This window comes from Gouania willdenowi, chromosome 5 (assembly GCF_900634775.1).
Source record: "Gouania willdenowi chromosome 5, fGouWil2.1, whole genome shotgun sequence".
In the NCBI taxonomy this organism is placed as follows: Eukaryota; Metazoa; Chordata; class Actinopteri; order Blenniiformes; family Gobiesocidae; genus Gouania; species Gouania willdenowi.
The window spans coordinates 29,358,764-29,427,687 of record NC_041048.1 but is presented as its reverse complement, the minus strand read 5'-3'; the positions used below and the strand labels follow the sequence as shown (position 1 = coordinate 29,427,687).

General features: G+C 39.6%; 1 protein-coding gene across 2 annotated transcripts; it reads right to left on the bottom strand.

Moving 5' to 3' along the window:
• Positions 1-55,076: 55,076 nt before the first annotated feature.
• On the bottom strand, positions 55,077-67,575 carry LOC114463528 (zinc finger protein 501-like). 2 transcript variants are annotated; one of them, XM_028447138.1, is made up of 2 exons: positions 67,323-67,575; positions 55,077-57,389 (listed from the first exon to the last, which is right to left on the bottom strand). In XM_028447138.1, exons 1-2 carry the CDS (start codon positions 67,357-67,359, stop codon positions 55,942-55,944), a joined length of 1,485 nt encoding a protein of 494 aa, XP_028302939.1. In that variant the 5' UTR covers positions 67,360-67,575; the 3' UTR covers positions 55,077-55,941. The 2 variants fall into 2 exon arrangements, with proteins under 2 accessions (XP_028302939.1, XP_028302940.1); XM_028447139.1 differs by having other exon boundaries at positions 55,077-57,377.
• Between the last annotated feature and the right edge of the window lie 1,349 nt (positions 67,576-68,924).

The following is a 68,924-nucleotide window of genomic DNA, read 5'->3' as shown; positions in this document are numbered from 1 at the left end:
CTCAGCTGTCATTTCAACTTAGACAGACACTCTTTCAGAACAAATCAAAACGGATTATTAAAACAAAATAAAATGAATTTTTGAAAGCCGTTTTTACTGATACTACTTTTTTTTGCTTTCCTTCAATGGAATACTGATAAACGCACTGATCTCTGCCATGATTTGATCGGTTTGATTGCTGTGCAGCACACACTGGATGGAAGAGAGAGGGCTCATGCTCGCAAACCTGACTTACTTTTTCTTAAACAAAACATAATGAAATGTCTCAATCAAAAGGCAGGGATTAACGCGTTTAGGCTGTGGGTGAGTAACATTTCATTTAAACCATCATTAAGGATTGGTTAAGTTAGTTATTGAGAATTCAATTCAACCCTCAGCCAGAGTCCGCTCCAATATGAAAACGCTGGTCACTTCCTCCATTTTTTTCTTCCACAGAGGGTTTTTAATTCCAGTTTTCACGCTACCGAAAAGCAAATCGTTGTTTTTCTTCACCTCAACTGTGAGGATACTGATTTTCAGCTCAGAAATGTGTATGTCTTTGCCAGTGTTTGTTTGACCTCAGTGGACAGGGCCTCCGAACCAGGAATATTTAAAGGAGTCACATGTTAATGACAATCAAATTTAGCTGCCATGATTTACCAACACCCGATTATTGGTGGGCTGGGATTGGTCAGATAGGAATGTTTCATGAGTCCCAAGTTGGTCTCGTCGTATAACACAATGTTCACTCAAATTGGCACCCGTTTTCATGCAAGGTTGGTAAACGAGGTCCAATGTACCTTCGATAAGGTAGCTTTTAACTGGCTGTGCTACAAAACTAAATCACAAAACTAGCATTTACACAACACAGTTAATACAAGCCCTCTACAAATTTTACTCAATTGGGAGTAAAACCATCTCAGTGAATTTATCTTACTAAAGCACCATTGTAGGGGGTTTGTTTCAAACAATGTTAATGGCTGACTTTTTCTGCAGTTAGATGAAGATTTCTTAGTAACCTGTGCATGATATTGTAACTTGTGAGGATTCCATATTTGATCTATTGTAGCCAAAAGGGCTGTGTCCATTGTTAACTCATTGTGAGTATGCAAAATTCCTAACCCTAACGTTGCTCCTTTTTCTCTCTGTTTTGCTTTCAATTGTTCCATTATATGACCTGAATCTCATTCTTAAGATGGTATTACTTTCTTTTAGCAGAGTCACCTCTGTTCTCCTATTATTTGCACAGCTATTGTGAACACCACAATGTTAGGTTGTAGAGTTATAGAAGAAGCATGTGAAAGGAACAAGCACACATTTGACATGACGCTCCCAAAAAGCATGGGAAAAGTGTAAAAGTAGAGCTCCGGGTTATCCCTGCAAACCAGTCATAAAGAGTCAGCTACATCTTTATAATTAGCAGACACGTTGGGCTCAAACATATGTCAGTGTGAGACCGGGGTCTCCAAAGAACCTTCTCTGATGATTTTCTTAATTTTATCATTATACCCCAATTTCCTCCAACAGTCCAAAAACATACTTGTTATGCTCATCAGAATATATACAGTGACCCAAGCATTGTGTTCCGTGATACATTTGAGTGCATCCAGGTGTACCCTCGCTTAGCCCATGAATTTAGTAGCCTAATACATTCTTTTTGCCAACGGCAGAGCTCTATTTAGTCCCGTATTTTCCAGGCTATTGAATGCAATGCTGTACTGGCCGCATTCCAAGAATTGTGCAATGTTTCAGGAAAAATCCATGTAAAAGCCGCTCCATCACCTAGGCCACATTCTATTGGCTGATGAGGGTGCCTTTCAAATGACTCGCCCAATCAGAACGGGCAGGTGGGCGGGTTGCTTTACTCCCAGTTTATCAGAGATTTCCGTGTATTGTGATGAGTTTCAACTGATTGGTTTCCAGCCTCAGAAAAGAGCGATTGCCTCGAGTCCGCACTCTGAGTCAGAATCCAGAAGCGATCGCTCCTAAACAAACCCAATGTGGTAATTTTACAACATATCGTCATTTATTATTTCCGACTATCAAAAACTGGCAGAGATATCTTACGTTTTAAACCTTATTGCACTTTTAATACACTCTTCCCACCATGAAGGCATATGAGCCAGAAACGTTCCCTATTCCAGAAACTTCTATTTTTTACCGGTATTTGCTTTTTTATTTAAGCAAACACCTTATGTTAGGCATAAAAACTAAAAATAAATATTCAATAGATGAATGACGTTTGCTGTCAATCCCTCCAACGCAATTTCCTTCCACTCAGACGACGTCCTGCATACGGAGCATGTCTCATTCGTCCTGTTATTAAATCTGTGAGAGCTTCATCTTTTCCTATATTATCTAAAGCTTGTTTTTGAATGTTCAGTTCACCGGAATGTTCAATAGCTGTTACAGTTCAGTCATTCTGCTGCAGGGGGACTGTCAGTAATATTCTGCCTCCTACAGATGCTTTCAGTGTGCTGACTAACCAAAAAAATCCACACTTAGAGTGTTACCACACCTGATTATATCGGTCCCTCAAGAAAGTACACCCTGTGGTTCAAAATATAATATTACATTAGCAGGTGTAAAACTTTTAAAAAGTAAAGCAAATTTTCTGATGATTCTGGGCAGCTACTGTCTGAGTATTTTCCATGTAATAGCACAAATTGAAATTAAACTTAGATAAGTCAGAGGCAGTGGCGTGCACAGGCATGTTGGGGGGCAGGTACTCTGTGAAAATAAAGGGCACTATATGCGGCATGTAGAACTGACTGCTGCCTTATTATAGCAGTGAGATTTAAAAAAAATAAATATACATTACAGGCACATGTTGAATGTAATTGCATATTTATTTATGTCAATATCTTAATAAAATCACTTGACCTTTGAACTGGTACAGTTTAACACTATAGCACTGATCAGTCATTCACTATTGTTTCATTTCTTTAGAATTAACGCACATGGAGAGGTTTTAAGCAAGTTACAAGCTACAATGGTATATTAGTGTACTCTTTTTCCCCTGTCAGAACAAAAGAAGTGTACAAAGTGTCATTTTCAACTTCTTTGCTGGTAGACGCCTATTGCTTCCCTACTGTAGCTGCCTAGAATAGAATAATAATAGTTTTAGTAATAGCCTATTTTTTAAGGTTGAAAAAAGCCTATTAAGGTAAATACAAGATTACTGCAAGTCTTGTAACATAGAAATAACTTGTTGATACACAATAATATAATTAGCCAAAATAGCTTAATGCCTAATTTAGTACAGCAAACCACTTTGTGTAGTTAAAATAAAATGTGGACAGCTTTTAAGATATTTCAGTAAAATTAGAGGAACAGTTTAACTTTAAAATCTGAGCTTTAAAATGCCCTAAACAGTGAACATGACTCTTGACTCTGACCTTTCATCTTCATCTTCCTCTCCTTGCTGCTGGTGGATGCTTTTATCCAGGAGAGCAGAGCTGCTCCCCTGGGCTGCCTGTTGTAGCTTTCTTTCTTTTTCCTTTCTTATCCTCTCCTTTCTAGGCATTATACTGCAATTGGTAAATAAAAAGAGACCAACAATATGAATAAGACTGTTTGGTTATATTTCAACAAGGCACAGGGCTACTTTTTCTGCAGGCAATTGGGAATTGCCTGTTTGTCATTTAGCAAATAAATTACTGCAAGTGTTAATTATGTAGCCTAATGTAAACCTACACAATAGCCTACTAAATATTCATCTTAAGTAAGCATACTGATAGATTCACGTGCTGTAGGATACCAACGACAATGGTGATCATCATCACATTATATCTGTTATTGATTTTGGGTAGCGTCTAGCTTGTTAAGCAGGTGAGCAATCGGCTAATGTATACCCAGCTGTGTGGCATTGAGACAGGCTGCTTCACAACAGAGACAAATAAATGCAAGTTACAGCTTGGCAACTGAGGCTTTGGGGGCAAACAACACACTCGACTTAATTAATTTCTGCCTTACCTGGGCCTGGCAGGTGGGAAGGAGAGGAGGTGTGTTTGGGCTGCAGCTGTGCACTGTTACAATGCGCCTTCGTTTGTGTCCGCTCTGCACGTTCACATTGACAGAGGTGTGCGCGGGTGAGGTGGGGGTGGAGGAAATATTAATTGGGGCATTATTATCACACGCTTTTAATCAATGAGCACTTACTGATGATCATTTCAACATGGGCCACAAAAAAAACCGAACTTTCAAAAGGGCACTTGCTCGGTCCAGAGGGCAAAGGGCAGGTGCTTTAGCACCACCTAGTGTCTACCCATGCACACCACGAAGTACCCCTGACTGCAGTTTGCAGTCCTTGGTGGAGCTCAACGCTGCTCAACATCGGCATGCTCTTGGCTTTCAGTCCACAGTTCGGGGCAGAGCTCAATGCGACATGCCATTGTGCTGTGTGATTCTCATACAGATAAAAATAATCAACCTGAAAGTTAGTAAATTGTGCTATATAAATAATTTTATATATTACATAATTGTATAGGCATATAAAATAGATATGGTTAGGGTTAAGGTAAGGGTTAGGGTTCGAGTTCGAGTTGAGCGCCGCCCCGAACTGCAGGCTGCAGTCTGGGGCTTCTCCACGCCACTGGTCGGAGGTCAAATAGCTACTCAAACAATATTGCCACAAAAATTGCAGTAAAACAGATTTCACACTGTTCGACGTCATCCCTTATTGACTTTTCTACTCAAAAAAGTGGTTGTCCATGATAGTATCATAAAGGAACAGCCTTCCACTTTTTCAGTAGATTTGTAAAATCACATTATTTGAGTACTCTGGGAACTTCCAGAAAACTGTACACGAATAATAGATTTTTTTTTTTTATTTATTTATTTTTTTTGTCTCCAGATATATGGGAATTGCAATGAAAATGTGTATATAGTGGTAAATTGTTCATAAAATGTTTATTACTGTTTAAATGTCAGCAAGTATGAGTTAAAGGGTCCTTATCTTCAGAGCACGGATGTTGAGACTGGAAAAATGTACAGCTGTTGATGTTTACACCTGTACCTTCTACTTAATCATTCTCCACTTGCAGAGTAATGCTGTGTTAGTTGTGGTAAACTAAGCTATTAATTATACTGTACAATACTTGTATTTGAACATATGCTTTATTCTGGTTTAGTAAAATTAATGCTGTTTCTGATGACTCTAAACAAACAAACCTGTATTTAAGAGTGTAAAAATACAGAAAATGTTTAAATGTTTTATAAAATATCTAGATTTTGTATGAGATGTGATTTTTTGTGTCTACACTGTATTACACAGATAAATTGAATGAAAGCCAACAGGCACTGAATTATTTATTTATTGACCAAGTATTAAAATATTAAAACCATCAAAGATGCTGTTTTGTTTATTGTATCACCATGTGTTTTAGAGCATCTGGTCTAAAACTACTCCTTCAAATTCAATAATTATCAAAAACCTCTCTACCCTTCTTTCCTTCTTCATTAACATTATGCGTCAGAAACGTGTCCGTCTGTAATACCGGTCCGTCGGAAACACTTCCATTGCGGCCCGTTGGCATTCGTGTTGTGGCCCTTTTGCATTCATGTTGTGAACCGTTTGTGTTCGTGTTGTGGCCTTTTTGCATTTGTGTTGTGGCCTTTTTGCATTTGTGTTGTGAACCGTTTCTGTTCATGTTGTGGCCTTCTTGCATTTGTGTCGTGGCGTTTTTACATTCGTGTTGTGAACCGTTTGTGTTCGTGTTGTGGCCTTTTTGCATTTGTGTTGTGGCTGTTTTGCATTTGTGTTGTGAACCGTTTGTGTTCGTTTTTGTAAACGCATTTGCCTGACACTTCCCAGCCACTGTAGATCTTTACATTCAGTATATAGATTAAACGAAGCACAGCATGAGCATTCACAGTCAGTTTAACTTTTTGCAGCCATATTCTGCTTTGTATTGCCTGTATCTGATGATCTGCCATGTTTGTGACTTCATGCAATGCAGCAATCGGACAAAATCTGAATCAGAAAGGATTTCATTCGCCAAGTACAGTTTAGAACAGTCCAAGGAATTTAATTTGGTAGTTGCAGCGGAAAGAACACATCAACACACTGCGGCTGCTGTTTTCGGTGCCAAACAATGCACCATCATTTTAAATAGATTATTTCTGTACTCAGAAGAGGTGAGGAAAACAAAAAGTGACTGGCTGACTCTGGTAAGTGTTTCAAACAAGTAATTTAATGATTACTATTTAGGGGGCCAAGCCCGCGGGGCCAGGGAACCGCGTATGTAAGCATACGCGGTTCCTAGGACCAGCGGTGCTAGGAACCCTATTGTAATCGCAAGGGTTTTCATTAGGGGGCCAAGTCCGCGGGGCCAGGGAACCGCGTATGTAAGCATACGCGGTTCCGAGGACCAACGGTGCTAGGAACCCTATTGTAATCATAAGGATTTTTATTATTATTATTTTTCCATTGGTAAAAGTGGTGCTGCAGGCTAAACCGTTCAAGGTAGGGCGGTGCCCTTTGGTGGTTGGGTTCAAAACCCCCAGGGGACCTTGGACGCAAAAATTCACATATGTCCGCCAGCAGGTGGCGCTATAACAAAGGTCAACGCGTTTTGGCCAATATCTCCCACACCGTTCGTTGCAAATTTAAAACTTTCATATCCACAGATTCCTTGAATAGCACTGAATCACCTGGGCTAGGCCACGCCCATTTTCGCCTAAACTTTTCATGAAGCAAAATCGCAAATACTGAAAACTTTTTTGAAATCCTCCTTGGGGTTTTGTCCAATCAGCGTGAAACTTGGCACGTAGAGTCTTCAGTTGGACGTGATATACAGTTATCTAAATGAGTTTGTTCGGGTAAATTATGCTCAAATTATTAATGAGTAAAGTTTTCTAGCTAGCAATAAATATGCGAGCTGGCGCATATCTTGGTCAAAATAAATGCTAACAACACCAAATCTGAGATCCTTAGTTGGCATGTGACTGTGAGGAAATGCGCCAAATTTGAATGATGTAGGCCACTAGGGGGCGCTACAAATAACGAATATTTATATCTCTTAAATGGCACGACCAATTTTTACCAAATTTGCAGGGTATGATCTTGGGTACCTCCTGAGGCGATATCTCAAAGTTATTCGCGATTGGTCAAAGTGGGCGTGGCTTATTACATCATAACTCATAAATAAACAAACATTTATTTCTGCTGAATTATTATGTTGAGGGCTGTGAAATTTACGGGGTAACCATAGAAGAGCACACAGATCACCCATACCAAAAAGTGTACCACTAGGTGGCGCTAAAATGGGTGCAAATGCATTTTGGCCTGTAATTTTCACACTTTATATCACATCTTCCAAAACTTCATATCCACCTGTTCACAGCAAATGGCACATTGGCCTGTGTCCTGACGCTCGCCACAAGCCCGTCATCCTTTGTGACATACTTTCACGGGCTCCGCAAAACCTGGGGGCCGACTCGTGCGGGAAGACTTGGCCCTCTTTCATAACTGCTTGCAGTTCTAGTTAATATTTGTTTTTTAGTTTTTTGTTCTTCGCACCAACTGCCAAGCTAAATTCATTGTGCTGTTTTAAACTGTGCTTGAAGAATAAAAACATTTCTGATTCTGATAAAACCATTTTGATTTTGTTAGAATTCCACATCCCCAAACACAGAAAACAACTTGCTGTGAAACAAGCCATTGTCAAACACAAAGTTTACTATTTTAGAATCTTTAGTACTTTTATTTGAAGTGGAGTGAAACTGAGTGCTTTCTGCAAAGGTTTTTGTTATTTTTTACCATTTTTCTAATGCCTGGTTTCCCCATGGCATTTCACATTTTTGTAGGAGAACAAACTTCCTCTAATCATTTTAAAGACTCAAACTGCCATTTTACTTTTTTTTTTTTTTTTACATATAAATTCTTCATTACCTCTTTCCTCAAACTAAGGAGACAACACTGTCACCTTCCTCCACTTATGTTCAAGTCATAAAACAAGGCCCACGTTAAAACATACACCATATCTAACTCAGAAGTAACAAAGTCTTTTGGATGAATGAAGGCCATATAAGTGCTGTGATTTTCGCAAAAAACATATTAATGCTTATAAATAATTGAGTTTTGGGTCTAAATGAAATAAAATTTTATTATAAATCACTTCCTCTAATACTTTTGAGAAACATGGTAAATATAGGTCTACAGTTATTAAAACATTTTCTGTCATCTGCTCTAAACAAATGAACCATTTGAGCTCGTTTTACATCTTCAGGTACAACTCCAGTGTTTAAAAATAAAGAAATAATATAACCTAGTGGCTTTAATATCAGTTGTTTAATTTGCTTCACAAGAGAGGCAGATATGTCATCGAATATATCACTTTTTTCTTTAATGTCAGTAGACTGAAAGGATAAGACTTGGATTGAATACATTCTAATGGATCTCCACCACCTTCTATAAACACTGAGGGGCGGATTCACTAAGGGCTCTATTCTCCCATGCACGTAACTCCAAAAAGCCGTGCAGTGGCGCTGTATTTGGCTGCGTGCTATTCTCCCCCTGTACTTGAGTCAGTTGCTGCGGGCCTTCATCCCAGTTACACGCTGTTGGTGGAGCAGCCCTGAAATGTGGGTGTTACCATTCAAATTTGGCTTTTACGCGCATTCTCTGGTGTGCGTAAGTTCTTTTCCTTTTACGCGCTTCTAACCCTGAAATAAGTGTAGTGCCCCGATAAGGTGAAACATTATATTGCACTAGAAATATGGACTTAGTTACATTTGAAGCCAAACAGATTGCGCGTCGTGCAGCAGCAGCTGTGATCACTCAGCTGCTGCTGCATTATTAATTAAAACTCTGACAGATGTAGACTTCTGTCCATGTTGGTCACAGTGATTCAACTATTTTCAAACCATGTCTGACGTAAAGTCACAGTTTGATCCACTACAGAGGGAAACAAGCTGTCATATGCGAATGAGGATGGACCAGAAACTGTTCCTACACATATTTTAATGAGGCTCAGTTCAAGTCGCTTTATTTATTTATTTATTTATTCAGTTTATTTCCGACATGGTTGCATTCACAGAAGTTTTATTATTCTTTTTTTTTTTTTGTACAAGCCGAAAAAGGAGACGAGAGAAGCAGTTTGCTTATCTAAGTCCCGTCCAATGTTTTGAACACAGAAAATTTACGTCAAAGCTTGTCTCTCTGGTCAAACAGTTGTTCTGAACACAATTTCATTTTTGTTTTTTTGTCCTTTTTTATGTAGGATTTATTCTCATCTGTAGTCAGTGTTGTCTTTTTTCATTCCTCCTCTCTGTCGTTGTTCGTGTCGTCCTTGTTCCCTGCAGATTTCATTCCCCGACGTTGTTTGCGTTCCTCCAGTTCAAAATAAGAGTTCATCTTCTTTCAAAGTTCCTTGTTATCTTCTGATTCGTGTTGCTGTGATCTTCTGTTCGTGAAGATTGAGTCGATTGCGTTCATTGACCAGTTGATAAGTTCCATCTCGTTGATGTGTTGATCTTATATTCGCGCAAGAATGTGTTCCGAGTTTTTTCTTTATATCTAGTCAAGTTTGCAGCTTGTTTTGTCTCTGCATCAAGGTTATTCCAGCTGTTAATAGCTCTATTTACAGTGCTGTGTTTTCCAATGTTAAATTTTTTTCCAATGTTAGATTTTTTGAACTGAGCCTCATTAAAATATGTGTAGGTCTTATTTGCGATAATTTATCGTCCTCCAGGCCCTTATTCTGAATTTCTATCAGAATTCTCTGAGTTTATATCAAACTTAGTCCTCAGTTCTGATAAAATACTGATAGTAGGAGATTTTAATATCCATGTTGACAAAGATAGTGATAGCCTGAGCTCAGCCTTCATGTCCCTAATAGACTCAGTTGGCTTTTTTCAAACTATTATTGAAGCTACTCATCGTTTAAATCATACTCTTGATCTTGTTCTAACATATGGCCTTGATATTAATGAACTAAAAGTCTGCCCTGAAAATCCTCTGCTATCAGATCACTTTTTAATATCTTTTAACATTATATTAGAGGATCTCGCACTGTGCAATAAAATAGTTACGAGTAGAAATCTGTCCAATAGTGCTGTGGCTAAATTTAAAGAGGCCATTCCTGCTGCCTTAAACTCAGTGCACCATCCAATAAATAACTATGATATTAATTATAACCCCTCTCAACTGGATCTGCTTGTCGATAGCTCTGCTAGTCTACTAAAATCCACCTTGGACTCAATTGCCCCATTGAGGGAAAAAACTATTAAACGTCAGAGGAAAGCTCCGTGGTTTAGCTCTGAAACTCGCACACTCAAACAAACAACCCGTAAATTAGAGAGAATGTGGCGCTCCAATAAAACAGAGGAGTCACGAATACTCTGGCAAGAAAGCCATAGTAAATACATGACAGCCTTACGACATACTCGATCTACATACTACTCCTCACTAATTGAAAAAAATAAAAACAATCTGAGGTACCTTTTCAAAGACATTACTCCTGTATTAGCCTCTCTGCATTGGCTTCCCATAAAATATAGAATAGAATTCAAGATTCTTTTTCTCACTTATAAAGCCCTAAACGGACAGGCACCAGTCTAACTCAAGGAGCTTGTAGTGCCATACAATCCCCCCAAAACACTACGCTCTCAAAATGCTGGCCTACTCGTTGTTCCATTTGTCTCTAGAAGTAGTATAGGAGGAAGAGCTTTCAGTGATCAGGCCCCACTTTTCTGGAACCATCTACCAACCACGGTTTGGGGGGCAGACACCCTCTCTACCTTTAAGGTTCGGCTCAAAACATTCCTCTTTGGTAAAGCTTTTTGTTGGGAACCAGCTCATAGCTCATAGTTAAGATGCAATAGGCATAGACTGCCGGTGGGGGGGTCTGGCATGCTCGGCTGGAGAGATGTTGGAGAGGGCATTAAGAGAGAGGTCATTTAGGTTAGAGAGGGACCGGAGAGGGTTCCATTCCTCTCTCAAACACTCCCTCTATGTCTGCTTCTTCCCTTGTGTGTTTGCTCCTGTACTCCTTCTGGCTTTTGTCTTGCAGGTCCGTGGGATCCTCAGTGTGGAGTTACAGAGTCTCAACAACTCTGGTTCCACCCTTTCCTCTGCACACACCCAACACAGCATAACGTGGATGGCTGTTCATCATAGGAAGGGGATCCACACAAGGTTCCTGCTGCTTAACAGAAGGTTTTCCTTGCCGCCATGATGAATTCATGTTGGGTGTGGGATACATATGTATGTGTATAAACGTATATATGCATATGTGTGTATCCATAAAATGAAGAGTCCTTAAGACTGCTCTACTGTAAAGTGTCTTGAGATACCATTGGTTATGATTTGGCACTATACAAATAAAAGATTGATTGATTGATTTAACCCTTTCTTGTATAAACACATTACTATGTCTTAGTTCATAAGCAGTTTATTTGTCAATGAAACGTTTTTGTATTTGATATGGGAGTGTTTTAAGTGAGGCCCTAAATGCGAGAATTTGTGTGTTGTAGTGTATTATTTCTTGCAGTTTTAGGTATTTGGCCTTTTCAAATAGTTCATTGGTGTGTGCGTTGTGTGGTGCTTTTTTTTTAAGTTTATATAAAGGTTCAAGATATGTTTTTGTAGGTGTTTCCCCAGATTTCTGAGCAGTAATTTAAATGTGACCCAATAAGGGAAGAATAGATTGTCTTCAGTGATTTGGTATGTAGTATTTGTTGTAATTTCCATAGGATGCAGCTGCTTTTGGCAACTTTGTTTTTGACTACTTGTATGTGCTTTTTCCAGGTCAGTTTGTCATCTATCCACATTCCTAGTGCTCTATATTCTTTTACTTGTTCAATTATGTCCGTGTCTAGTTTCAGTCTAATTTTTTCTGTTATTTTTTTTATTTCCAAAACTGATGAATTTTGTTTTGCTGTTGTTTAAGGCTAGTTTATGTACATTGAGCCATGTTTGGATTTTTGATAGTTCCTCATTCGTCGTTTCTATTAGAGTTTTAATGTCTTTACCTGAACATAGGATGGTTGTGTTGTCTGCAAACAGCATTAGTTTAAGGCAATTTGAGACTTTGAAAATGTCGTTTATATATAGAATGAACAGTTTTGGCACTAAAATCGAACCCTGTGGCACACCACATTGTATGGTTTGGCATATTGATATGTTTTGTTCGAAGTAAGTAAGTAAGTAAGTAAGTTTTATTTATAAAGCGCTTTTTGCAGATAAAATCACAAAGTGCTGTACAGAGTTGTGATAAAAGTACAAGTGCAACACAATAAAATAATAAAACAAGAGTGCATAAATATCATAAGAACAGCAACATTAAAGGACAAATAAAAATTAAAATCCAGTTAACTAAAAGTTTTACTGTAAAGTGAAGTCTTCAGCAGTGTTTTAAAAGTGTCCACACAGTTGAGCTCCCTGAGAGACTGGTGCAGGTTATTCCAGAGTCTGGGAGCTACAGCCTGGAACGCCAGGTCTCCTCTGGTTTTAAATTTGGTTTTTGGGGTCTTTAGGAGACCCTGACCTGAAGACCGAAAGCATCGCCCTGATGAGAAGGGGAACAACAAGTCCGAGATATATTTAGGGGCCTGACCTAACGTGAGAACTAAAATTTTATATTCTATGCGAAACTTAACTGGAAGCCAATGCAGAGTAGCAAGAATGGGGGTGATGTGGGATGTTCTAGAAGCACCAGTTAAAAGAAGCAGTGTTCTGAACGATCTGGAGTCTGTTTGGGGTCAACTTATTAAAACATGTAAAAACAGAATTACAATAGTCAATGCGAGATGATATAAATGCGTGTATGACCAGTTCTAGATCTGATTTTGATAATAGATGCCTCACTTTAGAGATATTTCTCAGGTGGTAAAAACAGTTTTTAGTCAATTGACGACAATGTCCTTCCAAAGACATGGACTGATCAAAAACATCCCCGAGGTTTCTGAGGCTGGTTTTAACAGATGAGCCCAAATCACCAAGTGAGTTTTTAATTAGAGGGATGTTTTTATCAGGAGCAATGATCAGAGTTTTTGTTTTGTTTGAATTTATCTGGAGATAATTTGATGACAACCAGTTTTTGATACAGGATATACAGTCTAAGAACTCAGATAAAAAGTGAAACTCTGAGTCATTAAAGGAGCAGTACAACTGGATATCGTCAGCATAAAAATGATAAGACACATTTTTAAAACCACGGATCAACCGACCAAGAGGCATCAGATACAATAAAAACAAAACAGGCCCCAGAACAGAGCCCTGGGCTACTCCACATGACAGGTTGGACATATTAGACATAACATCATTAATAGCAACACTAAAGGTTCTTCCATTAATGAAATAGGTAAACCACTGGAGAACAATACCAGAAAACCCCATCAGATTTGAGTCGATCAACCAGTATACTATGATCTACAGTATCAAAGGCAGCTGTCAGATCAAGTAAAACTAAAACTGTGTAACGACCAGAGTCAGCGGCCATCATCACGTCACTAGAAACTTTCAGAAGAGCAGTTTCAGTGGAGTGGATTGATCTAAAACCAGATTGATATTTATCATAAATATCATGCTGTTCCATGTATGAGCTTAGCTGCTTAGCAACCATTTTCTCCATGATTTTAGACATGAAGGGAAGCTTAGATATGGGCCGGTAGTTTATAGGCTCCCCTGGATCAAGATTGGGTTTTTTAAGAATGGGGTTTATTATCGCATGTTTAAAAAAGCTGGGGACCGAGCCAGATAAAAGTGAGAGGTTAATCAATTTTACCACCCAAGGACCAACAACATCAAAAACGTTTAAAAGCAGAGAAGTAGGAACAATGTCTACAGTGCTCAATGAGGGTTTCATCTTTCCTACTAAAACTTGAACATCCTGTAGGCTGACAGGAGTGAAGGAGGACCATGAGCTCACAGGGGCTGATGCAGTGCATGAGCTAACCAAGGGAGGAGTGATGCTAGGCCTGATATCTTGTACTTTATTTACAAAGAAATTTAAAAAATTGTTACAGGCACATGGGACGGTGAGAGTGCAACAAGATTTTCAATAGTATTGAACAAAACCTTGGGGTTTCTCTTATTTTGCAAAACAAGATTAGTGAAATAAGCAGAGCGGGCACACTTTATTAATTCATTTAGCCCCAATATCTTTTCTTTGAAATGGAGTCTGTGCACCTCTAGTTTAGTGGTTTTCCACAACCGTTCTACTTTTCGGCAGCTTCTCCTAAAGCTAAAAATAGCTTCATTCATCCACAGACAAGGTTTCTTATTAGAGCCTGGAGTAGCTGGTGCTACTGTGTCCAAAACAGACAGACAATGGCTATTGAAGTTTGTCATAAAAGTGTCAACATCATCACAACTAGCAAATGTAGTTGGATTGAAAGAGGCACAAAATCCACTGATTGCTGCTTCATTAAGAATGCGTCTCCGCTTTTTCACATTAGAAATAGTCTGTACCAGTGTGATTGACAAATACGATACAGCAATGGTCACTTATTTGTAAGTCTTCAATACCTAGATGGTCAATCATTAAACCAATAGAAAAGACCAAATCTAAAGTATGACCTTTAGTGTGTGTTGGACCTGACACATGTTGCACAAAGTGAAAAGAGTCCATTAGAGACATCAGCTCAGCTGCCATAGGACAGGAGGAATTATCAACATGCAAGATTAAAATCACCAATGATTAATACACTCTCCAGTTTAACAATAGATGACATAAACTCAGAGAATTCATCTAGGAATAAACGAGCAGGACCAGGAGGGCGGTAGATTAAAACACAGTAAAAAGAGTGTTCATTTCCAACCTTACACATCTGGAGCTCGAAGGAGTTGAACGTGTTCATGTCCAACATTCTGCAGCTGAAAGCGTCTCGGTATACGAGCGCTAATCCTCCTCCACGTCGTATAAGCCGTGGAGTTCCAAACACGGAGCAGTCCGTAGGGCACAGCTCATTAAGATGAACGTAGTCATCTTCCCGTTGCTATGTTTCTGTAATGTACATCAGATCCAACCCACGGAACATAAAAAGGTCCTTCAGGAGGTGAGATTTGTTGGCTAGCAATCTAGTGTTTTGCAAGCCGAGGTGTAGAGTCACTTCCTCGTCGGCCTGTGGAGACCTGCGACACAGCGGACGAAGCCACCCGTGATCCACACCCCGATGCCGGTGACGGCGTCTGCGGAGTGGCGCTTCGAGCGGCAGGTGACGCAAGCCGGAGACCAGACGCACTGGAGCCACTGGCTGAATCCATCGTAATCCATATGTTAACTGGCGTCCAGGATCATTAAATGTCATTTAGTGTTAAAGTGCCATAATGAGGATCATTTCTGATTAGTTACACTGCAAGGTAAGGGATATCGGGGCATGATCGCTTATAATTATAGGATGCATTTTAGAGGAAATGTTGTCTGCGATGGAATTGTTTGAAAGAAAGAAGTCAATTCGGTAAAAGGATTTACGCACAGGGGAAAAGAAGGTGTATTCTTTAGTTTAGTTGGGTTGCTCAGTCCCCATACATCTCCTATTCCAAAATCTTCCATGTAATCCATTAATACTTTAGCAGATCGAGACGGTTTTTGTATTTGGGACTTACTGGAACTGTCCAATGATGTGTTAACCGCCAGATTGAAGAGCCAGATTGGAGCGCAGCGGACTGCTGCGGTGGCTCCTGCTGCGGCTCCGGGCGGGGATCCGCCCCTGTCCCGGTTACCGTGTGAGGCACTCCAGTTGCTGCTGTGAGGCCGGGTTTATTTCCTGTGGAGCCATCTGTCGCGGGGGATCCTCCTGTGGCACTGGTCCCCGTGGTGTTTGTGGTGTCTTTTGAGGCAAAAAGTGAAGCCATGATGGCAGATATGAATGAGCAGTGTGACTTTCATGTCTCAGAAAAGAAAAATTCTTTCATCATAAAAAAAAGAGTAAAAAAATGTTGTTCACAGAGTCAGAGAGTGATTTCTCCCTGACTCAGGAGGACTCTCAGTCTATCTACTCTCCAGAGAAGATAAAAACCTTCCTGGAGCAGACTAAAGGCACCAGGCTGCTAAACGTGGAGTATTTTTACCCCAACCTGCGCGTATTCATTAGGTCAGCCAGGCCGCTCACCAAGAAGAGCGGTGGGGGGAAGAGGTTTTAAATTAGTTCTAAGGATAAATAATCAGATCATCAATGATGAAGATGATTCTTAGATTTATTTATTTTTGCCTTTTACTGACTGCTGTTCTTACTGTTGTTGTTTTTTTTATCCATGTGTGATTTTAATATTAGCACCTTAAACCTGAACGAAGCCAGGTCTAATTTTAAATGAACCGCTCTTTTTAAACTGATGGAGACTTTGAGAATTGATATCATGTTTGTTCAAGAAACTCACAGCACCACAGACAATGAAAATGACTGGAAGAGGGCTTTTAAAGGGGAGGTGATTTTAAGCCAACTCTTTTGATGAAGTCATTCCAGGTGTTTCATTGAAAGTCAATGCTGTCTTTGAAAATGTGAAAGTTGTGTTTTTAAATGTCTATTCTCCCACTAACAAGGTGGGCAGAGTGGTACTTTTAAACATTTTAAGTGACTGTGTAAAGAACTGTGAGGATGATGGTTTTATGTTTATAGGGGATGATTTTAACTGCACAGAAATTCCAACGCTAGACAGGAACCATCCTGAGCCACACCCCCCTTCGTCTCACACACTGACAGCTGATGGAGAATCAGGAACTGAGTGGTGTGTGGAGGGTTTTTACCAGGCAGCACAGACAGTACACCTGGAGCCACAGCAGAGAGGGGGTTTTATCTCTGGCCACACTGACTCCGAGGGATGTAATGAGGTGGGCTTCATTGATAATTGGAGATCCTTCTGGGGAAAACCGAACCTGATAGGAAGAGATGGAATCCATCCTACTTTGGAGGGAGCATCTCTACTATCAGAAAACATGGCACAATCACTGTTATGACATCTCATGAATGAGACCATGTTACAGAGGGGGAGTCCTCCACGCCCCTCTGCGCTTACCTTAGGACAGTTTCCCTCCCATTGCTATTATGATAGCTGTGTTCATCGCCATGGCAACTGTTGTGATGGTGGTGAATATTATTTTATGGAGACGGTGTCTGTCCCTCGACCCATATTTCACAATGATTTTAACATAAAATCAAATAAAAGAGCTATCAATTATAAAAATCTGAAAAAAATTAAAATCTCAAATCTAGAAACACCAAAACATAAAACCATTAGATGTGCTCTATTAAATATTAGATCACTGAGATCCAAATCTCTACTAGTAAATGACCTTATCTCAGAAAATAAATTTGATTTATTCTGTTTAACTGAAACATGGCTGTATCAAGACGAATATGTTAGTTTAAATGAAGCCACTCCTCCCAGTCATTTAAATACTCATATGCCACGAGACATAGGCCGTGGAGGTGGTGTAGCAGCTATTTATCATTCCTCTCTCCTAATCTATCCTAAACCAAAGGCCAACTACGCTTCCTTTGAAAGCCTGGTTTTAAATTTATCTCATACCAAATCAAAAACCTGCCAGCCAGTCTTATTTGCGATAATTTACCGTCCTCCAGGCCCTTATTCTGAATTTCTATCAGAATTATCTGAGTTTATATCAAACTTAGTCCTCAGTTCTGATAAAATACTGATAGTAGGAGATTTTAATATCCATGTGGACAAAGATAGTGATAGCCTGAGCTCAGCCTTTATGTCCCTAATAGACTCAGTTGGCTTTTTTCAAACTATTAATGAAGCTACTCATCATTTAAATCATACTCTTGATCTTGTTCTAACATATGGCCTTGATATTAATGAACTAAAAGTCTACCCTGAAAATCCTCTGCTATCAGATCACTTTTTAATATCTTTTAACATTATATTAGAGGATCTCGCACTGTGCAATAAAATAGTTACGAGTAGAAATCTGTCCAATAGTGCTGTGGCTAAATTTAAAGAGGCCATTCCTGCTGCCTTAAACTCAGTGCACCATCCAATAAATAACTATGATATTAATTATAACCCCTCTCAACTGGATCTGCTTGTCGATAGCTCTGCTAGTCTACTAAAATCCACCTTGGACTCAATTGCCCCATTGAGGGAAAAAACTATTAAACGTCAGAGGAAAGCTCCGTGGTTTAGCTCTGAAACTCACACACTCAAACAAACAACCCGTAAATTAGAGAGAATGTGGCGCTCCAATAAAACAGAGGAGTCACGAATACTCTGGCAAGAAAGCCGAAGTAAATACATGACAGCCTTACGACAGAGTCGATCTACATACTATTCCTCACTAATTGAAGAAAATAAAAATAATCCGAGGTACCTTTTCAGCACTGTAGCCAGGCTAACACAAAGTCAGAGCTCTATTGAGCCCATGATTCCTTTAGCCCTCAGCTGTGAGGACTTTATGACATTTTTTAACGATAAAATTCATAAGATTAGAGATAAAATTAGCCACTCCCTGCCTTCACCTGGGCCTGCTGTACCATTAAATGTAAATAGGCCTAACCTAAACTGTTTCACAAATATAGGACTTCAGGAACTTAATCTATTATTTCATCCTCCAAACCATCGACCTGCCTTTCAGATCCGATCCCAACTAAGCTGTTTAAAGAAGTTGTTCCCCTGGTCTGCCCATCTTTGTTGGAGACAATAAATATATCCCTATCAATAGGCTACGTGCCACAGTCCTTTAAAGTAGCTGTAATCAAACCCCTTCTCAAAAAACCTACTCTTGATTCCAGAACTTTAGCAAACTACAGGCCTATATCTAATCTTCCTTTTATTTCAAAGATTCTTGAGAAAGTTGTGGCGGCTCAGCTCTGTGAATTTCTTCAAAACAACAGCCTGTTCGAGGACTTCCAGTCAGGTTTTAGAGCTCAACACAGCACAGAGACTGCTTTAGTTAAAGTAACTAATGATCTACTCTGGGCTTCAGATGAAGGACGACTCTCAGTGCTGGTTTTATTAGATCTTAGTGCAGCTTTTGACACTATAGATCACTATATTCTACTAGAGAGATTAGAGAAATTACTTGGAATCACAGGGACTGCCCTAAACTGGTTTAAGTCCTACCTATCTGATAGGTACCAGTTTGTACACGTGAATAATAGGTCTTCTGTGTACGCTAAAGTAAGCTACGGGGTTCCTCAGGGCTCTGTGCTTGGTCCAATCCTCTTCTGTATCTATATGCTCCCCCTTGGTAATGTTATGAGAAAATACTCTGTTAACTTTCACTGCTATGCTGATGATACCCAACTGTATGTATCAATGAAGCCAGGTGAGACAAATCAGCTATCTAAACTTGAGGCCTGTCTAAAGGACATTAGGGCCTGGATGGACCAAAATTTTCTTCTTCTCAACTCAGACAAGACTGAGGTCATTGTACTGGGCCCACGACACCTTAGAGAAACCTATGCTAGCCTAACTGCCCTAGATGGCATTACTCTGACACGAAGCACAACTGTTAGAAACCTTGGGGTTCTATTTGATCAGGATTTATCCTTCAACTCTCACATAAAACAAACTTCAAGAACTGCCTTCTTTCATCTCCGTAACATTGCTAAAATCAGATCTATCCTGTCTCAGGGCGACGCCGAAAAACTAGTCCATGCTTTTGTTACCTCTCGACTGGATTATTGTAACTCTCTTTTAGTAGGCTGCCCGAGCAAGCCGCTTAAGACACTTCAGCTGGTTCAAAATGTTGCAGCACGTGTACTGACTAAAACTAGGAGAAGAGATCACATTACTCCTGTATTAGCCTCTCTGCATTGGCTTCCCATAAAATATAGAATAGAATTCAAGATTCTTCTTCTCACTTATAAAGCCCTAAATGGACAGGCACCAGTCTATCTCAAGGAGCTTGTAGTGCCATACAATCCCCCCAGAACACTACGCTCTCAAAATGCTGGACTACTCGTTGTTCCATTTGTCTCTAAAAGTAGTATAGGAGGAAGAGCTTTCAGTTATCAGGCCCCACTTCTCTGGAACCATCTACCAACCACGGTTCGGGGGGCAGACACCCTCTCTACCTTTAAGGTTAGGCTCAAAACATTCCTCTTTGGTAAAGCTTTTAGTTAGGAACCAGCTCATAGCTCATAGTTAAGATGCAATAGGCAGAGACTGCCGGGGGGGGGGGGGGTCTGGCATGCTCGGTTGGAGAGAGGTTGGAGAGGGCGTTAAGAGAGAGGTCATTTAGGCTAGAGAGGGACCGGAGAGGGTCCTATTCCTCTCTCAAACACTCCCTCTATGTCTGCTTCTTCCCTTGTGTGTTTGCTCCTGTACTCCTTCTGGCTTTTGTCTTGCAGGTCCGTGGGATCCTTAGTGTGGAGTTACAGCGTCTCAGCGGCTCTGTCTCCACCCTCTCCTCTGCACACACCCAACACAGCATAACGTGGATGGCTGTTCATCATAGGAATGGGATCCACACAAGGTTCCTGCTGCTTAACAGAAGGTTTTCCTTGCCGCCATGATGAATTCATGTTGGGTGTGGGATACATATGTATGTGTATATACGTATATATGCATATGTGTGTATCCATAAAATGAAGAGTCCGTCCTTAAGACTGCTCTACTGTAAAGTGCCTTGAGATACCATTGGTTATGATTTGGCGCTATACAAATAAAGATTGATTGATTGATTGATTGATTGATTGATTGATTGATAATGATTCACTCAACTCCCGATACGAATCGATTCACAATACTGGGTTCACGATACAATTCTCTCATGATTTATTTTACAAAATGTAGACAAATGATGATTGAAAAATATTCCTTTAATTAGAAAATACTGTACTGTTTTTCTTTTATTTTTCATTGTCAAAAGAATTCCTTGATAAACTATTCAAAACAATGCAATTTAACTAAAAATAAATCATGAAATAAATAAATAAATAAAGGAATAATACAAATGAAGAAGAAGCCTAATAATTTAAATTCTGGTTCTATAGTAAACAATGCAAAACTGCATAATAGTTCTTTTTTCTTTTTAAAAGTGCAACTGAAAATGTATTTTGTGCCTTAACAATTGGACTTTTTAAAAAAAACCTGTCATTGCACTGTATTTACGTCAGATATTTGTTTGAACCAGCAGAGGGCGCTGGTAACCCAGTGGTCGGTTGGGATGCAGCTATTCTGTGCAGTGAAGAAGAGATGCTATGCTAGCAGACAGAGCTAATAGAAAAACTTGACTTTTACAGATATTCATGTAATATTACAGATATTCTTTCAGTGCTAAAGGGGTAAGGAATCATTTATGAATATGTTTAAGAGTAGAAGGCGGCCAGAAAGAAGTCAGTGGCAGATTCCGCCCGCCGCCTCAGCATTTGGACAAGAGAAGGATAAAAATATAGCGCCTTCTGCTGTTTAAAAAAAGTACTGCGATTCAATTTTCAGAGAATCAATGTGAACCGTGATACCTATGAATCGATTTTTAACTGCCTTACGATCAATCGTTACATTCCTACTGTCTCCTGTCGTGTTTTTATTAAAAACATCCATTTAAAGAGTGCCTATTGGCATTTTAACACGGCCCTTACATGACCAGGTTTTGAGAATTGCTTTTAAGTTTTTTTGGGGAATCCCACAGAGAGAGCAGACCTGCCTTCACTAGCTTATAACAATGGTGGGATTTTGGTAAAACACAGATAAAACAGCTCTGTCAGCAGTTCACTTGCGGTGTCACTACGGGCTTAACCCAGTCATTGAAGGATCTGGAGACACAGAGCTGCAGACTTTAGAAGACTCCACAGCAAATCGAGGGCTTTTAGACTCCCTTAACTCAAAAAAGTCAGCCATAGCCAACCTGCTGGGAATCTCAGCACAAGGGGCTCTAGTTAGGTCTAGGTTTATGAACATCACTCAGAAGTGTTATATAAACACTGCTGATTTTACTCTATAGAGTTTGTTAAAGGTTACTCATGGGAGGCTATAAAAATTGGCTCCAAAAATGAAAAACTGCTTGGCTAATTTAAAAAATGAAGCGAAAACTTAAAGTTAGTCATTGTAGAAGTGGCTTGTAGCCACTTCCTGACTGGAGAGAAGTTCAATCAATTTCTCAAAAAATTCTGCATCACTAAACTGAAAAACTTCTGACTGTGTAAGTAAGATGCAAAAAGGAGGACTAGACAGAGGTAAGAGCAAGAGTGAGAATATTGGAACTGAGACTGGGTAAGAGAGGTAAGAGAGTGTGATAAGAAGGAGTGAGGCCTTTTATAAACATGTCAAGAGGTTATCTGATTGGTTAAAACACATTTGCAGTGTGGGAGTGAGTGAAACCTGATTGGTTGGCAGAAAGACGCGGGAGTCTTAACTTTCCTGTACAGAAGACAATATGGTGGGGCTATCCCCACATGTGCTTTTTAAACAAAGGGTCATAAAACTAGATAGGGTGTTACCATGTTTGGTCTAAAATGGAGGATGGGAGTGTGCCGATTGTATAAACCCTTGAAAAATCACTTTCAATTGATTATTCCTTCAATGACTGATTTGAACTATTTCTAGCTTTAAGCATAACAAAAAATGATTACATTAGTGATTAAACATGTCAGATGGAGGCACACGATAAGTCTCTTCCCTGGAGACTAAACTGGTTAAAGTCTGGAATTAGTTTAAATCACAGTTCTGCCTTTAAAGCATTGGATGGTGTATAGGTTTTATTATTGTTATTTCCTTTTCAGTCGTCATGTTGAAAAAGATGTCTCTGGTGTAGGGTGTCATGTTACATCCCTGTTATCTCTGTGGGATGTCTGTTCTTTGGGGAGGATGAGTGTCAGCAAACAGTCTGCAGGAAGAAGGGCTGGGATTTGAAGAAATGTTCCTTGGTTCATTTTTCCATTGTCTGTTTTTGAGTCATAAAAGTGTAATAAAATTCCAAATGTGCGACAGTGTTTTTGCTGCCTTTTGACCATCGACCAGGGTTCCTACAACTGGTATTTTGAGAACAGGACACGTGGATTTCTGAGCAATTCATTATGGTTGTGCAGGACTCCCAGGAACTCCGCATACTCAAAATTGGTATGGCCACAAGTGCACTAACACAATACGGCCTAAGATGAGAACTAAAATTAGATTTAAAAAAAAGTTCCAACATTTTGCAGTCTTGTTCCAGGTTCTGCTGTCATAATATTCCCATCCTTGTACTCCCAATGTTTAAATGTTGTTTTGTTTTTAAGGTTCATGTTACATTTTGCAAAAGGTTGCACTTTATTTCTAGCTTATTGATTTTTGTTTGGCAAAGTATTACCCTTTCTTTCAGACATTTCATTTATTTGGGCTTGTATTTGTGATGTTCTGTTTTTGGTTACATTTGGATAAATAAATGAATACACTACACTTTGCTCCCCAAGACACTTTGTTTGTTGTGATTCTACAGAGTTTGTGAGTATGTGTCCCAGAACACCGAAAGACCATATAGATGTACCTACTGTATATATATATATATACACATTATTTATACATTAGCAGCAGTACAATGTCCCATTTCCATATTTTTCTGGGTTATATAATAGCTAACCACATGTCAGTAATATGTTATACATCTGAAGCAGTAAAATGTCTCATTTCCATATTTTTTTGGTTTATATGGGTTAATATACTAGTAATATGTGTTTATATGTATAGTTCTACCCTTGGAAATACCCGGACCCGATGATGAGCTGCTACACTCCATTACTGTCCCGCTGTCGGCTGAGCAAAGAGATGTCATGTTCTCCTCTGCCTCCATGAGTTTTCTGTGGTGCCGTTCATGTATACCCTCAGGTATCACCGTCTCTGACCTCTTTATCGGCCAACGAGCATCATTGCGGATGTTTATGTGCCGTAAAGCTTTGTGCGGTACCAACGTCATCACGTTTTGACGTTGGTACCGCATGCGCAGCCCACCGTGCCAGTCTGGCACGCTGTTTGACCCACCTCTTCCAGCGGGACCATCGGGCCGTTACTCCCCTGCAGTGCAGTTCACACCTACGCAGGCCAGACAATGGTCCCCCATGGTTTCACACATGCACAGAGCTGGTTAGGAACGGTCCTGGTTGCCAGTGTGAGTACATCCTAAAGCTCTGGCCCTTAGACTCAGAGAGGTAATGGCATCCATCATCCACCCTGACAAGACCTACTGTGTGCCTGGCAGGCTCATCAGTGACAACGTCACTTTAATTTGAGACATTTTGGAGCTCTCCAGTTCATTGGGTGTAGAGACTGTTCTGATTTCAATAGACCAGGAAAAGGCTTTTGACCGGGTTGAACACCAGGATCTATGGCAGACTGGCTGTTTTTGGGTTCAGCCCAGGTTTCTTAGCCATGTTCTGGGTTCTCTATAGTGACATTGCGAGTGTTCTGAAATTTAACAGCGGGCTGAGCGCACCATTTGGGATCAACAGAGGGGTGAGGCAGGGCTGCTCTCTCTCTGGGATGTTGTATTCAATAGCCATCGAGCTTCTGCTCCACCGCCTTAGAGCTAAACTTACAGGTGTGTGTTTTCCCAAATGTCCCGTGTCTTTTAAACTGTCTGAAGTTTGTTTTGCATTTTGTTCCATACTGTACTGAAAATGAACCAAACCGTGACCTCAAAACCAAGGTACGTATCGATTTTTGTGTATCGTTACACCCCTAATTTATAGTGATCATATTGACTCGAACAGATGTGACTGTTGGATTCCATGGTAATCTTGCATTCTACTTTGTCTAATTAGACTTGTCAACTTGATGTTGAAGTGGCTGTCAGTGTGATATACAATTGTTAAAACTACATATTGCATCTTTAATGAAAATGAATTTCCCCCTATTCCCACTAACATTATTAATTTATTTGACACATTGTTAATAACCTTTTGTTTCTTGTTATGCCATTTTTTCCAAAACACAGTATGGAAGGGGCAGGATAGAGGAAGTGGGTGTTTGGGATGCTGGGGGTGGAAAGAGGAGGGGTGGTGTGGAGGTGGGTACAAAATACCCCCAGCCTGTGAGCCAGATAGCAAAATAATAGGTGACATGTAGGAAGTAGCGGCGCACCTTTGGATGTGAGATCATCCATGCTCATCGGAGCTCAGAGGGAGAAAGAATGACGTTTACGAGACAGAAAATGGCGCTACGTGCAGAGCTGACGTTCCCAGCAGCGCACACTCCGACCAGAACAAGTGTGGAACTCATGGATAATGTGGCGATTTTGAGATAAAACCATAAAAAACGGGGTAAGCAGTGACACTCTGTATGTCTGGGAGGAAGAGGAAGTTGCGTGTGTACAGACTGATGGGAGAGAAAGTTGGAGGAACGCCAAAATACAGTAAGAAATCCATTCATATATAGATAAATAATAATAATTTTGCCATCAAAAGCCCGGTCTGTGTGTTTTTTTTTTTTGTTTTATATAAGGAAACGATGTTCAGATGTTAGAGTTGTCACTAAAGCAAAAAAAAAAAAAGCTTTAAAGTCACTGACAGAGTTTTTTTTACAAAAATGCTTTTTTCTCAGCTTTTTGCTCTGAAACTGAAGATTTGTGTACAACTTGCTCTATTCAACGGCTGATTACAAAAGAACGAAACAAGCCAGAAACATTTTTTTTGATGAAAGTAGAGGCTTCAATATTTCAGAATCTGGTGTCAGATTTCAGATAGTCATAGTAGAAAATATTCTGTGGGTCTTTAAAAATCAGTCAAAATGCTCAAAAACGGCTGGCACTGGGGGGTAGAAAATCTCAGAATGGCTGGCACTGAATGAGTTAAGGGGAAACTGCACTGAAAAGCTGCTCATAGACCGCCGTTATGTCATTGAGTGGCACACGTGGCTTGGAGGAAGGCATTGACATGATCCGTTAGGCAGGCTACTCCATGACATGAGACTGAAATACAGGTAGACTAACAGGCAGTGGGGAGACTGACAGACAGAGACAGACAGTGATAGACAGACAGAGAGTGGGAAGACTGATAGACAGACAGACAGAGTGGAGACTAACAGGGACAGACAGACAGACAGTGTGGAGACTACCAGGGATAGACAGACACAGTGTGGAGACTGACAGGGATAGACAGACAGACTGTATGGAGATTGACAGGGACAGACAGACATTATGGGGACTAACAGGGACAGACAGACAGGCAGACAGACAGACAGTATGGAGACTGACAAGGATAGACAGGCAGACAGTATGGAGACTGACAGGGACAAACAGACAGACTGTATGGAGACTGACAGGGACAGACAGACAGACATTATGGGGACTAACAGGGACAGACAGACAGGCAGTATGGAGACTGTCACGGCAAATTTGCGGTTGACCTCATTTGGAGACATGATTTATTGCTCTGGTTGAGTGATGGAGTCCAGGCGAGGCATTGATGATTTTATAAAAAAGGTTTATTATAAAACTAAATAAAAAAAGAGTACAAAGATGGACAAAATTAGTGACCGCCCCGGGCGGACGTCCGATGATCGAGTGGCCCACAGTTCTAACTCATCACGTATATTCCCCCTCAGTCCCCCTCCCTCCTCCCCCCAGGAGCTAAAGAGGACAGAGGAGGTGAAAGAAGAGGGTGAAAAGAGACAGTTTCTTCTTTAGGTCAAAACAACCAGTTCTCTGGTATTGTCGTGAGTGTTGGAGGTGTGTGCGTGTATGGTGTTTGTGTGTATGAATGGATGTGTATTTGGTGTGTATGTGTGACTATGTGAGTGTGTGTAGGCATGTGAGTGTGTGACGCCTCTATGTCTGAGGGATAAGATGTGTTTTCGGAAGCTGACCTCGAGAAGAGAGCAGAAAACATGAGACAGCAGAAATGAAATGTCTCAACTTAAAGCCTTAAAAAGAATAAGGTCTATGAGTAAATATGTTAATAAACATAACTAACAATTTTGCCCTGACAATCCACCCTTTTTGGACAAAGTCCAACACATAAAAAAAAGAAGCAAAATTAGTTAGTGAAAATGTTTAACCTTAGCAAAGCACAGCCTAAAACACATAAGACTTACTCAAAAAAGTTAGTGGAATTGTAGCTCAACCTTTCGTGGTCTGTAGGACAAACGATACTGACACCGTCATAACACTATGGATATATGCATTGTTTTTCAGGGGGGACAGGCATCCCCAAGGTTGGAGCAGGAAGAAAGGAGGAAAAGGCAAAGAACCCCATAAACACATAATGAATATTACGTGAGACAAGGTCATATGCACAATAAAATCAAATATCCTTAGCTACTAAAATCATTGGCAATCACGGCAATGAATATGGAATATATATATATATATATATATATATATATATATATATATATATATATATATATATATATATATATATATCACTAGTAGCAAAAACACACATCGTAAAAACATCAGCACAGCATAGCAACAAAAACATATGTAGGTGTCATCAGTAAGCAGTCATCATCTGAGACATCAAAAACACGCATCATAAACACTTCAGGCTGGACTTCCGGCGGCGGTAGGGTTATACGGACGTGGCGGTCTTTGTTCATGGCGTCGCGTAGCCTGGAAATGTTTTTGACTGCCTCTGCGATAATCTCACCGTCGGCGGTATTATTCGGGATAAAACTGCAACAAGATGCACCTACCATTGCGCAAACGCCTCCTTTGGCCGCGGTCTGTAGGTCTAGGACCATTCTATTTTGTAGGACCATTAAGCGTATATTGGTGATTTCCCCCGAGAGGCCAGTAAGTGCCAAAAATGACGCGTTAACGAAGGACTTAAACCTGTAGTCTAAGGTTTTGACGCGCAGCAGTTTTTTGCCCACACCAGCCCAGGGAAACAGCGAATAAGTAACTTTCTGGCCTGTCGTCCACAGTTTATGTTCGGGGGGAACTTCCGTGCCCCAGATGGCGTCGTGTGGATTAAAGCCCAAAGGAGTGTGGGATTCGCGTTTTCGTCGTGACGAAAGGGGAATAGTTGAGACTACGTATGTGTGATCAGTTACATGCACAGGTGCACACACCATCCCAGTTGGGGAGGTGTGTATACAGTCTGTAACCGCATAGCCAAAAACCGTTTGCTAAATTAAACGTACCATTAGTCCCAGGTGTATGGACGTGGGTGCGAATTATGTGTGGTGTCGCATTCAGGACCCAGGGTATAATTGCAATTGTGACCGGGAATCTGGCCTAGTTTATGAGAAACAGAAGGGAAAAAGTGTGGATCACGTGTAATCTACGTACATAGTGGAAGACGTCTCATCGCGTAGTGTAGCCAGTTTTTTTTACTGGCTGTTTAGAACAACGGTTGGGGTCCCCCATGCCGAAGTTAGAGTAAGACAAATAACAAAAGGAGTCAGAAGCCATCCATTGGTATCGCGGTTAAGCGGGGGGGTGTTGATCACACAGGCATGTAAGAGCAAACATAACAGTTGGATAGGCTTCTACTTTTAGCTTGATAGTGCGCGTATCGGTACCAGGTGTTCGTGAAAAATGGATGAGTAACATTGGTCGCAGCTAAAGTGTCGTGCAGGGCGATGTCGTCTATCCAATGTTTATTTCTGCTAGCATTAGTATCCCTGTAAAAGAAACATTCACATCAGGATCAACACTTGCATTCATTGGTTCAAGCCCAGTGTCCTCGATTGCCCCCTTGGAGGCCAGGAGCCAGAGGAGTACTGGAATTGCGGACAGGACCATCGCGTCAATTGATGACCAGCTTCAATCACAGCGAGAAAGGCGTGCGATCGGTATTTCTCCCACGATGTCCTCAAGGTTGGATTTCAAATGCTTCAAAAGACTGTATGCCTCGTAAGAAAGGTCAGCCGGTGACCCCCCGAGGTCTTTTCCTTTTTCCTTTCGTTTGCAACTTTCAAAGCAAACAAAAGCTCATCAAAGCACTGCTCCCAAAAAGAAGAAACTGCTCCCGAAGGCGCACCTCCTTACTGCGGTTCCTCGATCAGTGGTGATGTTGGTTCTTCCTCCGTTGGACCAGTCGCCTCAAGATCAGGGTCGGCTTGTGTTGGCACCTTCCTGCAGTGTGATGCGTGAATCCACGTGGCTCGCTCTGCGACCTTCACAGCCGTGTGTGTCGTCAGTTGAACCTGAAAAGGGCCGATCCACCCTCGGTCGGTCCACCCTTTTTGTCTTGGGTTGTAGATGATCACGAAGTCGATAGGCCGAATATCGTGTAGATGATCAGTTGTTGTCAGAGGAAGGGTAGTCTCCACACACCTGGCATCCTCTCTTGGGATCGGTTGGTACCTGAACAGAAGAAAAGGGGGGGGGGGGGAACAAAAAAACAAAACAAAATAAAATAAAATAAAATAAAATAAAATAAAATAAAATAAAAAGTTTAAAGAGTAGGGGTGTTAGGGTTAGTTAACTAACTAAATGAATAGTTAGTGTGGCTCTGGTGCTCAGTTATAGCTTCCAGGAAGGCCAGGTCAGAGGTCAGGATCTGAGAGCTTTTCAGATCCTAAAAGGTGCTGCTGCACAATCACACAATGGTTAGGTGTGGGTTAGCGAGCTTTTAGGCATGCCTAGCTCAATGTTATCTGTAGCCCATTCACACGTGAGTGGGAAAATATGAGGCTGAAAGAAAAGCAGGAAGTATTAATTCGATTCTCCTTTCCTGGAGCAAGGAGAAGCGTAGCTGGAGTTGCAGTGATTCTCAAACTGTGGTACGTCTACTACCAGTGGTACGCTGATACCTGGTGAGAAGCAACAATTTGAGAACCACTGTTTACAAGGACATGCAAGTCGGACGGAGAAGTGTGGAGTGTGACTACATGTCTTCTCAAGATGAATACATACAATTGGGAGACATGGAGATGTGAGAAAGCTAAATAAGTTTAACCAAATAAATAAATAATGTTATTTATTTATTTAAATTGTTTGTTTTATTTTTCTTTGCTATCTCTTATTTGTGAAGGAGAAATCTTATTCTATCCTTTATTTATTCTGAATAATGTTAACACTCCACACCTAATTACATAGCCTAATTATTTTATAGAGCTGAATTTGTCAGTTCATTCATTTCATTATTTTCCCTCATAATTATTATTTGAGATGTAATTTACTTAATTTTGAAGGTAAATTGGTGGCAAAAGTGTCTCCTATTCTGTGCCTGAACCAGAGTTAAGCAAGATTATTGGCCCTTTAAGGTTAGACAGAATTAAAGTTAAGTTGAGTCGAACAATCACATTTTGCTCTCTGTGGTTTTCCCATTCGTAGGAGTGATGAGCCCTAGCACGGTTTAGAGAGCTTCCTTAAATGCTTGGAAGTTATTTAACTTTAAACTATCTCTTATATCAATCAATTATCAAGAATTTCAGGAGGGCCCTTTTTAAATCTCAGGCGACCCAGATTGGGCCACCAACCCAATGTTGAGAACACTTAATTTTTCCCTTAAAAGTGTCTAAACCCAGTGAAGGTGTTTTATGGTCTTGCACGCTAAGTGCTGGTGGAACAAGAAGAAAAGGGTTGGAGGGTTTTGAAGTATATTATTTTCCCATGATAAAATATAAATCAAAAATCAGAGGGATGTTGGCCCTCTCCCTTCCCTTTTTTACATAAGAATACATTTGGATTCTTAAAACCATATGATAAATATCATTGGAAAATCACTTATCTGATCATTTTGGATGTGTCTCCGTTTTCCTCTCTCTTGTGTCCGCCTGCCTTTGTGCCCTCCAGCCTCCTCAACCTCCTCCTCCTCAGCCATAAAGGTCAAAGCCAGGGTCAACTGTACGCTCCTTTTGGAAATTTGAAAATCTGTCCCCACTTTCGCAGTTGGATTGGAAGTCTCTGTAGTCTCTGGAATAGATATTATGTTAGAACATCCACAATATGTCATATTGTCACGTGTCTATTTCAATCTAGGCATGCTCGGTTGGAGAGAGGTTGGAGAGGGCGTTAAGAGAGAGGTCATTTAGGTTAGAGAGGGTCCCATTCCTCTCTCAAACACTCCCTCTATGTCTGCTTCTTCCCTTGTGTGTTTGCTCCTGTACTCCTTCTGGCTTTTGTCTTGCAGGTCCGTGGGATCCTCAGTGTGGAGTTACAGAGACTCAGCGGCTCTGTCTCCACCCTTTTCTCTGCACACACCCAACACAGCATAACGTGGATGGCTGTTCATCATAGGAATGGGATCCACACAAGGTTCCTGCTGCTTAACAGAAGGTTTTCCTTGCCGCCATGATGAATTCATGTTGGGTGTGGGATACATATGTATGTGTATATACGTATATATGCATATGTGTGTATCCATAAAATGAAGAGTCCGTCCCTAAGACTGCTCTACTGTAAAGTGCCTTGAGATACCATTGGTTATGATTTGGCGCTATACAAATAAAGATTGATTGATTGATTGATTGATTGAAATAAAATTTAAAATAAAAATAAAAATAGTGTCTGTGTTGTGATGGCTTAGCACTATTCTGTAGGCCAATGAGGGGCGCTACCTCTCTCTCTCTCTCTGTGTGTGTGTGTGTGTGGGTGTGCCTCCCTCTCTCTCTCTGTGTGTGTGTGGGTGTGATTGTGCCTCCCCGTGTCACACGTCCGTACGTTCAGCTGAGAGAAAAAAAACAAAAAAAAACCAAAACGCACAGAAAACACAGCAGCTGACTCTCGTCCAAAATGAAAGCATTAAAGCCAAACAACCAAAGGGAGAAATCTGATTCCATTCACACGTTTAAACAAAATAAAAACAAAGATAAAAAAAAGAAGTTAAACTCACCGAATGCATGATCTGAGTTCACATCATACCAAGATTGTATATGCCGATGCATATATTATTTGTTTATTGGATTGTTCATCTGTTTGATTCCCATTATTAGTGTTTTACTCCCTGTAGTCTTCACTACAGTTTAGGTTAGGTTTGGGGTTTTAATCTATTTTGATATCGGTACAGAGGTGAACTCAGTACATGGTACCGGGGTGTTTTGGAAACTTTGGTTGCCTGTCTATCCTATGGTCAGGACCTCACAGGCTGTCCGTGGAGGTGCCTGAACAAAACCAAAGTAAATCATGACCAGCCGTACTTGATGCCTAAACAAAAATATCTGAGCCCGAAGAAAAATAGAGGGAACTTATAATATTAAAAAGCAAAGAACTTCAACCATTTGACCCTCTCTCATGGCAGTTTCTTTCACTGCGTCAAAACACAGAACAGCTGAAGGAGGAGAGAACCTCCAGAATGATGAAAATCAATACAGTGCTCAACTGGTTGCCTTTCTATCAACACAGAGCGAATATATATTTGTAAATGAAAATTTATATATATATATATATATATATAGGCAGCTTTACCTTAATAGTCCGAATTGGTGTTTGAGGATCAACCGATGGTTCGTGGTCCAGTCTCTGTCCGAGGGGCAGCTTTGGGGTTTTAAGTGCGTCCACTGGTCCACAACAGAAGCCCCCCAGAGTAGAAGATGGATCCTGTTCGTAATCGCCAATTTGTCATGGCAAATTTGCGGTTGACCTCATTTGGAGACATGATTTATTGCTTTGGTTGAATGATGGAGTCCAGGCGAGGCATTGATGATTTTATAAAAAAAAGGTTTATTATAAAACTAAGTAAAAAAGAGTACAAAGATGGACAAAATTAGTGACCGCCCGGGCGGACGTCCGATGATCGAGTGGCACAGTTCTAACTCATCACGTATATTCCCTCTCAGTCCCCCTCCCTCCTCCCCCCAGGAGATAAAGAGGACAGGCTGGAGGTGATAGAAGAGGGTGAAAAGAGACAGTTTCTTCTTTGGGTCAAAACAACCAGTTCTCTGGTATCTCCTGATTGTCGTGAGTGTTGGAGGTGTGTGCGTGTATGGTGTTTGTGTGTATGAATGGATGTGTATTGGGTGTGTATGTGTGTATATGTGAGTGTGTGTAGGCATGTGACTGTGTGATGCCTCTGTGTCTGAGGGATAAGATGTGTTTTGGGAAGCTGACCTCGAGAAGAGAGCAGAAAACATGAGACAGCAGAAATGAAAAGTCTCAACTTAAAGCCTTAAAAAGAATAAGGTCTATGAGTAAATATGTTAATAAACATTAACTAATAATTTTGGCCCTGACAATTTCAACTAATAGTGGTTAAGAAATGTTCGTTTGAGTTGAAAATATTGAACTCCAGCGGCTGTTTCGCGTGACGCGCAGGCGCGAAAGCCAATCAGAGTCCTTGTTGGCAATGACATCAGGCAGACAACACGGAGACCAGTATTTTCACCTGTTCAATCATTGCGGAGAAGCTAATCATAGCGGTGTGACCACCGGGAGCTGTATGAGACGGCCTGTTATTTTAACCGGGACCAGGACCAGGAAGGATTTGGCGTGGAGGAGAATCAGCGAGGAGGTGGGAGCAGCAGGTAAATGTTCTCTCTGTAGTTTTCATCTTTGAAAGTCGGCAGTGAGCGAGGATAGCATTAGCTAATGATTGCATTAGCCGCTACCACCAGCTTTTTTCACTGATGGTTTATGAGAGGAAAAAAAAGTCATGAGATGCGTAGTGGGTCAGCTGCAGGAACATTCAAACGGTGGAAATACCCTGTGGTCATGTCCTTCGTCGACCCCTTTGTTTCACCGCGAGAGACAAGCAACAACATGGGGCAGAGGGTTGAGGAAGACAGGACCGCAAATTATGGTCAACCATCAGAGACTGGAGGTTTGTTTATCAGTGCAGACATATAGAAATACTATATACCAGGTTAATATTCAGGCCTTTATGCATCACAGGGCTTCTTCTAGTGGGGGATCTAAATCTACTTGTGCGTCACGCAGCTGCTGCTGTGATCACTCAGATGCTGCTGCACGATTAATTAAAACTCTGACAGCCACAGACTTCTGTCCACGTTGGTCACAGTGATTCAACTATTTTCATATTATTTCCAACGTAAAGTCACAATTTGATCCACTACAGAGTGAAACAAGCTGGCATATGCAGATCAGGATGGACCACAAACTGTTCCCACGCATATATTAATGAGGCTCAGCTCAGGTCGCTTTAAGCTATTTATATTTAGCACTGTGTATTATGGAAGCCAATAGTTCTGTTTCACTGTAAACATCTCTCTGTATTAAAGCAGGACGCTCTGCGACCGCGTTATTTCCTCATATCTCCAGCGCATCTAACTCCATCACGCTTTACAGCGATGACGATGATGATGACGATGATCAAGGAGAGAGATTTTAACTGTGACTCGGACAGAATGCAGCCTATCCTCAGTCACACTGCAATAATCTGATCAATGGTCTGATTAAATCAACCTGTTATACTGTTTATCAACGAAGGCATTTCAAATTAAAAGTGAACTTTATAATTTTCAATGACATTTACAAGCATTGGGAAAACTCCAGGTTCCGTGATTTCTAGACAGCCCAAAAAAATGACATCACCGCCTCCTTTCTTTCAACCCGCCTTCATTCACACATGTACGCTTTTTGGCTCTTTACGCGCGGTGGGCGTGTCAGCAGCTTGGACCGGAGAATACGCGTAGAAGAGAAGCGCAAAAAGGCGTTTAAGTCCAAACAGGAGAATAGAGCCCTATATTCTTAACTTCCTTTAAATATTCATTGGCATTCTATATTATGCATTAGTATGTTCTAATTCATTTATTTATTGACTTGGAGTATATTTTGTTTTTACAGATTGATGAAACTGTCATTCCGTTAATGACAGTGACCTGGCAAAGTACATCCCCAAAGTTGGAGATAGAGTCTCCACTGTGGCCTTTTGCAGACAAGCAGCACTGTCGGAAAAATCACCATCCAGGAAAGAATCCATACTTTCAAAGCTACGACAAAGACTGTCTGGAGCTGACGGGATGCCTCCAGAAAAGAAATTATCTCATTCGGCAGGAAATACAAATGCCAAACGGAAATTGAGACGAATTGAGGTTGGGTGGATGGATTTTGATGAGGAAGAGGAAAGGTACAAACAGGTGAGGGCTGTAAGTGGTGGAGGAACGAGGCATATTTCTATTGACAAAGACGAAACAGTGGAAAATATCAAAGGTATTGCTGAAAATCTTTTTTTCCCCAAAGGCCAATCAAAAAAAAACAAAAGTCTTTCACACTATTCAACTCATATTGAGAGCTCACAGATACATGTTGATGTGTCCAATACAGTAGACGAGTTGTATAGCCAAAGCAAAGTCAGAATGCTGCGACTTTATCTGTGCACCAAGAAGACAACAGGACAGCAGCCCTCAGGAGTGGAGGCAGGTGATCACGAAATAAGCCAACCATCAGTGGTAGATCTTACTGACAATGAACAGAGTCAGGCCATTGAGGATCTGTTCAGAAATTCAGAATCACCAAACCACTACGGAATTAATGATGGAGCTTCCACAAGTGATAATTTGGAACTGAACGACACATTACCATGGGATGGTCTGCTAACTCTGGACGAAAGCAAAGATTCTGATGCAATTATTATTATAAGTGGGGATGTAAGTTATGTAACAGTGGATGAACCAAACCTCGAAACACCCTTTCCAGAAAAAGAGGACGATGCACCTCATCAAACAGTGGATCTGTCACCGGTGCTTGCAGGGGAGGCCGGTGTTCCAGCTCAAGCACTTCCTGAACCACAATCTTGTCCTGTAACGCTGATCGTAAGAAGAGGTCACTGTCTCACTGACTTGATCAGTGCCTTCAAGGACCCAAAAATTATTGCATCTGAGGTCAACATCAAAATGCGTTTACCAAATGGAGAGCTTGAACAGGTGGAAGGAAATGGTGTTTTGCGAGACTGCCTGACAGAATTTTGGATGGATTTCTATGACAGCTGCACACTGGGAGTTGAGGTGAAAGTCCCCTTCATCAGGCATGACTTTCAGTGTGAAGAATGGCAGGCTGTAGCTAGAGTATTTGTAGTAGGGTGGAAACAAGCGGGTTACTTTCCCAGTAAAACTTGCAATACCATTTCTCGAAGAAGTGCTGTATGGCTCGACAACCAGTAGTTTTAAGGATTCCTTTTTACTGTATGTATCACAAGAAGAAAGATCTGTCCTTCTGAAGGCATTAGAGGACTTTAATTCAGTTGACACAGATGAATTGTCGGATATACTCGATGCACATGAATGCAAGCAAGTCCCCACCAAAGACACACTGCTCCCTGTTTTGGCACAGATTGGACACAAAGTAATAGTTCAGGCCCCAATGTATGTAATTAAGTGCTGGCGTCCTGTTGTGGGTTTTGTAGCTGGTTTACGACCACAAGAAGGACTGCATCATTTCATTACACAAAAAAAACCAACTGCAAAAACAGTGAAGGGGCTTCTAAATTTTCCAGAGGAGATGACAGCTGCCCAGTCAACAGTTTCTCGTTACCTGAAAAGGTACATCGGGGAAATTGATTGTAACCATCTTCAGCTTTTCCTGCGGTCCTGTACAGGATCTGATCTCTTGGATAATGCCATACTAATTGAGTTCATAGAAACCACAGATTTCCTCCGTAGACCACAGTCCCACACATGTGAATGTGTACTAAAGCTGCCCATTGGTTACTACAGCTATCCAGATTTTCGCAGCGAATTTAACAACGTTCTCACAAGCTCAATGTGGGTAATGGATGTGGTGTAGGTAATATAAACAATAACATGAAGGATGTGACAGCTTCTTGTTCGAATGGATGGTTTTGCTATTTGTAATATGTATCTCATTGTTGCTTTTTTTATGTTCAGCGTTTTATTTCATCTGCCTTTAAAGGGGTTGCTGTGTTCTTTCACAGTCAAATGGTAAGCTTAAAGGGATGGTTCGGGTTTTTTGAACTGGGGTTTGTATGAGGTATGTATGCTTAGTCGGTGTCTTACCTGCAGTAGACAGCACTCGGCGCTCTCCCAGTTTGCAGAAGCAGAGGGGAGTGCCGGGACAGAAGCAAAGCAATATATTGCTGGGGACGGGGACAGCAATATCGGAAAAAAACATCCTGTGTTACTCCGGTTAGTGCCACAAGAAACGACTACTTTATGAGCGGGTGAAGAGCTGAAAATATTCCAATTATAGCGTACAGTTACTGTTCTACAAACTGGGAGAATGCTGAGTGCTGTCTACTGCAGATACACTGACTAGGCATATGTACAGCTCCACTTCAAATACCAAAATCCAATTGATTAAGCATGTTTTATATTATTATTACAGTGTTTTGTAGCAACCCCAGTAGAAAAAAGGAAGTGAGCCTTGAATGATGTTTTCATGGTATTCAAAATATAGTCAGCTGTTTACATTAGTGGTTTACACTTGAAAGAAGTTTAAATATATACAAATAATTATTATCCTGTTATTATGTACAAAATACAACCTGTTTTTCAATGTGGTGTATTTTGAAAACAGACCAATGAATAAACCATTCAAGTTTGTACTAAATGTTGATATCCTCTTGGGTACATTCAATACATCTTCACACTTGAACAATTCTAAAGACACCACCCATAGTTATTTTATACATCACTTTCTAGCATTATAAATGTGCTGTGACTGATAATGGAAGACGATTCTTCATCAAACATTCAATTGTTTTATTTTCTTCCATCATTATAAAAACAGAGGCTCAGGAAACATACAGAGCATTGATGATACAACCATCATAATGATACACTATACAGTCATCTATTTGGTTTTCTTGTCTAATTGATCATAATATTAGAATCATGATGTCATTGCCAGTCTGTGTGTTTGCTGTCCAGGGTGCTATTGTCCTTGTTATGAATGGTTAGATGGATATTTTTTGTGTTACCATTTAGGTGATGCCAATAAGAGATCAGTTTATTTTTGTTTGAACTTTACCCTAAAGCAAAATACCAAAAACATATAACAACCAAACTTTATGAACAACTTTTGAAGCTATTACAGTTTGACAAGTTTAATATTATTGAAGAATAATGACTCTAGCCCCAAAAGATAGATTTTGTCTAACTTGTACAACTATTTAAGTTAAACATTTCTTATTTTGTAGCAAACTTTTGCTATCAATACTTAATGATAAGCTAATTTACTGAAAAATAGGTAAAATTGAAAAGTTATATTGTCTTTTCTGATTATTTTGGTTTAAACAAAGACACAAGATGATCACACAAATATAAAAAGTAATATGTACATTATGCCATTAAAAGAATGTACTAAAGTACCAAATGTACCTCACGATTTGTTGTCCATTCAAATAGCCTCAAATAACTGAGGACGAACTGTGTCCCTCAGATGAAAATATAAATCAAGTGCCTGGGACAAGGTAGATGGGAACTCCAAGCTTGATTCCCCCATTATTATTGTGCACAAATCAAACATGTCCACATCACATGGGACTGAACTAAAAAATGTGCACCTTTCTTTACATGTGGTCAAATCTTCAGTCAGTGGAACAAGACATTCTTCTGCACCCCAAAGGTGAGGGGCGATGTACATGACATCAGGTATCCCACTGGGCACGTTAGTGTTCTTGGAGGGCCTTATACGGTGAGCATTCCAAACACTCCGGATGTCATTTAATACCTCCTGTTGAAGAAACAATAATGATTAAGTCACAGCTGGTATACAGTGTATTTTTATACAGTGATTAGGGCTTACATTAAGTGAAATATAGTCCTCTTCTCTACATGCCTCTGCAGTGGGTAAGAAAAAGTTTGTGTTAAGAAAATAAAAGTACCTTAAATTGCATTGTTGATACATACAGTATGAACATTAACACTGTTTAAATATAGGAAAAGAAAACACTTTTTTTGTATTCATATTTAATTGTCTATTTGGCGTACCACTAGATGGAGCCTGCTGTGTTACGCATACCACAGTTTGAGAATCTGTGGTCTAAAGAATCAGTACATCACACACATGAACATAAACTCACAGTGGCTATTTACCTGAATGAATGGCATAAAATACAACTGTGACAAGGCTTTGTCAACGAAATCCCCAGCGAAGAATCCCTCATCCATCAGTTCTGCTAGAAGTGTGATCCAGGGTTCGATTCCTTCTTTTCTCATCACTCCCCACCAGCTCTCAATTCTCTGGTTCGCGGTACTTGCCCCTGTGATGTAGCTTCTCTCCGCTGCTCTGTCATCCACGTCATTTCTCCGTAAATACCGCTGAATGTCTCTCACCACTACGTTCTCAGTGCCCATGTCAGTTCGTACGAGCCTGGGGCAGCCCCCACATCGCTCCACTGCGTCCACAAAGTACCCCCCGATAACTTTCGGGTCACTGTTAGTGAGGGCGGCCCGCAGCCAAATGATGTTGCGCGAGAACCCGTCAATGCAGCCATTAATGCATATCCCATATGGCTTCAGTTTGTCGAATGAGTCTATGTGCCACACAAAGTTAGGTCCCTGAGCAAAATATTGCCTCCTTCTTAAACGTCTGCTCTGACGAACGTGAGAACCGATGGGGTCCAGTAGAGCGAGGAGGATCCTGACGTCTTCTTTTCTGATAGAAATCCCGTGTTGTTTACACTTTGTATACATCCACCGGTAACCGTGATCCTTTCCAGGGCCTTGCAGTTGGTCAACAATGAAATCTATCCCGGCGTCCAAGTTGTACCTCCGCCGGCAAAGCAACCTGGCTCTCAATATTCTGTTTAAATGCCTCTCGGTAATAATGGTTCTTTGCAATGCCAGGCTTTTCAGAATGTCTTTGTAGCTCATTCCCAGCCTAAAATAAAACTCAATTGTGTAACTTTAGCCTCTCTCCTGCCTCTACCTAAATACCTGAGAGAATGTGCGCTCGATTTGCTCACCCAGCTGACCAGGAATGTTATTAATATTATTAATTATTATTTCGTGCGCACATTATACCTATTTCGTGGCCACAAATTAGTATTTCGTGCACACAAATTAGTATTTCGTGCGCACGAGTTAGTATTTTTTTACCATGTCATGTCTGGGGCTCCGTATGTATCAGTCGCTTTGGTGAACTTTTAACTTACCTTCATAGTTGTTTATAAAACTGGACACATACAATGTGAACCCTTTATCCTTTTTAGACTAGTTAATAAGGCAACATTAAACTGATCAGTTATCAACATCCCTATTGTAAATCAAGTTATTTTTGCAGTAGTTCAGAAGCTGAATCTACTGCTGTCTCTCAGTCTTGATTTTTAAGGAGGAATGGAAGTTATGTTAAGGTGGAGTTAAGATGATCTGCATTCTTCCACAGAGAATGAAGCCTCCAAATTGTTGTGCTACGTTAACAGCTGTAGATCTATGGAGTCACAGGAGTGCAAAAATTAAAAGGAAATGCATGTGGAAATATAAAGCGAATCAATAATACAAATTTGTAAATAAAAAGAGAATCAATAATGAAAATGTGGAAATATAAAGAGAATCAATAATGAAAAAATTAACAAATGTAGTATATTCTTTTTCCATTTTGTTTTTTGCTTTTCTTATTATGTCATTGCTTTTTTCTGTTTTGCCTTTGTCTTTTCCATTTGCGTTTTGACATTGCTTTTAATTTATGACTCAAGCTGTCGGTAAAAGCAATGTCAAATGAATGACAGCAAGGGCTGTGGACGGGTCTTTCTGTCCAGGCTGAATAGTCGATACCTGATCACACGATTCCTGCTAGCAGTCGCTATAGCAGGCTCGGCGAGTAACGAATTACAAGTAACAGTGTTACTTAATCAGTATACAAAAAACATGTAACTGTAATCTGTGACAGTATATTAAAAAATGTGTAATCAGATTACAGGGGGGGGTTTTTTTGTAAAAACGGGGATTTAAATGTAAAAGACAAAGACAAAACAGAAAAGGCAATGACAAAAATGGAAAAAAGCAATGACAAAATGGAAAAAGCAATGCCAAAATGGAAAAAGCAAAAACAAAATGGAAAAGGAATATACTACATTTGTATATTTTTTCAATATTGATTCTCTTTTTATTTACAAATTTGTATTATTGATTCGCTTTATATTTCCACATGCATTTCCTTTTAATTTTGGCACTCCTGTGGCTATATAGATGGAGCTGTGCTGAGATAGAATTCCAATGCAGTGATGTGTATAGAGATGTGTGAGTGAAAAGTGCAATCACATCTCCATTTAGGCCCCATTGACAACATCGTTTTGCTTCGGTTTCCATCTTTGATTCCAAAAACTTCCGCATTCACACAGCAATGTTTTCAAAATGATCTGTTTATATAAGACAAAAAGTAGCATAAAAATGTAGTAAACTAGCTAGGCCAACAGATGGTGGTATGTAGGGATGTAACGATTAATCGTAAGGCAGTTAAAAATCGATTCATAGGTATCACGGTTGATATCGATTTTCTGAAAATTGAATCGCAGTACTTTTTTTAACCAGCAGAGGGTTACAAGTGTAGGCGGCGGGCGGAGCCTGCTAATACTTTCTTTCTGGCCACCTTCTACTCTTAAATATGTTAATAAATGGTTCATTACCCCTTAAGCACCGAAAGAATATCTGTAATATTACTTTAATATCTGTAAAAGTCACGTTTTTCTATTAGCTCTGTCTGCTAGTGTAACGCCCTAGTGGGGTAATTACAGGGTAATATCATCTAATAGTGTATCACACAAGAATGGACCAGAAGAATTTGGTAAGGTACGACTGCTGGAGAAATTCACAGCTTAACACTACAGAAATGTAAGTAAAAGACCACAGACCAGAGGATAAGTTTAAATAGCCGGCTTGTATTAGAAAAATAAAATAAGAATAAGGACATACAACATTGACAACATAAAACATAAAATATACAATAGAAAAATCACAACTTTGTGTGAATCCCTTTTTGTTAAACCCTTTTTGTGTTTAATTCAGTTTCAGATCTATTTTTAGTTTTACTGGTTGCAACCTTTTAGTTAATTTTCTATTCAAGTTATTTTTATTCAAGTGGTTCAAAGTATCATAAGCTAACTAATTAGTTTGAATCACATTTAGGTACCTTTTAAGTTGGACAGTTTGTTTACAACAAACACAATTGTAAAATACCCTTTTACAATTATTAGAAAATAAAAATACAAAAAAATAGAAATAAAAAGAATTCAGCAAAAGGCTGAATCAAATCTGTATTTCATAGAAAAAGTCTCTTCTCCCTTCACTCTGACTTAGCAGTTCAGTTCAGTCTTTATCCTCTGCAGTGTTGCAGAAGTATGGTTGAATCCTACCAGTTCAGATGAAAACCATGCACCTATCAGCAGAGGGCGTAGCACTCGAGGCAGATGCACAGTTCAGAAGGTCCACGTGGTTCGAAGGCTGGTTCGAGAGCGGCTCGCCATCTTGTTTCAAACACGTCTTCTTCAAAGTTCACTTTAGCTGGATATTTTCAACCCACACTAAATGGCCTATCATACACAACATAAAATGGGTATGAATACATGAAATAAAAACACTGGGTAGCTCTAAAACAACGATAATGTGCATTTCTGTCCATAAATGTTGCTTTTTGAAGCAGCACCGCCATCACGTAATGGCGGACACGAGCAGAAAGACGGAACAGCGAACAGAGCTTGTGCCTTCATTTAGCTTTTAAATGCACTTTACACCTTCACATTTTACCAAAAACAACATAAATACGCTACCATAGCTTTACATTTACATGAAAATAATAAAAAAATACATTTCTCTCACTCACCAAGTCCCGTTTATCACAGTATTAATCTCTGCACTGGAACAGGTTGGAAAGCAAAAATACTTATCCAACAACTTTTAGACTTGTTTTCTGCTCTCCTTTCTTCCTTTCCCGCAGCAGCACCGCCTGTATGCGTTCTCACTGCTCTCTATTCTGCAGAAGCTCCGTGTATGCTTCTGCCTGTTCTCCTTTTCTCTTTTTTATGCAGCAGCAGCAGCTCCGTGCATGTCTCCCTCGCCTAGCAGGTACATTTCCGGGAAACAATCCGGTTGGCTGATGCTAGTCACATGGGTCACGCAGCTGCGTGCTTAATAAGAAAATACACTTTTTTTTAAATTATTATTATTATTAAAGTAGATTGAACAAATAACCCACGAATTAACAGTTTTAAACTTTTAACAAATTCTTATAAATAAATAAAATATGAAAAACGTTTTAAAACATTTTATCATATTTACCTATTTAATAATTCTTTTTTCAAATTTATTTATTTCTTTTTTATTACTATTTATAACATACTTTCACTTTGATAAACACTTAACCTGGGTTACACCCTCCCCTCTTAACTCTATGCAAGTCCCTTTGCATAATGCATAGTTCAGACTACTTTCACTTCATGCAGTTCAATAGAATCTGTGACAGCTTCACTCAGGCTTTGAAAAAGAGACTGAATTATAGTAACAAGAGGATTACCCAACTGCGGGTAGGTTAACTGTTTGGGTGTTTTTCTTTCTCTCAGAGATCTTCTGACATTTTGCTCTGTGTCAGGATCATTTGTACCATTTCTATTGTCAATATTTATGATTACTTCATCTTTTGTTGTTTCCTTTGCATTTACTCCTTTCATTTCAGGTTCAGGCAAGTTTTCTATTTCACTTTCAGTTTTGTCTCCATAATCTGTTAAGTTTCCACTATCGGTGTTTTTGTCATTTTCAGGTGTTTTGTCATTTTCAGGTGTTTTGTCATAATCAGGCGTTTTGTCATAATCAGGTAGGTTGTCATGTTCAGGTTCATTCACATCCTCTGGAGCATTTTCAGGAATTTCCTCAATATTTGGAACTGAGTTATCAAATGCGTTTTGCTCAACAGTAGGACTTTGGCCATATTTGGGAGGATGGACTACTATGTATTCCTCAACTGTCCTTGAGATTTCCTCGAGAGGACTTGGGGGGAAATACAGTGGGTAGCTATCACTTTCCTCGGAGTCGTATTCAAACTCATGTTCAGAATCATGTGCAGGATGTTGGCGTGTGCTAGGCCTGCGGGGTTTTTCTTTTACTACAGGTGAAGGCTCAGGCAAAGTTGGCAAGAAACCACAGGGCAACAAGAGGTCTCTATGAAGAGTACGAGTGGGACCAATTTTTTGTTCAGGCTTAACTGCATACACAGGTAAGTTGTCCTTTTGACTTATGACAACATGAACAGTGGACTCCCACTTGTCAGCCAATTTGTTTTTACCTCTGAGCCTGACATTTTTCACAAGCACACGATCGCCAACATCGAGAGCAGATTCAGTAACATGTTTGTCATATCTCACTTTGTTTCTTTCAGCAGCTTTTGCAGCACTTTTGGTAGCCAACTGATAACTTTCTTGGAGGTGAGTTTTCAGTGCTTTAACATACTGCGAGTGGGATTGTTGCTCACGCTGGTTTAAAGGAACATTGAAAGCAAGGTCAATGGGTAGTCTAGGCTGCCTACCAAACATTAACTCGTACGGCGTATACCCTGTGCTATCATGTTTGGTACAGTTATACGCGTGTACAAGCGGTTTGACGTAGTCGCGCCAATGCGTCTTATCCTCATCCCTAAGAGTACCAAGCATGTTTAAAAGTGTCCTATTAAATCTTTCAACAGGGTTTCCCCTGGGATGATAAGGGGACGTTCGGACCTTCTGAATCCCTGCAAGGTCGCAAAGCTCTTTTATAGTTTTTGATTCAAAGTCTGCGCCTTGATCACTATGAATCTTTTCAGGAAATCCGTAGTGAATAATGAAGTTTTCCCACAAAGCTTTTGCTACCGTTTTAGCCTTTTGGTTTGGAGTGGGAGTGGCAATTGCATACTTCGTAAAGAAGTCTGTCATTACCAAGACATCTTTAGTATTGCTACGGTCAGGTTCAATGCTCAGAAAGTCAATGCATAGCAATTCTAGGGGTCTGGTGACTTGAATATTTACAAGGGGCGCTGCCTTCTCTGGCAGTGTTTTTCTGCAAACACACCTTTGACAGGTCTTGATTTTCTGTTCGATATCAAATGCCATTTTTGGCCAGAAAAACCTGGTTCTTGCAAGGTCGAGAGTCCGTTCTGTTCCGAGATGACCCATGTCATCGTGAAGCGTTTTTAACACCATTTCTCTGAGACTTTCAGGAAGAACGAGTTGCCATTGAGTGTTTTCACCAACTTTTCTTTTTCTATAAAGAATCCCATTCTGAAACTCAAGTTTGTTTAGTTCACGCAGAAGGATGGACAGTTCTGGAATTTCTTTGCGGACTGTAGGAGGAGAAGTTTCACCTGTTTCAAGTTGGTGTATGATTACATTTATGGCTGGGTCATTTCTTTGACTTTGTTTGAGTTCTTCCTCAGAAATACTTTGGATGACTGGGAAACCATAACAATGATCAAAACTGTCTGGAACAGCTTGGGCAGACATCGAACAGGATGTTACGAGAGGACAAGGAAGAGCATGGTTATCAGAGTCAAAAGGATGGAGTATTAGGTGTCTCTCACAAATTGCATTGACAGTATCTGAAGTGACCTGAATGAACGGATTGGTGCCAGGTAAGTGATGGTTGACAAACTGACTGATTCTTTCCTGTTCTTTCAGAGAGACTAAGTCATTTACTGGTTCTGGATGGGGACGACGAGACAAGCCGTCTGCGTCTACATTTTGTTTGCCTGCCCTATACTGAAGTTGGAACTCGAAGGAGGACAGGGCTGACAACCAGCGATAACTTGTCGCGTCTAACTTAGCTGTTGTTAAAATGTAAGTTAGAGGATTACTGTCAGTTAGGACTGTGAAAGGACTGCCATAAAGATAGTCACAAAACTTTTCCGTTACGGCCCATTTAAGGGCTAAAAACTCAAGTTTGTGAGCGGGGTATCGCGTTTCGCTTCTCGACAGACCTCTGCTAGCGTAAGCTATTACGCGCATCTCCCCCTCCTGATCTTGATACAGGGCTGCCCCTAGTCCTGTTGTACTTGCGTCTGTGTGTAATACGTAAGGGAGTTTAGGATTAGCAAAACCTAACACCGGAGCTGTGGTAAGTTTCGCTATTACAGTCTCAAACGCATTCTGGCAGCTTCCAGACCACCTATCACCAAAAGGGGCTTTTGGTTCAAAGTAGGGGGCAGTGTCGGTCTTAGGACAGTGGCTCTTTCTCAAAGGCGGGTACCCAGTGGTAAGGCTTGTTAGGGGTTTCACTATTTTAGAGAAATCTTTGACAAACCGCCTATAATACCCTGCGAAACCTAAAAACTGACGTAACTCTTTTAGATTTCTGGGACTTGGCCATGTTTTGAGTGCAGATACTTTTTCGGGGTCTGTTTTGACTCCGTCCTGTGAGACTATATGCCCCAAGTACCTAATTGACGTCTGAAAGAAGCGACATTTTTCGACCGATAACTTCAGACCATACTCGCGGAGGCGACCAAGCACATGGAGAAGGCGTGTCTCATGTTGTTCAAGAGTTTCGGAAAACACTATAAGGTCGTCTAAAAAGACCAAGACTTCCTTAAGATTGATGTCCCCCATACACTTCTCCATCAGCCTTTGAAACGTGCTGGGAGCGTTTGTTATACCCTGGGGCATTCTATTGAATTCCCAGAAACCCATGGGACATACAAAGGCGGTTTTGTGCTTGTCTTCCTCGTCAACCTCAATCTGATAGTAGCCACTCTTAAGGTCAAGGACCGAGAACCACTTCGATCCAGTGAGGGCAGAGAATGCCTCCTCTAAGTTAGGGAGAGCGTAGGCATCTTTGATCGTGTTGAGGTTGAGTTTGCGAAAATCTACGCAGAGTCTTACATCGCCGTTTTTCTTTCTCACTACTACTATAGGTGACGAAAAGGGGCTTTCTGACTCGCGGATTATTCCTGCTTCACTCAGTTCTTTCAAGTGCCTCCTAAGTGCGTCGAGATCTTGTGGTCTGATTGGGCGTGGTCTATGTTTAAAGGGTGTCTCATCGCTCAACTTTATTTGGTGCTTTACTTTACTTGTGCAACCAAAGTCTGTGTCATGTAGTGCAAAAACTTCAGGCATTGCACTGAGCTTTTGTGTGATTCGTTCTTTCCACTCACTTGGGACAGGAGAGTCTCCAAAGTTTAAGTTTACTTGGGCAGATTCACCTGATTTCTGTGACGTTTGGATCTGATTGGCTGACACAACTTCCTGGATTGCGTGAATTTCAGCAATGACACTCCTGGGAGGAATGACTATGTCATGTTGACTTTCATTACGCAGCACAACTGGAAACTTTTGTGAACATTTGTCTGGAAGGTTAAGTAAACAGTGTGTGACTAGGACACCACCTGGTAGAGAAGATGTGGAAGGTGACTCAACTACAACCCACTTGTCTGATGTTTTGATGTTTACATGGAGTAACCCTTCTAAGACTTTACTCTGACCTGCTGGTAGGATTTCTGGCTCTTTCCCAAACAACCTGACTAGACCAAGACTACTGTTTTCTTTCTGTTTTTGTCTCTGCTGTAATACACTAAGTACTACTCTGTAACCATAAGGTAGAGCTTGGAGATCAGCATTTGTCTGGGCGAAACTCTCATAAAGGAAGTGTTGGTACCGATTAATAACGATGACTGAATGTTGGAGGGTGTGTCTGGAACAACTAACGCAGATGTGGACACACTAATTTCAGAGCCAAAACAGTCTTTTGGAAAGGTAATATCAACACTAATATAACCCGAATAAGGAACAGATTGACCGTTTGCCGCTTCTATCTCAAGTAACTCATTTATCGGGTGGATCTCAAGGTTTGAGAGATTGTTTTCATAGAAGGATTGAGACACCGTGGTCACTTGAGACCCAGTATCAAGGAGACAGCTGCAATTTTTACCATTGATTTGTACTTGAGCAGTGTACTTTGCTCCAACTAAACCTTTTGGTAGTTTTGCAGTGGCTGATTTGTTGTGAAAGAAGCGCTTTTTAGATCTGTTAGAGTTTTGGTTGGGACTCGATTCATTGGAAGCACTCATTTGTCCCGTAATGAGAGCTGGTTTCAGTTTAAAGGCTGGTTTCGGTTTTGTTTATCCCACAGTGACTGTTTTTCCTTTAATTGCTTTCTCTTTTCAGCAACTAAAGCTGGATTGGGATCGTCGGAGCAGGCGGAGACAATATGTCCGTCCTCGCCGCACTGGAAACAGTACCATGGCTTGGGTCTGTTTTTAGTAACTGGGGGTGTCGATTGGTTTGGTTTGGGATTTGTCTTGTTGGCTTGTGTGTCAGTTTTCTTTTTATTTACACTTGGGGGGTTTAGTCTTGCAAGATGGCTCTGGAGTTCAGCGATTTGGGCTTTTAACTCTTTGACAAGCTTGTTTTGGGAAGTGACTGGTGGTTCTGTTTTTTGAGTTTTCATTTTTGTGAACTGATCCTTAAGCTCAGTCATTTGCGCACGCATTGTAGTTAGATCCATTTGCATTGCAGAGTCCAGATCAGTGTTTGCAGCTAGGGCATGTGAAGCAACTTTGGGTTTGGTAGCAGCAAAGTGCTTTTTCATTCTGCTTTCTTTGGCTATGTGTTTGTCTTCTTCTACTCTTAACTGCAGAAGAAGATCTGCAAATGGGGGTGGGGAATCTTTCTTTCTTTCTAGCTGAAGGTCTGCTAAAAGGGAATTATCCCAACACCCACGACAGAACTGACGCAATAAGTGTCGGTCTGTCTCACTGGCTGAAACGCCACCTCTTTTCTGGGCTTTAATGAGATTTGTTTGCAATCTGTGAAGATAATGGGATGGCTTTTCACCCACATCTTGGAGCGTGTTTAGAAATTTGGCAAAAAGCTCATCACCATCCTCTACTGTGCCAAAAGCTGAATTAAGCAGCTCAATGTAAGCGGAAGGCAGCGCTTTGGGGCCTAAAGGTTTGACTACATTCGCTGCAGGTGGCACAAGACTGTCCAAAATCTTCCTAGAGCGCTTTAAATCTGACAGTTCTGGATCTTGGAGGACAAGCTCAACACTATTGCGCCATGTGTCAAAGTCTACCTCATGACTGGGGCAAGGAATTTTACCAGAGAATGGCCTCAAGCGGAAAGAGTATGACTCTTTGGACAGATGGGCTTCACTTCTGACTATGTGCTCAACAACTACTTTTTGCACTTCTGAGGGAGTTAAGAAACTCTGAGAAAAGTTTGTCGATTGAGCAAGTGGTGTTGGCTTGGCTGGTTCGGTTGGATTAGCATTCAAGTTGAGTGGACTCGTTTGTTCAGTTTCACTTTGGGTTCCCTTTGTGACAAGTGGAACATTGATGTTTGGTGTCTCAGCTGGTTCGGTTTCAGTTTCATTTGTTATTGACTGACTGCATTTTGCAATGTGCTCATTTAAAACTGCTTCAAATGACTGTCCTGTCAGTCTGGCTATTTCTTGCAGTTTGTTGAAAAAACTGTTGGTGGCGCTACTAGTGACCGTTTCCATGTACTCAGAGGACAGGGCTCTGATCTGGCATGTTTCAGTTTGACTTCGAAGCGTATGAGGAAGCAAAGGCTCAAGTGCTTCCAGGGCAGCTCCACTCTCGTACTCCACAATAGCATGTTTGTGGTATGGAGACTGCAGATTATCAATTTTTAAGGTTCTCAGTATACGCCCGTACTTTGTCAAAAAGTCAGTTAACTCAGCATCAAGAGCATCATCAGTAAACTCACTAATGATGACTGAGTTTGGGATTTTTATGTTCTCAGTGTTGACTATGTCCATGTTTTTTGCCGGTTTTTTTTCTATTTTGGGGTCTGGGTCAAAAAAGTCGTTTTCAGTTGCAACTTACAACACGTGAAAAGCCGTAGAATAACTCCTGGCTGGCTCGCCAATTCTGTAACGCCCTAGTGGGGTAATTACAGGGTAATATCATCTAATAGTGTATCACACAAGAATGGACCAGAAGAATTTGGTAAGGTACGACTGCTGGAGAAATTCACAGCTTAACACTACAGAAATGTAAGTAAAAGACCACAGACCAGAGGATAAGTTTAAATAGCCGGCTTGTATTAGAAAAATAAAATAAGAATAAGGACATACAACATTGACAACATAAAACATAAAATATACAATAGAAAAATCACAACTTTGTGTGAATCCCTTTTTGTGTTTAATTCAGTTTCAGATCTATTTTTAGTTTTACTGGTTGCAACCTTTTAGTTAATTTTCTATTCAAGTTATTTTTATTCAAGTGGTTCAAAGTATCATAAGCTAACTAATTAGTTTGAATCACATTTAGGTACCTTTTAAGTTGGACAGTTTGTTTACAACAAACACAATTGTAAAATACCCTTTTACAATTATTAGAAAATAAAAATACAAAAAAATAGAAATAAAAAGAATTCAGCAAAAGGCTGAATCAAATCTGTATTTCATAGAAAAAGTCTCTTCTCCCTTCACTCTGACTTAGCAGTTCAGTTCAGTCTTTATCCTCTGCAGTGTTGCAGAAGTATGGTTGAATCCTACCAGTTCAGATGAAAACCATGCACCTATCAGCAGAGGGCGTAGCACTCGAGGCAGATGCACAGTTCAGAAGGTCCACGTGGTTCGAAGGCTGGTTCGAGAGCGGCTCGCCATCTTGTTTCAAACACGTCTTCTTCAAAGTTCACTTTAGCTGGATATTTTTCAACCCACACTAAATGGCCTATCATACACAACATAAAATGGGTATGAATACATGAAATAAAAACACTGGGTAGCTCTAAAACAACGATAATGTGCATTTCTGTCCATAAATGTTGCTTTTTGAAGCAGCACCGCCATCACGTAATGGCGGACACGAGCAGAAAGACGGAACAGCGAACAGAGCTTGTGCCTTCATTTAGCTTTTAAATGCACTTTACACCTTCACATTTTACCAAAAACAACATAAATACGCTACCATAGCTTTACATTTACATGAAAATAATAAAAAAATACATTTCTCTCACTCACCAAGTCCCGTTTATCACAGTATTAATCTCTGCACTGGAACAGGTTGGAAAGCAAAAATACTTATCCAACAACTTTTAGACTTGTTTTCTGCTCTCCTTTCTTCCTTTCCCGCAGCAGCACCGCCTGTATGCGTTCTCACTGCTCTCTATTCTGCAGAAGCTCCGTGTATGCTTCTGCCTGTTCTCCTTTTCTCTTTTTTATGCAGCAGCAGCAGCTCCGTGCATGTCTCCCTCGCCTAGCAGGTACATTTCCGGGAAACAATCCGGTTGGCTGATGCTAGTCACATGGGTCACGCAGCTGCGTGCTTAATAAGAAAATACACTTTTTTTTAAATTATTATTATTATTAAAGTAGATTGAACAAATAACCCACGAATTAACAGTTTTAAACTTTTAACAAATTCTTATAAATAAATAAAATATGAAAAACGTTTTAAAACATTTTATCATATTTACCTATTTAATAATTCTTTTTTCAAATTTATTTATTTCTTTTTTATTACTATTTATAACATACTTTCACTTTGATAAACACTTAACCTGGGTTACACCAGCATAGCTTCTCTTCTTCACTGCAAGATATCTGCATGCCAACCAACCACTGTGTTACCAGCGCCCTCTGCTGGTCCAAACAAATATGACGTAAATCAGTGCAATCACTTTTTTTTTTTTTTAAGTCCAATGGTTAAGGCACAAAATACATTTTCAGTTGCACTTTTAAAAGAAAAATAATTATTATGCAGTTTTGCATTGTTTATTATAGAACCAGAATTTAAATTAACAGGCTTCTTTTTCATTTGTATTATTCCTTTATTTATTTCATTCAAGATTTATTTTTAGTTAAATTGCATTGTTTTGAATAGTTTATCAAGGGGTTCTTTTGACAATGAAAAATAAAAGGAAAATAGTACAGTCTTTTCTAGTTTTTTTCCCAAAAAAAAAAAAAATTGTCTTCAGTCCCATTTTGTAAAATAAATCGTGAGCGAATCGTATCGTGAACCCAGTATCGTGAATCGAATCGTATCTGGAGTTGAGTGAATCGTTACATCCCTAGTGGTATGGTTTTGCAATGAACCAAAATAAGCAAACACAAGCAAAAGTGTTTGCACGCACTCTTTAGGATTAAGATTAATTTCTCCAACAAAGTGTGGATTTACTTAAGAGTCACTTGGATCAGCAGAGACATATTTCATGTCTGTACTAGATCATACCTGTCAAGTTTTGGATTTGAAAATAAGGGAAATTTTCTGGCGCCCACTACGAGTCGTCCCACCCGCCCAACAACGCTCCAGTATCCATTTTAATATAATATTAATATATATTTTATTTTTATTTTTATTTTTATTTATTAACAAACAGCTGCACAATATGTGCACTCAGAAATCCATCTAACTGAGCTTTACATGTTGTTCTGAGAAGTAAAAGCAGCGACTTCTAAAACGAATATTTTGATACATAAGCTATATATATATATATAAATATATATACAGTGACGTGCCGTCAGGGTAGGCAAGGTAGGCAGTGCCTACCTAAGGGTGAATTGATATTTTGATTATTTAATTATAATTTTTTTTAATTTTTTTTTTATTATAAATTATTTATTTTTCCATTTCCAATAGCCTACAGTACCTATAAGTTTGAAAGTGTCCGCATTTTGTGCGTTTCATAGCCCAAATTACTAAACAGCGCTATTTCCTGGAACAGCTGCACAGTCTTTTTTTTTTCGCTCCGCTGTAAGGCAGAGGGAGGCCACGCCCCCTCCCAAAGGCACGTCGCTCTTCTGCCTCCGTTCTCATTGCGTGATTTTACGTGTTTGTGCATGCGCAGTCAGGTCCCCAATGTGACATCAATTTACGCGTAAAGGCAGCGTAGAGAGCTGCCTTTGCACGTAACTGCACTATGCTAAATGCTATACGTAAGTTCACAGCACATAAGTGAATAGATGACACGTGACTGCTATTGCTACGTTCTTTAACTAGTGGGCGGGATAACACTACAGTGTGGATGACTTTGTTTTGAGGAAAAACGACAGCTTTTAAAAGATGGGAGACCAACACCTGAGTTACCAGACCTTCAGCAAAGGAAAGGTCAGAACATGTTTCATACTTTTCACAGTGAATGGAACAAAAGGAAGGATTGGCTTTGTGGATGCTCCTCACTGAGGCTGTTCTGAGTTGTTGTCATTTTCTCTGTGTTTCTGTGTTTCTAACACAAACAACAGATGTGCTGCCGTGTCATGAGATATATCTTGTTGGGAGAGTATGGAGGCTATATTAAATAATTGTTTATGTTTCTTTAATGGTGTTTATGATGTTGATTTTGATAGATGGCTAAACACTTGTTCATGTAGATCTTATTGGGTTTTCTTTCTTATTATGAATTTTATATTTTGATAAGCGCATTGAGATGACTTTGTTGGAAATTGCTTTATACAAATAAAATTCATTTGAATTGAATTAACACTTGACAGCAGAAACATATGAAATTGTCATTGGTGGTCTTGATTTGCAACGTGCCTACCCAACCCTAGTGGTCACGGCACGTCACTGTATGTATATATATATATATGAAATATTATAGTTTTCTATATCGCCAAAATAGAAAACTCGATACATCTTGAATCTCGATATATCGCCCACCCCTAATTCATAAATTATAAAACAGCCTAAATAAAAATGTAAATGTGTATATGAAGCACATGTTTATTTAATATACTTACAGTTCATATACAAGTCAACACATTACATATTACTGTTAATTTCATATTGCTTGTCTTTAAGTTAAAGATAAATAATAAAGATATAATGAAAATAAAGATTTTATTTTCATTATATATTTTATTTCAATTTCTCATGCTCACTCGTGGTTCTCTGGTATTCACGAATGACTTATTAGACACATTTATTACAGACTTTACATTGTTTAACACTTTTTTAAAGTAGTGTATATTTGTGGGGCTTGTGATAGGCAGATTTTTCACGGTGACTTACGTTGTTCTTTCCGCTGTGGGAGACGCTAAAATCTCAGTTACTAATCTAACAGAACGTGTAACTGTGTCCCATCCTGCTGCTCTTTAGGAAGGTAAAACTCTCTGTTACATTTCACAACGTATTTACACCAGTTCTTTGTTTTTTTCACCAGAACGTCTTCATTCATCATCTCTTTTCTGAGTTGTTTCCGGGGTTGTTACTGCTGTCTGTGCTAATCTCGCGAGAACTACCACCCAGGCCATTTCAGGTGGCAGTTCTCGCGAGGCTAGTGACGGTGTTCAGGTTAGTAAGAGCATCTTTTAATTATTATTACATTAAAATACTGAATGTTTACATCAAAATACTAATCCGGGAAGATGGCAGGAAAGAGGGGTAAAATACGGGTTACTTGATAGGTATGTATTAGATTGTGACAACAATCACAGTTCTGCACTCCTACTTAGAGCAATTTGGCCAAACCTGTGGTCTGGATTATTTTCTGTCTTTTTAATGTGGAATCTGTTTGGACTGGGACGGTGCAAGGTGAATGAAACTTCAAGTGATGTGTCCGGATTAGAACGAGATGACGCGCAAATGCTTGCTTAGGTGGTGAATGGATCAGGAGGTTACTGAGCGGTGTGTGTTGCAGCATTAAACCGTATGGAACATGTAGAATACATGAAACTGCTTGTCATGTTTACAGTTGTATGCAGAATGAGCGGCTATTAAATAAAGCTGAGTTATTAAGGAAACTCGCCAACATGTGCTCACGGATGTGAATAGTATTAGCAGTAATGGGTGCAGGCTTAAAGAGAGATCGGCTTTATTCAGGTTTGGCCCGTATTCTGACGACTACGGGCCGGGTCAGGTCTAACTTTGTAGGTCTAATTAATTGCCATTTGAGGCACTTTCCCCGTTTACACGGAGACGCTAGCGTTTTCAAAAACTTCCACTTTGAGACCGTTTTTAAAAAGTGCATTCTCTTTTTTTGAAGAATTATTTTTTTAAATAATTGTTTTTAGGTATAGAGTTTGCCTCTGTATTATGAAAAGAATGCATACAAAGTAGTAAATTAAAAAAAAACAAAAAAAACTGTGTAGTTGTCTATTGCAATAATAATGTACAGTATGTGTCAAGCGTCTTTATAACATCATGGCTTCCAACACTTGAAAAAGGAAAGACTTGACCAGACTCAGGATTTCACTCATTCTTACTTTTATTCTTTCCAGTGTCAAGAAAGGTAAAAAACCTTTGAACACATAAAACAATGCAAATAAGTTTATAATTGTTCATCATACAAAGTAAGTACAAATAAAAACAATTTTGGGTCAGTACATTAAATTTGGTAAAAGCATATTTTAAACTTTTTTTTATTAAATCAATGGAGGTAATTAATATGTAAAATCAGGCATTATCAAACAGAAAACTAGGTCTACTTTTATAACCTGAAACCTTTTTCCTTATGTTTATATCAATTATAGATATTACAATTTCAACAAAATAACTTATTTTATACTATTTTCATACATATATTAAATATTTTCACTCCGAATTTTATCAAAGATAAATTTGCGATATTTTAAATACTAACTTATTTTAGACCTTAAATACATGAACAAGGTTTTAAGCAGATTTTAAACTGTCTTCCTCTTCTCATGTATTCAACTTAACTCAGCAAATCAATTGAGCAAATGAATTATACAATGATGAGTTCACATTTTAACAGTCCAGTCAATATGAGCTCACCGGTAGACCTTCAATTGGTTTCAGTCCTTTTCCCATGCATATTGCGCAGTGTACGTTTCAGCTGTTCTCAGCTCTGTTGTGCACAGCCAAAGGCCGTTTATAGGGTGACTTTCTCGTCAGTGAGAAAGCCCTCACCCGTTGAGGTGCGCCGCAGAGAATAGTGCGCACACACATAGCAGTGTGTATGTACGGCTGCACGCACACAGAGAAGTATCAGCGCACGCCGTCATGCGCTTGGAGCAGCACATGCACACAGCATTAAGCCTGGTTTATGCTTGAATGGCGCAGGACGTCGCGAGATGCGCACACCAAAAATCACGTCACTGCCCGCCCAGCGCTTGTAGCGCTCAAACAGATCGCTGGAATAGTATGGTTGTCACAGAATCCCACGGTACACCAGTGTTTTTTTTTTTTTTTTGTTCATTTTAATTATTCAATCAGATTTCAAAAAAAGACTAAAAAAGATTTTAAATTTCTAAATATCTAAATGTAAAATAGTAGAGCTAAAAGAATGCAGTAGATTAGCTTCATAAATAATTGCGTGTTTCTGAAACAAAGGTTTTTAAATTAGTTTTCTTTATTTCGATCCCTTAGCATGTATAAAATAAAGGAAGTTCAACATTTTTTTAACATTCCTACTCTTTACCACACATCAAACGTCACATTGTAAAGGTTACACTCCAATACGGATGTCCACATGTTTCTTCAGAGAATTTTTGGCCGAAGCCTGCCGTTTTGTGACCTTTGCTCCAGTGTGAATTCTTCTGTGTCGATTCAGGTTACACTTTAGAGTAAAACTTTTCTGACAAACATCACAAACATAGGATTTCTCACCTGTGTGGGTTAACATGTGAATCTTCAGATGCGACTTCTGAGGAAACCGTCTCTGACAAACATCACAACCAAAAGGTTTCTCTCCAGTGTGGATTCTCATGTGTTGCTTCAGTTCAGACTTGCGATGAAATCTTTTTTCACAAACATCACATTTATAAGCTTTCACTCCTGTGTGGCCAGTCATGTGACTAGAAAGAGTTTCCTTATAAGTAAAACTTTGACCACAAACATCACAACCAAAAGGTTTCTCCACCCCATGGATTCTCATGTGTCGCTTCAATTCAGACTTGCCAAAAAAACTTTTACTACAAACTTCACAACCAAAGGGCTTCTCTCCTGTGTGGATTCTCATGTGATTCAAAAAACGTTCCTTACGAGTAAAACTTTGACCACAAACATCACAACCAAAGCGTTTATCTCCTGTGTGGATTCTTAAGTGCACGGAAAGAATTGTCTTTTGAGTGAATTCCTTGTTACAAACACCACAACTAAAAGGTTTCTCTCCTGTGTGAATTCTGGAGTGGATCTTCAAATGTGTTCTGTCTCGAAATTGTTTCTCACAGATGCCACAACCATAGGGTTTCTCTCCTGTGTGAATTCTTGAGTGGATCTTCAGATGTGTTCTGTTGCGAAATTGTTTCCCACACACGTCACAAACAAAGGGTTTCTCTCCTGTGTGAATTCTTGAGTGCACAGAAAGACTAGACTTACACGTAAACCTTTGACCACAAACATCACAACCATATGGTTTCTCTCCTGTGTGAATTCTCATGTGGACTTTCAGATGTGATCTGTTGCTAAATGGTTTCCCACACACAATACAACTGAAGTGTTTCTCTCTGTTGTGTGATGTTACTTTGGTGTTGTTCTTAGTCCTAACCTTTGATGTTTGAAAGATCTTATAGCTCATGTCCATATGTTCACTCTGAGCTTTAGACTGGGACAAAGGTTCCCTCCAATCCTCAGAGCAGTCAGTTTCCTCTCCATCGGTGTTTTCTGCTTCTGGGCCTTCACTGATATCTCCATTTGGTTCTACTTTCATGAGTTTAGCTGAGCTGCAGGTTGTAGGTTCTCCTTTGATGTTCTCACTAAGTCTCCGGTGTAGCAGCAAACACTGAGCTACCTCCTCTGCATCTTCACTCTTCACAGTAACAGCCGTGATATCCGTCTCCTGCTTTTCCTCCGGACTTTCCCACAGTTGTTCCTCTTCCTTCTTTATGTGGAGATGACCCTGGAGCTGCAGTCTATGTTTACAGGAAACACCATCAGGAACATCTGCAGGCAACCCTGAACACAACCAGGACCATCAGAGATGTCACTATATTAATTATTCACATAATTAAACTCAGCTCTAAATTAACACAACAAAACACACAAATTAATGACCCTCCCCAATAGGGACGATTCACTCAACTCCCGATACGGTTTGATTCACGATATTTGGTTCACGATACGATTCTCTCACGATTTAGTTTACAAAATGGGACTGTAGACAAATGACTGAAAAATATTCCTTTAATTTATAAAGCTACTTCCGGTTCTGGGTTCATGACGTCACTGTGTCGCAGTTTGTTTGGTTTAAAAAAAAAAAAAAGGTCAATATTAAATTTTTTATAAATATTTTTGTACCGCTAAAAGTCATTTAAGTTAATATTTCATGGTTATTTAATATTACTAGTACAGTGCCCGTCAGAAGTAAGCATTCATGTGGGAGCATAAGGGGTATATTTGCGGGTGCAAATTGTGGGTGCAATTTTCCTGGTCTAATTCTATGGGACATGTGCACGATAAATGTGTTTGTTGTTTTCTTTTTTTACTCACTTTTATATTTTTTGTTTGGTGTATTTTTCCGTAATGTATGTTTTTTGGAGTCGTGTATTTTTGTATCTTTCTGTTGTGTTTTTGTGCATTTTTTGTATAATTGTTGTTTCTGTTGCCATTGTAGTGTGATTCAGGAGTCATTTTGTGTACTTTTTGTATAAATATTTAGTTTTGTGTATTTTTTGTATAAACATTTAGTTTTGTGTATTTTGAGCCATTTTCATATTTTTGTTGTATTTTTCTGTAATGTATGTTTTTTGAAGTCATCATTATGTGTATTTTGAGCCATTTTCATATTTTTGTTGTATTTTTCTGTAATGTATGTTTTTTGAAGTCATCATTATGTGTATTTTTTATCTTTCAGTTGTCTTTTTGTGAATTTTTGGATAATTATTGTTTTTTGTTGCCATTGTAGTGTGATTCTAGTACAGTGCCAATTGGAAGTATGCATTCATGTGGGAGCATAAGTACAGTTGTCAATTATGGCCAAATGAGAAAATGTGTGTATGTACAAAGAGGTGTACATACTCTGTAGTGTTATAAAGGGGTTTATTTCCCTGATTTAATTTTATGGGACATGTGCGTGATAAATGTGTTTGTTTTTTTATACTCATTTTTATATTTTTTTTGTTTGATGTATTTTTCTGTAATGTATGTTTTTGGAGTCATTATGTGTATTTTTGTATCTTTCTGTTGTCTTTTTGTGCATTTTTTGTATTTATGGTTTTTTGTTGCCATTGTAGTGTGATTCTGGAATCATTTTGTGAATTTTTGTATCTTTTTTAGTGTAGTTTTGTGTATTTCTATTGTTATTTTGTGTATTTTTGTATAAATATTTAGTTTTGTGTATTTTGAGTGATTTTCATGTTTGTTGTTGTTTGGTGTATTTTTCTGTAATATATGTTTTTTGGAGAAATTTTGTGTGTTTTTGGAGCCTTTTTGTATATTTTTATGCATTTCTGTTGTCATTTTGTGTACTTTTTGTATAAATAATGTTTAGTTTTTGGTTTTATTTTACTCATTTAGTATATTTTTTTATTATAACTACTGTGTGTGTGTGTGTGTGTGTGTGTGTGTGTGTGTGTGTGTGTGTGTGTGTGTGTGTGTGTGTGTGTGTGTGTGTGTGTGTGTGGCTGCTAGAATCTTAACACATAAAATAATATAAAAAGAAACACTCACCGTTGCGCAGAACAAACAATAATCATAGTAGAGCTGTGTTGTGGACCCATCCGTTCACAAAAACGTTACATTCCTCTTTCTGAAGAATCAGAATGTGATATAATTGGTTAACGACCGTCAGCACAGCCACTGCTCACAGTCATGGAGACGACGGAGGAAGTGACATCCATGACTCGAGATTTAAAGGAAGTTTGGAATCACGGGAATAATATTAAAGGGGAAATATCATGCTAAATCCACTTTTTTAGCCCTTAAATGCATTTTGATGTATATTTAGATTGTTTAGAAGCACAGAAAAGTTCAAATTAATCTCTTCAGGTGCTCCGTTGATATCTTTATATTCTGTTTTGGTCATATTTTTCAATCTGTTTCGATTTTTCGATTCTCTATTACGTTTTTTGAACAATTACGTCAGCGGAACTGCCAAATTAGGACATCGACTCCAGGCCCAACAATTCGAGCAATTCGCCATTTTTATTTCTCGCTTTTATTTTGTAGTCCAAGCTCCAGGATGCAGAAGTTACGAGAGGAGAAATCAAAATGTTTGGTTGTTGGATGTAGTAACCCACACGCTTCATTACAACGTCTCCCAGCATCAGAACCTTTTCGAAGTGCCTGGTTGAGTTTTATTTTTTAATGGAAATGTACCCACATCTGTAGGTAAGGTCATTTTTGTGTGCGCGCAGCACTTCAAGGATGACTGCTTCAGCAACCTCCGCCAGAAGGATTTGCCGAAAGACTTTGTCTGATTGAGGGTTCAATTCCTTCTATCTTTGGAGACGACGAACAGAGCACTTCGGTAAGCTGTAAATAACGCTAAAAAGTGTGATGATAAGACGTCCCTGTCATTGTTTTGTTAGCATTAGCAGTTGCACCGTCTTCATATGTTAGCGCTGTGTGCTCGTTTTAGATCCTTGATGATATGGCCTACGTGGTTTAATTTAAGTCTAAAGTTTTCATTAGTCATTTCATTTTGCCGTTTTTGTCTTTGAAAAGACTGTATTAAAATGCATTTCGTGACGTTAGCTTGGCACTAGCGTTAGCTCGGTGCTTGTGTTAGCTCACTTGTTAGGGTTCTGCAGGTTCATCATCTTCATTTTCATCTCGCTCCGCCGGGTCAGACTCTGGCTCAAACATGTAAGGCTGGATGGACAAGTCTTCTGTTGTTGACATTGTGTAAATAATGTGTGAATAAACTTTTTCTGCACCGCTACATAGCCATATCTCTTCTATCACACTACAAAAATGGCCGAGCAGGGTGGAGTTGAACCTGGAGAGGGGGCGGGGTATGAAGTGTCTCATTTGCATTTAAAGAGACCGCACCAAAACGAGTTGCTCTTAGAAGCACATCAGAAAAGGGGTAGAAAAGGGGTCTGGGGAGTTATAATAATGAGGAATTCAGACCCAAGCAGTGCAGTTCCGCTTTATATAGACCACAAATGCATGATTTATATCTAAAAAGGAAGGATTTAAAACCATAATATGTCCCCTTTAAATAACCATGAAATATTGACTTAAATGACTTTTAGCAGTACAAAAACCTTTTTAATATTGACCTTTTTTTTTTTTTAACCCAAACAAACTGCTAAACGGTGACGTCATGAAACCGGAAGTAGCGTGCTCAATACCGCGCTCCTACCGAGGGAGCCGTAATCTTAAAATTAACGTTTTCACCATTTTGCAACACCAAATTACTCTGGTCTAAACTGTCTTCCTCTCTCTCACTCGTGTGTTTCCAGTCTGTGTCTGCTTGGCTGTGTGCGCAGCGATTGGCTCTGGCTGCACATGTGACTCTTGCTCGGGTGAGGAGCTGTGCAGTGAAATAGATATAGATGGTGCGCTAGCGCCCCCTCACATTCTGAGGTCAAAAGCTGCCGTCCAGAAGTGAAATAAAATTAAAATAAACATTTTGAAATGACCAAATTACTCCAAAATAACAGATGCACAAACTCGGGGTATTTGGAAGCCGTCGACAAAGTTTCAGGTTGAACGGGCACCGCGTCGGGGAGATATTTGCTCCACACACACACAGACGTTTCCGTCATTATAGTATAGATTCCCGTGATTCCAAACTTCTTTTAAATCTCGGGTCACGGACTTCACTTCCTACACTGTAAAAAAATGCATGCAAAATTGCACTGTAAAAAAAATCTGCAAAACACAGGCCACGAAAGGTGAAACGTGTTATAGCGAGAGACTAACTACTGTATATCAACTTAACCTAAAATACAACATGTTGTGCAATGACTTGGCCACCTTCCTACTTCACCTCCTGCAACATCTACAGACCATTAACTTTACTTGCACCTGTGGCTAACTTTAAGTTTTAAATCCCTGGTAAGATAACTAAACCAACAAAAACACTATTCTGGAAGAAAATAGAGATTTTAATTGTGTGGGGAATAAATTAATTTAACCGCCAATGTGCCGGTTAAATATGTATGCTTTATGTGTGGCAAGAAATGGGCAATTAGCATGTGATGACCACATAATCATGCATTATCAAATTCAAGTTACTTTTTGTAGCCTTTCAAATACATTAAAGGTCTCATGGCATGCTATTTTTCACCCATCTCCATTTGTTCTAAGAACATAGAATTTGAGGTTTGTTTTCCCAAACTCGCCTGTTTTAGCCCTCTGAAAATTCACTTTCTGTATATACATGAGTGGGCATGTCTATAGACAGGACACTGATTTCCTCCTCCCCCCACGGTTACGTAGGGCCAGAGGATGGCCTGCCCTCCTCTGATCCACTCCTTAGTCGAGCTCTTGCTGCTTTATAAAAACGAGACTGAGAGTGGGGGCATACATAAACTGCAGAAAATACATACATAGCACTGCGCGAAGGACGCTGAAATGCTCACCCAAAACAAAGATGGCAGCGCCGGAGAATAACTAACGCGAGTGGCTCCTCCGAGTTTCAAAAGTGCAAGGCAGTGAAGGCACAAACTCATTTGTCGAAGGTAGCTGTTCCCCGTAACCGTAACGCAGATAGATATGTAAAGCAACATGTATAAATTACTTTTAGTCAATGAATAGGGGGATAATAGATAGTCGAATCAAAAGGGAAAAATTAATCATTAGATTAATCAATACATCGAAAAAAAAATCGCTTGATTAATAGCTTAAAAAATATTTGTTTATCCCAGCCCTAGATAGACATAGATATGACACCAGGCCTTAGGCAATCACTAAACTCTTCCTTTGCCTAGAACAAATGCACTAAGAAAGCTGGCAATGTATAGACTGGTAACCTACTAGAATAACCACGATACATTACGATATCTGTCACTGAAGAAATTCAGAATTTGATGACTGCACTGAATCCATTTCACAGGAATTACAAAACATTGTCTATCAATTTCACATAAATGACAGCCAAGTAAAACAAAGTGTATAGTGCAGAGTGGCTCTTCTTAACACACACTGACCACAACTAGTCCAATGTCCTTGTTAGTGTTGTCAAAAAACTTGATACCGAATAAAGTATCGATACTCACCTGCAAAAGTATCAAATACTAACTTCATCTCTTAATATATCTGTAGTTCATCTCCAGTTTTTTTTTCCCTCGCCTGTTTCAATTGACATAACTTTATTCACTGCTGCAGACACAAACAGACACACGTGCAACACCCTCCCCTCAGCTGCAGCTGAACACTAATATGGCCCTATAAATCACAGAATCGAGCAATGAAAACGATTAAATGGACAGAATCAACACAAAACGCCGTCACCGTGAGGCAAGGAACCTTTTTTATGGGGAAATATTCCATGGACCGCTGATAAAATGCACCACCCTCCCCCCTCCTGTCCTGGCTGCATTAAACACAGCCTAAAACACATCAAATGCTGTCTAAAATTGCCACAAAAAAAACTGCGGCAATCATCACTGACTTAAACACAGAGCCATCAGTGCCCATTTCACTTTGCTGTGCCTGTGAAACTCTGTCCGTTTTTCGTCAAGCGCAGCAGCGCTCTGTGAAAACATGAGTCAGCTTTAATCAGCTTCACCTGCTCAGAGCATTTGAACATCATCTCATCAGAGCTACAGAAGATCTGTGGATAAAGTTGTTCAGTTGTTGGGAAAGAGACCATCGATGCCAGGAACTTCTGATACTTATAAAATATTCTGTCATCCATTTGTTTTTGTGTTATCATTATGGTCTGGAATGATGTCATCACGATCATTTAAGTTAAGTTTTGATAAATTTCATTTAAAAGAACCCAAACAATAAACCTGCTCAGAGTCAGTAAACCATTGAAATGAAAAATGAAAAATAAACATTTCAGTCAGTGCATTACCCTGGCATCGATGGTCTTGTCCTCAACAACATGCAACTTTTCCCACAGATCTTCTGTAGCTCTGAAGAGATGTTAACACACTGAGCAGGTGAAGCTGCTCAGAGTGCTGCTGCTTTTGACCAAAAAAGGAACAGAGTTTTACAGGCACAGCAAAGTGAAGCAGGCACTGGTCTTCTCTGTTTTTAGGAGTCAGTGATGATTTGCATAGTTTGTTGGCAGTTTAAACAAGGTTTCAGGTGGTTTAGGCTGTGTTTATTGCAGCTAAGATGGGAGAGGGAGGGCGGTGCATCCCGGAAAGCGATCCCCAGAAAAATGTTCTCATTAAAAAAAATGTTCCTTGCCTCACATTCCATGCCGATTCTGTGCATTTGATTTCGTCCATTTGATTCTGTCCACGATTCCATTAACGTGGATTTTATAGGGCCCTATTTTTTTTTTAAATAAAATGTAGAAAATGTTTGTTTTTTTTAAAATACAAAAATATCGATATTTGGCGCCAGTGAATCGATAACGAACCGCTAGATGAAACCTTGCGATAGGGATGTAACGATTAATCGTAAGGCAGTTAAAAATCGATTCATAGGTACCACGGTTCACATCGATGCTCTGAAAATTGAATCGCAGTACTTTTTTTTATATATTAATCCTTCCAGAAGCGGACGTGACGGGCGGAATCTGCTACTATTTTCTTTCTGGCCGCCATTTACTGTTAAACATGCTCATAAATGATTCTTTACTCCTTTAGCACCGAAAGTATATCTGTAATATTACGTGAATATCTGTAAAAGTCAGGTTTTTCTATTAACTCTGTCTGCCAGCATAGCTTCTCTTCTTCACTGGTGGAATAACTGCATGCCAACCGACCACTGGGTTACCAGCGCCCTCTGCTGGTCTAAACAAATATCTGACGTAAATACAGTAAAATGACTTTTTTTTTTAAAAGTCCAATCGTTAAGGCACAAAATACATTTTCAGTTGCACTTTTAAAAAGAAAAAGAACTATTACGCAGTTTTGAATTGCTTATTATAGAACCAGAATTTAAATTAATAGGCTTCTTCATTTGTATTATTCTGTTATTTATTTCATTCAAGATTTATTTTTAGTTAAATTGCATCATTTTGAATAGTTCATCAAGGGATTCTTTTGACAATGAAAAATAAAAGGAAAATAGTATAGTATTTTCCCCAAAAAAATAAAGGAATATTTTTCAGTCATTTGTCAACATTCCCATTTTGTAAAATAAATTGTGAGAAAATCGTATCGTGAACCCAGTATCGTGAATCGAATCGTATCGGGAGTTGAGTGAATCGTTACATCCCTACTTTGCGATATATCGTATCAATGTTTTGGCACACAATTTTTATAGAGGACATTGTTTTAATTTTCCTGTGATTTCTGTCAATTTTCTCGTGATTTTTGTCAATTTTCTTGTGATTTATGGTCATTTTCTTGTGATTTTTGTTGGAACCCCAGGGAGAATAGTCTTTACCAGGGTGAAGACTAATGGGGATCCTCTATTTTAATAAACAATCAGTTATCAGTTATGGCTTTTACTTCACTTTTAGCAAAACAAAGATTTTTGCTACATTGGAAGTCTAACAAAGCCCTGCCTTTCTCTCAATGGATTTGAGATGTTGCGTTTTACTTAAAACTGGAAAAAATCAAATAAGAGCTCAGGGCAATACAGAGACTTTTTATCAAAAGTTATTTTCTTTCCGATTTCAACTCATTACCAGCAGACTGAACAAAAACTCTTTGAATTCCTCCGGGGTTTTTTTTTTTTTTTTTTCGTTTTTCCCCTACATTTATTACTATTTTCATAATTATCTTTATATATATATATATATATATATATATATATATATATATATTCTTAATTCCTTTTTGTATTGTTAATTGTCTTCTTATCTTCTTTTAATGATGTAGCTCCCATAAGTATCGTGGGGTTGGGGTGGGAGGGGGAGGGAAGGGTGTTCCTGTAACTAGAGAAGTTATTATTGAAGTATTGTGTTATATCTATCTTCTATCTATGAAAGCAAAAAAGGTCTGCGTGCATGTGTGTGTGTGGAACGAATATTTTGGAGTAATTTGGTGTAGCAAAACATTCATTTTAAGATTACGGCCCTCTCGGTAATGAGCGCGGTATTGAGCGTGCTACTTCCGGTTCCGGGTTCATGACGTCACTGTGTCGCAGTTTGTTTGGGTAAACAAAAAAAAAAATCAATATTAAAAACGTTTTTATACTGCTAAAAGTTATTTACGTTAATATTTCATAGTTATTTAAAATTATTCGAGTGATTCCAAACTTCCTTTAAATCGCGGATCGCGGACTTCACTTCCTCTTCCGTCTCCATGACTGTGGGCGGCGGCTGTGCTGACGGCCATTAACTATCTGGTTCTTCAGACAGAGGAATGTAACTTTTTTGTGAGCGGATGGGTCAACAACACTGCTCTACAATGATTATTGTTTGTTCTGCGCAAGGTTTATTGTTTCTTCTTATATTATTCTGTGTTAAGAAAGATGCTAGCAGCTACAATGTAAACACACACACGGCTGATGCGCGTGCGTGCACTACACTGGGATGTACGTGCTGAATGCACACAGAGCTGTTTAGAGAGAGTTGCGACTTTGGTGTTGCAAAACGTTTATTTATTGTGGTACACGGGGCGACCGTGGCTCAGGTGATAGAGGGTCGTCTTCTGATCGAGAGGTTGGGGGTTCGATCCCAGTACCTGACTATGTGTCGAAGTGTCCTTGGGCAAGACACTGAACCCTAAGTTGCTCCCAGTGGTTGACTAGCACCTTGCATGGCAGTCCTGTCCCACTGGTGTGTGAATGTGAGAGTGATTGGGTGAATGAGCTGATATGTAAAGCGCTTTGAGACTGCTTCAGTGTGGTGATAAAGCGCTATATAAATCAAGTCCATTTACTTCAGGGTCTCTCTCTTTTTTTTAATCTCCCAACAACCTGCAACGAATTATGTGCATGTGTGTGAGAGATAACGCACGGAGGAAACACACACGGTATTTATAATAAAAATATACAAAATGAGTAAAACAAAAAATATAAAAATGACTCAAAATACACAAAACTAAATATTTATAGAAAAAATACAAAAAATGACAACAGAAATGCACAAAACTACATAAAAAAAGATACAAAAATAAACAAAATTACTCCAGAATCCCTACAATGGCAACAAAAAACTATAATTACAGAAAAAAACGCACAAAAAGACAACAGAGATAAATAAAAAAAATGCACATAATGACTCCAAAAAACATCCATTACAAAAAAATACACCAAACAAAAAAAATATAAAAATGAGTAAAAAAAAAAAGTTATCATGCGCATGTCCCATAGAATTAAACCAGGTAAATCGCACACACTATTTTACTTTGCACCCGCACATAAACCACTCTATAACACTACAAAGTACAGAGTATGTACACCTCTTTGTACATCCGACCTTCAAAGACACTCATTTGGCCATAATTGACAACTCTACTTATGCTCCCACATGAATGCATACTTATATATATATGATCTACCAATGTTTGTTTTCTCTCCATTCAATTTCACATTGTTTTACTTTTTAATGTTTCACTTTGTTGATTGTTATAATGTAAATGCTGAAAAGTGGTGGATCTTGCATCCTTGTTTATGTGGATAGCAAATAGCAGCCTTCCTTGTTTTTACAATAAGAGATGTTATTGTGTGGGGCCACTCATATCTTTGTTTACTCAGGGACCTACATATGTACCATCTTCCTGCCAAAGCTCTGGAATAAACATTATGCATGTTCGAAAAAAATCCATAACAGTACAGATGATTTCTTATTTCTGTATCAATCAGATGTGGGACTAACACAGTATTATCTGATCGCATCTAACGATAAAAGTGACAAGTCCAAACCTGCATGGTGGTCTTCAGCTGAAGAGTCTGTGATCATGTTGCTAAAGCTAAGCTAAATACTCCAAACGGCGTAGCGGTCAATCTGGTAACCGTGTTAACTTGTTAACGATCTTCGTTTAGGTCTTTTTCCTCCAATGAAGAATAATTCATGAAACACTACTGTACAGCACAGATGTGTGCTCAGTTAATATAAACTCTTTAAACTAATCATTACAAACACACGGAGAAACGTTCATTTTTTTTCCTTCTTCGGTGGTTTTTAAAGGTGGTTGGCAGTGACACAAAAGCGCACTTTACTGCCACTTAGCGGTAGTGATGCGACGTTCCTTTTCGACGCTTCGGAGCGTGCGTCGCGGTGCTTCTTTTTTTTTATTGAACACAAATTAGCAATTACAACAGTTTACTATACAACAAAATATAACACACAATGAATAAGAATAAAAGGAAATAGAACTAAGAAAATGACACAATAGGAAGAAAAAACTAAACAAAAAATAAATCAATTAAAAACAGCAGGAAAACTTTTGGTCTTTAGGTTTCAAACGTTTACAGAATGAATGGTACAGTTTAACAGCTTTCTTTGTTTTTAACATATTTTATAGTATTGAAGAAATGATGTAACATGTTTTCAAAATGATGTTTGTTTGGTTTTGCCTGTGACCAATGTGTTTTATGTATTATATGGTATTTTGCCAGCATGAATGGAGTCTATATAAGGAGGGAAAGGTCTTTTGGAATTTATATATATATATATATATATATATAAATAAATAAGGCACCAGCTATCTCTGATCCTAATTCTATGAAACACAAAATGTGACATCACTCCTTACTTGTACATAATCAAAGTGATTAGGCACAAGTAGAGATTCAAGGTAGAAAATGGGGGTGGGGAAGAGTTGAATATTGTAAAGTGAGAGTGAGATGTGAAGTTGTAGGCGTGCATATTATGCTTATTGTGTTGTGTAATCAACTGTGATGGACTGGCGCCCTGTCCAGGGTGTACCCCCGCCAAGCGCCCTATGAGAGCCGGAGATTGGCACCGGCAGACCCCCGCGACCCTGTTAAATGGGAATAAGCGGGTAAGAAAATGGATGGATGGATGTTGTGTAATCAAGCCAGTCTGGTGAAGCTTAGGTATAATGGTGGTGGCTGTGAACAGAGGAAAGTAGTGAGTGGTAATACCTAAAACAGGTATTTGGGATCAACGTGTCTAAAGTTAAGCCCACTACGAGTTTTATCCCACAATCCAAGGTGCCAGTGCATCGTAGACCAATGTATGTGCAAGAACCACCACTGCAAACCCAAGCGCTGCCCTGGACTCAAAGATGCAGCCAGGCTAGTGGAGAGAGCGGGGGCCAGGGAGCCCAGGCAATCCCCCCACAGCTGAACAGCCCCAAAAACACCCCTAAGACCCACACACACCCGGGAAAGCACCAAGGAGCCGAGGACCCAGCGCACACCACCACCGACCCCAACCCCATTGCTCCCCACTAACATCCACCCCACCACCCCCACCCAACCCCCAAAGGGGAGGGCCCAGAGAGCCCCCCCGCCCCGGAACCCCAGCAGAGGAGCCAAGGCCCACGCCCAGTAGACGGC

Coding starts and splice junctions, on each gene's coding strand:
- LOC114463528 (XM_028447138.1), bottom strand. CDS start 67,359: ATGATCACAGACTCTTCAGCTGAAGACCACCATGCAG. Junction 57,390..67,322: donor AGCTGAAGACCACCATGCAG/GTTTGGACTTGT, acceptor GGTTGTGTTCAG/GGTTGCCTGCAGATGTTCCT.